Below are 72,089 nucleotides of genomic sequence, written 5' to 3' on the forward strand. Positions count from 1 at the left end.
GAGACCCACTCAGGGTCCACCGCAAACATGACGTCTCCTAGGACTCCGCTGGCCACCGTGAGCGAGAAGGATACCCCTGAGCAGGTGAGCTGGGAGCGAGATTGACTTCCGGGCAGGAAAGGGTGCACCTTCCGATCTGTCCCCTCCCCCTTGTGCTCTCTGCCTCTTTCTGTACCTCAGTCCTGACGAACCTTATGGTTGTTAGTCCCCCTTCAAATCCTGGGCTTTGACCAGTCCTGTATCATAATGTAAATCTAATATGTTGACGTAGGTTATGGATGCTATTGTCCATTCCACCCACCATTCTGTTTGGTTTTACTTCGCTGTTTACATCCTCGTTTGTTAACCTTCATTTACACTATATTTTAAATGCGAAACCTCTTTAACCCCTTCACTGCGGCGGCTATTCCACTGCAGTGCTTAGAGGGGTGGGGGGGCTGCGCGGCGGTCCCATGCTCGTGACGGAACCGCTCCGTCGGCACGGGGGTGAGCTGGGCTTGTGACGGAACGGTTCCGTCACGGCCCCACCCGCGCTAGAGAACGTTAGTGCAGGTGCGGAATTCGCGCCGCGCAGGCGCAGCGAGAGGGCCGTGACGGAAGCGTTCCGTCACCAGCACAGTCCACCCGAGGCTCGTGACGGAACGATTCCGTCACGAGCATGGGAAAGGTTAAACATGTTTCTCGTCAGCCAACCTTCATGTATTTTTCCTTTTGAGAACCATCTTGTGTTTCTTTCTCATCAGTAACCACTAGTGGTGTACCTACCTGCCTCTTCAGACCTCCTCCCTTGACAGTGGTGTCACTATTTGCGAATTTTAGGATGGTACAAACTGAATCACAGATAAACAGTTTGTGTGTGGGGGGGCTCTGTGTGTGGTTGGGCTCTGTGTGTGGGGGGGCTCTGTGTGTGTGGGGGGGGCTCACTCTGTGTGTGTGGGGGGGCTGTGTGTGGGGGGGGCTATGTGTGTGGAAGGGGGGCTCTGTGTGTGTGGGGGCTGTGTGTGTGGGGGGCTGTGTGTGGGGGGGCTCGGTGTGTGTGGGTGCTCTGTGTGTGTGTGGGGGGGCTCTGTGTGTATGGGGTCTCTGTGTGTGTGGGGGGCTCTGTGTGTGGGGGGGCTCTGTGTGCGTGGGGGCTCTGTGTGTGGGGGCTCTGTGTGTGTGGGGGGGGGCTCTGTGTGTGTGGATGGGCTCTGTGTTTGTGTGGGTGGGCTCTGTGTGTGTGTGAAGGGGCTCTGTGTGTGGGGGGACTCTGTGTGTGTGGGTGGACTCTGCATGTGGGGGGGCTCTGTGTGTGTGGGGGGGCTGTGTGTGTGTGGGGGGGCTCTGTGGGGGCTCTGTGTGTGTGGGGGGGCTCTGTGTGTGTGGGGGGCTCTGTGTGTGGGTGGGGATTTGTGTGTGTGGCTCTGTGTGTGTGTGTCTCTCTGTGTGTGTGCGGGTAAGGGTGCAAATGCAATAGGTCTCGCATTTGCGAGAGATTAAGCTATTGACATTGTAAATGACATTGCCATTTATTTATATGTTTTCAAAACCAACACATAAATAAAAATGTTATCATTTACAATGCCAATAGCTCTAACTTTGGCAAAGGCGAGACCGTTGCATTGTAAATGCTTGTTTTTCTTTGCAATCTATTATTGTGTTCCACGGTGCTTTTGTAATGTAACTGACCCATTGTAATGCGCTCTGACACCTTCAGGTAATGTCCGCGCTTTATGCAATTGCACAAACAAATTAAATAAATAAAGTGATCAAATGCATATACTTCCAAACATGTGCCCACGCCTACGGCGAAGAAAACATCGATCATTCAAACATCAAACATTCTGACATACACTCCACCATCCAATCAGCAATAGCTAGGCCTTCAAGACGTCAGGGAGTGACATAGGTCCCGCCCCTTCGGCAATATAGCAGCTGAAGCGCGCACGCGCTTGAGACGCAAGAGCGTGAGTGGGTGAACGCGCAACGTGGAGACTATAAGGCACAGATCCATCAACCCCACCACAGTCCTGCCGGCGAGTATCTACCTGGTCTTCCACCATGTCGAAGCGCATCATTGTCGTGTTTGGAGCCACAGGTGAGACAGAAGTTAGGAAACACTCTTTCCGAAAGAGAAGTAGACTCCATTTCATTTTCAAGCGAGAGACGCTGTCTAATTGCCCGCGGTCCCATGTTAAATGAGACCAAACAGGTTTTTGCATTCTGGACATGTGCGTTCTCTTTTGCTGTTCTACGTTTTGAGCTACCAGGTTCCAGCATGCACGCTGCTGTTGCCAAAAAAGCAAGGACTGGAGGATGCTGATGAAGTTATGCGTGGTTTAAACCCAGCGGACGAAACTTTACATGTTCTTTTGAATTGGTGTCACTTAGCTGCGTGGCTGCCCACAAAACCATATTTGGCATTTATTTAAAAATCCAAATCTCTGCATTTTCTATTCTGAAAGTCTTTTGCTTGCTATAATGTGAGAAAGATGGTCGTATCGAGTTTGGTGCGCCAAGTTTATTGACTTTTTTTTTATTGCAGTTTTATGCAATGCGAACCTGACCCGAAGGTATCGGAGCGCTTCACATGAGCACTTGTAATCTTCCTTTTTTAAGCGCGTGGATGTTGTCGCCGTGACTCAAACCTTGAAATGATCACCCCCTTCTCCTCCATGCAGTCCCCACTCCAGCTTCCCACGCAAAACTCCGTGGCTCGCCGTATCCATTCTACCTCCATCCACGCGCGTATATACACTCCATACCACATAATCGGTTCTCGGAAACGAGCTGATGCTGTTTGTTTCGCTGCCTCGAGATCCGCTCTTACCGTGAGGTGTCACCCAGACCCCGTTAGATAAACCTGTGACTGCTTGTTCTCGATACATTCGTTCGCTTGTAGGTAGTTTTTGTTTTGGCCAGAGAGCAGTACATTTAATTAAAACCGGTGCTTTAAATGGGCCGGTACTGAATACCGGCACTTCGACTTTTTGGGCCGTCAGTACGGGCACTTCTCTGTAGACCAGGAAAGTACCGGTACCCTGATAGACGGCAGGCTCAGGTTAGTCATCTCCTCCAGGGCGGGGCAGGGCTTCCGAGCATTTTGCAACTAAATGAGCCGTGAAGTAGCCACTCTTTTGCAGAGTTGCTGCTGAAGATTAGCAGCGCCCATTTCAGTCTTCTCAAACTGCAGGGGTTTGAGTGGGCTCTTGTCACGCTGTGATTAACAGGGCCTCTATGCAGACCCTGCACGGTCAATCTGGTGTGCCGCGATGAAAGTGCTTTAGCGCCCCTACACCCTCCCTCAGGTGTGTGAAATGAGTTGGGCCTCCAGTCACTAATGCAGCCTCACTTACGCTGTGGCATGTACTGGCTGTAGTGAAGGGAGTGGCAGCTCATGATAGTCCTCTACCTTCGGCAAAGTCGGGTTTTTTCTTCATGTTTTTGTTCAGCACTGTAGCTGCTTCCCTTTGTGTGCCCCTCCAACACTATTCGCTGCATTTGGTAATGGGTGTGAAGTTAGCCCTGACCTTAGGCAGTGGTCGAAGTGAGGAATAAAAAGTAGGGGAACTGTGGGTGGAGAACCAGGGGGCGGGAATAACTGAAGATTGGATCAGTGGGTGGAGTTAGGAGTGTGGCTATAAATCGCAAAACATAACGATTTTTTGTACGTTTAGCATTTCACTGACCAGTTACAGATTATAACGTTATTTAATTCAAACTGTGGATAACAATGTTTATTTAAGTCCCTTTTCCTGCCCGTTACTTTTCCTGCCCCCTTCGCTGCTTTTGCCCATTACTTCTCCTTTCCTGTCTCCTCTTTTGCCCCTTCAGTGCTCCTGCCCAGTTCACTCTGTGTATAACATTGACAAATTTCACATGGTGGCAAGTTCCTCACCTTACTCTGTATGGGGAAATCTCCTCCGTAATCACTAACTCGGCATGATATGCTAAAGGCAGAGGGCGGGCGCATTGTCATTCAAAGGAGATAATCAGCCACAATCAGAATGACAATGGGCCTGCCCTCAGTCTGTGAGAGCTCAGGGAGGGGCTGCTGCAGCCTCTGGAGTTCAACAGAGAAGTGAGAGCTGCCCCTGAAAGCTGAAAGAAAACGTAATCGTTTTTAAGTTGACTATTCTTGCTGTCCCCGGCGTCCCGGGATACTTTTTTGAAAGAAGTAGGGGAACGGACTGAAAGAATTTTTAGAAGTAGGGGCACGCAGTGCCCTTCCGATCCCGCCCACTTCTACCACTGACCTTAGGGTAATGAATAACAGGGAACCTGCAGCGCACCAGGAATGAGCTCCCATGACTACTGGTGATGTATTTGGTTTGTTCCACTAAGGTCCTGTTTAGGGATGTGAGGGGGCGAAGAGATCAATGCTTCACCCGGAATACACTGGGCACAGCTGATGACCAGTTGCCTTAAAGTCTGCATGAAGATTGTGAACAAAGACCTACCTAGAGTCTGTGCTTTTGGCTCCTGGAAGTAGGGAATTTGGATTTGCCCTGCACTCCGTGCCAGAAAGGGATGCCTTAAGGCCATGTTTAGGGTGCAGGAACGTGTGCTGGACATGGCCTAGCAAGCTATGGGATAAAGGTGGCAGGATATTGAAGGTATTTGAAGTAAATTACAAAACTATCAAAAATACACCAAAAATATTTTATAACGGAATTAGGCTTGTTTCGTAATTATCTATGATTATCCTCCAAGATTGGTGATCAGTTGATGTAATAACAAAAAATGCTTATGCTGAAGCCCTAGTTAACTGGATGAAGCACAGAGGAAGCTAACACTCAATTGAACTTTTTTTAAACCTATCACAAAGATACAGATGGTTACAAATAAAATTCAGTATTCCTTAAGGAAACCCAGATTCGCCTCATTAACCAGAAATAAACTTTAAAGTCCTCAAGCTAAAGTCCAAAAATAACTTAGGACAGTAGAAATCATCTACCCCGAATTAGGATAGGGATGGAACTAAGGTCTCTAGAAGGCTCGGGAAAATGAAGGAATGTGTCCACATTGCAGAAACTTCTGTATATGTATTCTAAAAGTGAATTTGACTTGGCATCCATGCTTAATTTGTAAAATATGAAGTCCAGATGCACAAATGTTTGTCGGAGGCCACACCCACGTTTACCAGCTCCACCCACTTACTCTATTGGCTCCACCGGCATTGCTGAAAACCAGAGGTAATACCCAATCTGAATTTCAGCAAGGGAACCTTCCTCAATTAGGTTTTGATCAGAGGTAGTACCCCTGCCCCATGAACTTTTAAAAGGATAAAATCAAAAGTGCATTTAAAGCACATTTTTTGAATAAACTAGCTAAAATGACGGATGCATTGAAAAGGGACATGATTCGTGAAGTAAGGACTTAAGACAGTGATCAGGAAAGTGGACGATGACGTTATCTTCTTGCAAAGACTGACTAGTCTGTGTGAATAGGGCTAAAGGGGATTTAGTTAATATCTCTGTACTTGTTTCCTGGTCTGCTGATACTCGAAGCACTTCCATACAGACTAACCGTATTTACAATGTCTTCTCTTGCATAATGTGAATGCAGCTCCAGCGTAAGGATTTTCAGAGCCACATCGACTATTACATGTTGCCAAACAAGCCCTAGTTACCCTGGTAACAAGGCACTATAGGACTGTTACGTTTGCTGCCAACTTGTTTGTAGCAGGGCATTAACTTAACAGCTGTAAGATATCAGCACCCTTCGGATGTGCAGATTATGTTTGTGAGAGATCTAAATTCATTACCTCGAACCCCACTTTACTGTCCCTGGTCCAGATTAATGAATTGAGCAGGTTGCTCTCCAGAGGAGGGAGACGCAGTGGAGATCCTCTGCCCTAGCAGCATTACCACATGTATCTGGAAAGCTTACGTATTTTCAGAAACTCCAAGAAACCACTACAAAAGCATGGTAGAACCCAGCCCGCCTGCGGGTGGCTGACCCCAGAGAAGAGTCACTAAAACACACAGTACCCGGGATACTGGGCACAGCAAGTACGAACTCTGCCTATGGTGGAGTGTCATCGTGGGAGGATGTGAGACATGTCTGTCACCAGACTTGCAAATATTGCAAAACCCAGTCCAGGTCCTCTTAAACGTGCATCTTATGAAAGTTTTAACTCTAGCATTAAGTTAAGAATATATAATTGCTCTATTTGTACAACATCTTCTTGTGAGGGAGCACAGCAGTGACCTTCCTCACAGAGATCAGTGATGACATGAACTCTTGGTGCACACTTTCATTACTGCACTCAGCCCACATGTGATTACTTTATAGGTTAACGTTTCTGGGAGGACCAACTAACTCTCTGGCCTTTGTGTTTACTTTTACTGGAAAGGTTATATGTTTATCGTTATTTACACTATTCCTATTTTTGCTAATTCACCACAAAAATACCTCTATGCAGTACTGGAATTTTATTGTGAAGTCCAAGAGATGGAGGCAATTTCGCAGTTTTAATTGCACATTGTGTATATTTATGCATGTCTGTACCAAAATATTGTGCAATTGCACATTTAATGTTTTTGTGTTTTTTTTCTCAATATGAAAAATAGCTTTCCTCGCTACATCCCATACCAAATGCTGGTTCCATTCATAAAACTAGTCATTTCCACAAGTGCAATTTAACAATTGGCCTTGGTGTGTATCCGATTGTGACTACCATCAAATCCATGGTAAAAGTGAAACACCATCCAGTATTAATCTTGCTCCTTTATTTTCAAATATTTACCTGGCCTTCAGCGCTCCTTTTTATTCGGTCTCGCCTATGCAGCAAGCATGCGCTGCATAGAGACCTAATGCCATCGGCAGAGCTTTTCCAGCAAAGAAGTGCACGCTGTGCATTGCTTGCAATGCAGACGTGTGCACTTCTGGAGATTTCCTTGCGGGAGCACACAGGGCCATCTGGTGGCACCATATGGTCGCACACTCCTGCAAGGATATCGCACATTGCGTGCTCGGGCTGGGCAGCACGTTTTTTTTGGGGGGGGGGGGGGGAGGTTTGCTGTCAGTTCCCCCGGGGCACAAGCAGGCATCCACTTCTGTCTTTTTGCTAAAATCAGCTGTTTTGACAGAAGTGGATGCCTGCTTGTGCCCCGGGGGAATTGCAGGACTACTCATCGGTACAGAGTCTCTTGGTTTTTAATCATTGCTTGGAGTCGAAGTTCAGAGGAGGCCTGTGATGGAAGGACTGGCGTGTTGGCCTCCTCTGCTCTTTTGATTAGCCGGCTGCCTCTCTGAAGAGACCCACCCCCCTTTGAAGGACAGCGGGCGAATGTGATGGATTTATCGTCTGAGTTGAGCAAGCATGGGTGAAATCCATTTAGTCACAAACTAGAAGATAAGAAGGTAGGAATACCCGGGTGCTTTGCTTCAAATTTATTTTGAAGAGTGCTTCAATTATACTTGTGAAGTAATTGCAATGTGCACCACTTAAGGCCACCGCCGTCTATGCTGGATCGATGGTTCCAAATTGGCAATTTCAAATAATGGGCATTGTACTGAAACCACAGCCTGCAGTTGTTTATTTTGTTTGTTGATTTTCTTAGTGTCCGAATTGTCTTCGCCGGGCTGTTGGATCAACCAATGGAGAGAAATGGGCTGCGCTCTGTCATTCGTCTGGTTTGTTGCTACCTGGCAGCTGGTTTGTTTGCAATGCGCCTTTCTACATTGCCAAGTGTGTTTTCAAGGTCGCCTCTAAAATCTGCATTGCCTCATTAAGTCTGTTGGCTTTTCATTAAGTAAAGCCTTCCGCATAGGTTTTTGATGGCGCTGTCAGGAAGTACGCTGGAAAGTTCCATCCTGACACAGGACAGCACCTGAGGTCCGCTGCTGTCATGGCAACTATGAACAACCTACAGCAACACTTGCATTAAATCTCCGAATACTTAGTTATAGAAACAATTCTTGGAAAGTTTGAAGTGGGTGCGAACTCCTGTGATTAGTCGTCAGCGGTGCCTGAATAATATAACATTCATCTGACATTCATTAGTAATATCTTTTTGCAGGTGTGCAGATAGAAATTGACATTTCCGCGGAGCTAATCACTATTCATATTGTGCTGCAGTCCCCCTCAAGTAGTGAAATGAAGTCTGAATTTATTGCAGCTGTTCATCTAAATAGAGTAGTCCTTGGGGGACTCTGATGTGCTATGCATGTATCAGATAGCCAGGTAAGATGTTGTCTATTACATGCATTGCACAGTTAACTGTTGTGTTGGAAGCATCATGATTTGATGAGATTGACTATTAACTTACATAGGTTAAAGGTGTGACCGTGGACATTATTGAAAAGTGTGATTGTACCAAACAAATTCTCTTTTGCTGAAGTGCTATGGTTAAGCAATCAGAACAGTGGTCGGTGGTTTAAGGTGTAGTTGCTTCAGTAAGAAATTTGACTTTTACTTGCTTAGCTTACGATTTATATATCCCCCTCTCACCCTCTCCCCCCCTCTCCTCCTCTCCCCCCCCTCTCCTCCTCTCCCCCCCCTCTCCTCCTCTCTCCTCCTCTCCCCCCCTTCTCGCTCTCTCCCCCCCTCTCTCTCCCCCCTCATCTATCGCCCTCACTCAATCTATGGCCCCACCACAGCATCACTCGGGGGCACCACAACATCACTCGGGGCACCACAGTATCAATCTGTGCAACCATTCAACAACTGGTTCAAATATGGTCTCTCAATGTTTCAAGCTTTATTACAAATGTCACAAAAAGATGGTAATATTTCACTTCTGTTCACTGTTTTATTGTGATGAAAATCCAAGAACATAATCTTCACAAAAAATAAATTACAAAACTTTAAGCTATTGCCATTATAAATTACAATAACTTTTATTTAAGTATTAATTATTTTTAAAAAATTAAAATCCATTGTTGTTTGTAATATCAATAAATCTATGTCACGTAAATACAAAACATGTTACATTACAAATGCTATAGGTGTCACATTTGCAAAAGATGAAAAGTATTGGCATTGTAAATGACAAAGCTATTAATTTCGCTGTTTTCAAAACCAACACATAAATAAAAAATTGGTCATTTACAAGACCAATAGCTCAAACTTTCCTAATGCGAGAACTATTGCATTGCAAATGCTTGTTAAAAATGTTGTAGTGCAGAAGCAATATGCATGGACAGAAACAGATGTTTTTCTATAATTTCCTCATGCATGCAAAAAATATATATATGTTGCCATAAATGTGTTCGTTCTACAGATCATCGTTCATTCAGAAAATGCGAGGTTTCGTTTTTGCATGTTTAAATTGCAGCTTTAATGATGCTCCATGTCCTCCCTTTCACCTTTGCCGCTGGCTCTGGCAGTCACCTACCGTATGGAAATCAGAGACCCGCTTTAATAAAGGGATTCCAGTCCCTCCTATATTATCAACGCCCTTTTAATGTTATACTAATGTTGGACAAAATGAGCATGCGCATTAAAATCCACCCCCCTGAAATCTGCTCATCATAAAGTGCAGGTTCTGAAATGTGGCCGGTGAGGTATTATGTAACATTAAATGTGCTCGTGAAAATGCTGCCTGATGGGATCGGAAAGCGGGCCCTGTCACAAAGATAGCACCAAGTAGAACCACTGACCTTTTGCAGGAATACACTCACTTCTTTGTAGGGTACTGCAGTGGGTCTACATTAGCCAGTGCACAGAGGGTGCACAACTCCAGCCAATGGTGAGTGGGGTTGCGTTACGGCTGGCAGGCTGAGGTACTTCAATGTGTATGAGAGAAAATCTATTTGCGTACCTAAACCCCAATTTTGTGGGTTATAGACGTGGCTGAACGCTAGTCAAAAAGGTTACTTTGCTTGCAAGCTGAATTTAAATGCTAAAACATCCTTAAGCATCAGATTAGGCAAGCACTAGTTAACAAACTGGTGGTTGAGTATAATGCAAAAATACCCAAGGGCAACAACAGTATTCTCTCGCTCCAACAGATGTTTCAACAACTGCTCTTATTTTTCGGGAGTAAGGTTCAGAGCTTCATCTCTGCGAACAGCTCTCCCCACGAATTGAAGAGGAATGAATTGTAATTACACCAAATGCAAAGGGCAAGCTGTCCCCCAAGACAGCCATCCATCACACCGCAGATTCCCTCAGGGACACAGAGGTCAAACATTGGTCACGGGCCTTACTCTGTCCCAGGTGGGACAGTGGCACCACGTTACTGAAAATGCTGAAATAGCATTAAGCAGGGTCTGCTTTAGCCTTTGTTGCCCACTTCCCGCCTTCTCTAAGGATGCCTTCACTATTTCCTTTCTGTGCTTCCCCTCATTTCTTTATAGCCACCCTCTTGCAATGAACTGTTATTGTTGCGATGCCCATTCTAATGTAGGGTCAGAGCGCTTTACATAAAACTCACATTATTCAGAGTCAATGAATCCTACAAGGGAGTAAATCCTTCTCCCTCCCTTTCCCTCCCACTCGCTCTCCCTCCCTCTGTCTCCTCACCCTCACTGGGTGTGCCCAGGCTGTGACCGCTTCCAGGCGCAGGCACACACAGCCGCACCAGAGCTCTTGACAGATCTTTAATATACCATTGGCTTGTTAATGAGGCCTTGATCACCTCTCAGCGCCCCTGCAGCCCCACTCAGGCTATGGCGAATCGCCCAGCCCCCACAGAGCAGCAGAGTTGCTGAGTGGCGCTCTGGTTGCAGACACACTTTATAAAAAAAAAACCTCTGGTATGATATCTGCAAGGTCCGCCAGGGAAGGCTTGCCGGGCCGCACTAAGAGTACCCCTGGTGTAACTGATTTCTCACCACCTTAACCCTTGATTCAGTGCCCAGGATCTAAAACCGGTATCGCTGTTGACCTTATTCTCATTTTATTGGGATCACAGAAGTTGCAAGCTGTCCCCTTATTATTATTATTTTTTTTGCACCGGTTTGATAGCCTTGGCAGTGCAGGATTGTTCTGTATGTGCTCATTGTGGTTAATTCAGTATGTTGAAGGTGGGACTATATGCTTCTTATTATAAAGAATGTACTGCTAGCAAGTTTATTAGCAGTATTTTTGAATTTGCTGCATTCTCTTAACAATTGAAATGGTAATGTAATAAGTGGTCCTCGAAGATCTCTTGGTGACGTTGTGAACAGTGCAATATGAAAGTTAAGATGGCATAGCTCCCAAAAGGGTGTGTGAAGGAAAAACCTAGTTTGGATCTATCCATATTAAAAGGATTTTGGTCAGCCTGAGCTTGGACTGAGTGAAAATGGCTGTTGGGTACCTTTTTTAAGTCGAGCTATTATAGCTCTGAACTATTGTAGTTGAAACAACCCTCTTGAACAAGCGGATTTCTCCCAATGCATGTTGTCTACTGAAGCGCGAAGCTTCGCCAGGCGCGCACTATGCTCATTCCCTCCCACTCGCTTGCTCTCCTGCTCCCCCGCCCCCCCACCCAACTTGAAAGGAAGCCTTGCACACCAACATGTCTCTCACACCACCAGACATCAAAGGCTGCTGCTCCCCCGCCTACCCACCCCCCACAGCAATGCCCATATGCTCTTGCCTCCTGTCTCTCCCCCCTCGCTCGCTTTCTTCTTCCCTCCTCTCATTTACTCTCCCTCAAAGTCGGTGGCCTCTCATTAATGCCCACTTATCTTCCCTTGGCCTGCTGCTTCTTAATCGAGTGCGCTTAATTTACCTCTGATTTTTCTCTCTCACAGCCCTCTCTCTCTCATTAATCTTCCGCTGTCTGTCTTGTTAATAAGACATGCTGCTGTTTTCTTTCTACCCTACTTTTCTCTTCTCTCATTTTCGTCTCCCTTTGTTTTCTCTCCCTCGCTAGTCCCGACTCCCTTCACTACCTTTCTTTTTTTTCCTTAGTCTCATCTTTCATTCTCTCTCGTTATCTTTCCCTCGTCTCTTTCCTTCCCCTTCCATTTGTGTAATTTCCTCCGGTTTCTTTTTGGTCTTTGTGGTTTTTTTGTTGTTGTTTTTTTGACACAGAAAAAATGAAGTGATTTGCCCAGAATCACAGGGTGCTGCTCGGTTTCAAAATCCGCGGCTCTGGCGTAAGACATCCTACGCTTTTATGGAAGAGAGCAGAATACACTACAGATTAGACAGGGACTCTTTCAATTGGCTATGATTTCTGTCGCTCGCTTTCCATTTTTTTTCTCCCATGCAATTCAATTTGAGAATGCTTTATTGACCATGCCTGAGCATTTAACATTCACAAATAAGGGTATACTTTGCATCCGATTTTAACACCCCTTTGATGGTGCTTCAAACTGGAAGGTATTTCACCTCTTCCTGCCTGCCTTGAGTTCTTATCAAAAAGTAGACTTCTTTGGATTTACGAAAGTGATGGCTGGTGTCCCCATTCTGCTTGTACTCAGACATGATGTTGAGACTCCTTCCGGGATGCCTGGCTTCTTATTTTTTTTCTCTCTATCACTCTTTCACACCATTCAACAAACTGGTTCAAATATGTTCTCTCAATGTTTCAAGATTTATTACAAATGTCACAAAGATGTTAATATTTCACTTCTGTTCTTGGATTTTCATCACAATAAAATACACTGAACATAATCTTCCCAAAAGTTATTTACAAAAGTTTACACTATTGCCATTATAAAGTACAATAACTTTTATTTAAGTATTCATTATTAAAATAAAAGCCATTGTTTGTAATAATATATCTAAGTCATGTAAGTACAACACATATTGCATTAGAAATGGTATAGGTGTTACGTTTGCAAAAGTTTACACTATTGGCATTGTAAATGACAAAGCTATTAATTTCGCTATTTTCAAAACCAACACATAAATAAAATATTTGTCATTTACAATACCTCAAACTTGCCTAATGCCAGACCTATTGCATTGCAAATGCATGTTTGATTTGGTGTTTAAAATGGGGTAGTATATAGTGCTCCACTCCTTCAGAATAGCTCTATTCCCCCAAAGACCATTTTCTGGGTAAGAGTAAACGCTGTTTAGTTCGGCTGGGCTGTGCACTCCGACCCACACAACTGTGGTTGTGGTTGTAAATTGAGACATGAATCCTCTGTTCTAAATCTTCTTCTCTTTGGATTTTTCCCAAGGGGCCCAGGGTGGCTCAGTAGCCCGAGCTCTAATCAGTGATGGCACCTTTGCTGTGAGGGCTGTGACTCGAGACCCCGATAAGAGTGCTTCCCAGGAACTGAAGAAACTTGGTGCTGAGCTATTCAAAGGAGACCTGGATCACATTGAGACTTTAAAGCATGCCCTGACTGGTGCCTATGGAGCCTTCCTTGTTACCAACTACTGGGAGCATTGCAGTAAAGAGAAGGAGGTTGCACAGGTGAGACCTACCACTCTTATCAGGGGTGAGTGCAAGGAGCTGCCCAGCCATCGGGGGTAGCCCTCTCCCTCAACCCCACCTTGTTATGGGCTGGGCAGGGAAGCACTGTACATAGCAGAGAGCATCTAATATTGGATGGATGTCAGATTTTGTGACAAACCATGAATCCTACATGGTAGGATCTTGGGTTTCAACACCTGTATTTGCTAAATCTATCCTGGTTTTGGTGTGTCTTATAGGGTAAGGCTCTGGCTGACCTGTCCAAGGACGCAGGCTTAAAACACGTGGTGTTCAGTGGTCTGGAGAATGTGAAGAAGCTGACGGAAGGCAAGCTGGAGGTACAACACTTTGATGGCAAGGGTGAGGTGGAAGAGTATTTCAGAGATATCAACGTCCCTATGACCAGCATCCGGTTGCCTTGTTATTTCGACAACTTTCTTACCTTCTTCCGACCTCAGAAGGCCCCAGATGGCGATGGCTACTTGCTTGGTAAGAGGAGGAGTGTGGTTATGTTAATTCAAGCTGTGTAGCTGGTTGTGTCGTAGGTGTTGGCCTTGCTTCTGGAAAACCATATACAAATGCTTTTATGTAATTTATGTATTCCAAATGAAACGGCGAATCGCTCTAATTGCTTTAATTGTTATGTTTATTTGTATCCTGTCAAGAAAAACAAATATATTTTTTAAAAAAACATTGTATCAAAAATGAAATCATATCCGTGTCCATCGGCTTTATTCACAGTGAGCCAGATTACTTTGGGTAATCAACTTTCAAATGCTAAATGCCTAATATAAACCCATGACCTCCAGAGATTTTATTGCTACCATAGCTGTCAGGCTTAGTTTATTTTGTGTCCCATCCTGTTTTTTTAGCTGTACCAATGGGAGACACTCCAATGGATGGGCTAGCTGTAGATGATCTTGGTCCTGTAGTAGTCGGTGTCCTGAAGGCCCCAGAACAGTTCATTGGAAGGGACATTGGACTCAGCTCGGAGAAACTGACTACTGAACAGTATGCAGCCATCATGACTAAATTCACCGGGAAGAAAATCAAGGATGCTAAGGTGAGACTTGCACCTTTTTTTTCCATTGTTCATAGCTTCCCTAGCAACACTTGTTTGTACTTTTTCAGGTATGTATACAGCAAGGTGCTTGCAGCCCACCCATTGCATAACATATGTTTGCTTCATTGTCACTTTCATTTGCTTGCTTCTGATTGGACATCACATGCTGGCTTCCATTCCTCTTTTTTTTTTTTTTCCCGGTTGGAGCATAGACCAAGTACTGATTGCTTCAGCTTGATTGTTGTCCTTCCGCAGATCACGCTTTAATTGAGGCACTACTTTATTTGTATTCCACTTTCTTGTTATCCTTGTAGAACCGTCACAATTTGCAGCTATGTTTTACTATGCTACACACACTTCAAAGAAGCCCTTTTTTCCTTTGAACTGTATGTTTATCGTGGCAAAAGATGTTATCTGCTTCCAAAAGTATTATTATTAATGCATCAACATGGGTGCAATTGCCTTCTTTTGGTAGGATTTTTTGCCAAATGTCATCTATTTTAAAAAAACATTTAATGCATGGGGAGAATAGCCGATTTGCTCAGGATCATAGCGGTGTTCTGCCAGACTTAGCAAGCATTGGTATAGTCCATGGGTATCACCATTGAGATTATTGGCCCTGCCATTGCCCGTTGATGCATCCAGCACTAATGCACTTTAAAAAACCTCATTATTACTGTCTACGTCATAGCGTTTCTAAAAATTGGTTTTAGCCACACTGCAAAGCATCCATGCTGCTGCACAGCATGGCTACAAAACTTTGCCAAAAGCCAATAGCGCTCGTTGGCAAGACCTGTTGGATTTGCCAATGTTTAAGTGTGGTGCTTTCTGGATCTGCTGCTTGCCCCGGTCTACCCCGCTTCCCACACCTCAACTAGGTTTTGAGTCTGTCTAGATCTGCATCTGTCATTGAATTTGCTCACATTTTTGACCATATGTGATTACCATTCTGTTTCTTGGTTTTGAGCTCTCTGGTTTGCATTCTTGGAAAACTAGGTTTGGTGGCTCATTGTCAACTCCTGTTTACCACGTCACTGTTTTTTACATTGCTTGTAGTACAAGTGTTAGTTGCTACTTAACAGTTGAGTATACTATTGTGGAAGAGGCTACAGCCTATTTTTTGTTACAACCTTTTTATAGTTTTACTTTTAATTGTTTTCATGTTTTGATGAGTGATTCCCAAGGGTGGTGTTTTTCTTCATACAAGGTAGATTTATGATTGTCTAATCCACTTCAAAGTCTAACTCACTCTTTATGTAGAGGGTTCTTTTAATTTTCCTTGGAAGTTCAGCAGTACACTCAAGCCTGTTATTACCATCTGTGGTTAATGCTGTACTATGCAGCTCCCCAAGGGGGTACACACCGGTCTGTGAATGCGCGAGCCGACACCGGTCTGTGAATGCGCGAGCCGATACCGGGCTCCTGTCCTCCCGCATCTCTTCCAAGGCGCTCTCCAGGCTGATTTTGTTTTTGTAAGCATTGGCTGAGCTCGCACACAACTCCCGCTTCTCCTGACCTCGCGCGCAGCCAATGCTTGTTTCAAATGTTGACATGTATGCGTAATCGCTATATTATACACTCTGTGTAAGCCTGGATCAGTGACAGGCCTCAGTGCCGTGTTTGCCTGCTGCCTGCAGTGTTGGATTGTGTTTGCGCTCTTCGTTTTCATTGCCTCTCTTCATGGCTCCGTGACAATCACCTGGAAATTCATGGCGACCGGAAGGTAAACAAGCTACTTGTGCCAGTGTGTGTGTGAGGCCCATATAAAAGGCGATCATATAATCATCCGATCCCTAAACCCGTCCATCGAGTAACGCTGCACTGCAATTCCAAAACTGAGACCCCTTAAAAGGGGACCCCCTTTCCCAGACCCTCGGTCCGATCTATGACAAACTCTTGGCGCTGCGTCCAATCATCCTAATAGTAGCCTCCGCGACCTCAGCCAAACAAAGTCCTGCCCGCTGCAGCTCACTCCGTGTCTAGCATCTGCTCTCTGTAGCTCAGGGGTCGCTGCCCTTTGCCTTCTCCAGTGCCTTGTTTTATATGCCACGGCGCCCGCGATTCTTCATTATCCCCCCTGAGGTCACCTGCGGGTTAGAATCACCCTTGTAACCAAGAGCTAGTGGCAAGACCACATGTAGAATCAGTTTATTGTAGAGCCAATTACCGAGCCTCACGTGCAACCCATCAACCGGTTATAAGAATGAATGTATGTGGCACAAAACTGGTCACTCAATGGCTGACAAGGCAGAGAAGCCACTGTACTATTCTTGGAACTGTCTCCCTGTTGAAATGTGGAGTCCTGGAATGTTACTGCAGCCATGAGGCGCTCAAGAGGATTAGATCTGTAAACCTGGGAATAGTCTCTCTGAAGTAAAGTAAGTGGGCATGCACTAAATGTCTTTGCCAGTGTTAGTGAGATGGGTCTTCTGTTAGTACATGTCGCATGCTCCATTCCTCGTACTTTATTTTATTTTTATTTATTACATTTATATAGAGCAACAGCTACCCGTAAGGGTTTCCCGGCGCTGAAAGACAATTGCAGAAAAATACAATCCAAGGGGAAAATTATTGGACAAAAAGCCAGGTCTTTACGGCTCTACGGAAGAGAATATGACATTTCTCCATCCGCAAGTCCAAGGGAAGAGAATTCCAGAGTTTGGGTCCTTGGGTAGCGAAAGAGCGACCGCCCATTCTCGAGAGTCTGAACTTAGGAATACAAAAAAGGTGTTGGGAAGAACGAAGTGAACGAGCAGGAACATAAGGTTTAACGAGGGACTGAAGATAGGAGGGGGCGACTCCAATCTTGATCTTGTCCATGAAGCACAGTGCCTTGAATTTTACCCGGTTGTCAAGATTGAGTCAGTGAAGCTACTTGAGACTCTCAGTGATATGATCACGTTTTCGACAACCACAGAGAAGCCGTGCAGCAGCATTTTGAACCAATTGGAGATGGCGCATGACCGCCCTGGGAGACCCCAGGTAGAGCACTTTCCCGTGGTCTAGTCTGGAGGTCACCAAGGCCGCCATTACAGATCTCTGGGTGTTAGAAGGCAAATCCAAAAGATTTTTCTCAACCACCTTAGGATGGTAAAACAGGTGGCTGCAACTTTGTTGGCCTGATCTTTCATAGATAGATCCTTATCTATAATGACCCTGAGATTACGTACTCGTTCAGACTTTATTAATTCCAAATAGCTGTTTGAAGCAAACTTGTATTGACCCACTTTAGTGCATGCATCCGCTGGCCTTGCTCACATCTGTTTCCAAGGTGGCAGGATGGAAGTGCAGTGATCTGTATGCCATCAGTTTGAGCTCCGGCAAGACTGATTCCGAGGTCGCTAAACTCGGTAGCATTAAAGCTAGTATTAGTAGCACCCGTCATTTAAAGTGCCAAACTGCGGAAGTGCGGTATTAGGCGCTGTATAAAACATGTATGAATCTTAAATTGTGTAAATGCTGGCTGCGTTTTCCTTCTAGTAAGGAGTTAAATCCTACATTTGAAATAATATAAATAATTAAACCTGTATTGAAGGTGGTAGTTTAAACAAAGATCCGTTTGACCTCTCTCCCTCTCCGTCATACCAACAAAGCTACAAACGCTGCTACAAGCAATCTCCTGAATTTCACCTGCTGTGCCGTCTGATCTGAATTGGATTGCAGTAGCGCATCTTTGCATCTCCTGTAGTGAAAAATTGGGGTTTCCAGGGGTCTGTTCAAGTGATGGCATAATAATACTCCACAGCTGAAAGAGAATCTGCGGTAATACCTTAAGAGCATAGCCTATCTGAACTGGCAGTGCACTTACGCAACCATTCTCTTCTATTCCAGAGCCCACATTAGTTCTGCTTCAGAGTTAACACTAAATGGCTTCAGTTTCTGCTAAATTAAATAAACAAGCATTTGCAATGCAATAGGTCTCGCATTTACGCGAGTTTAAGGTATTGACATCTCAAATAACAAAGCCATTTTTGTTGTTTTTAAAACGGAAATAAAAGGCACTGTCATTTACAATGCCAATAGCTTAAACTCGCATAAATGCAAGACCTATTGCATTGCAAATACTTGTTCCTGTTGGCAGGGCATTGGTCAGGCCTTCCACTGTCAGTTATGTTTGGAGACTGCATGTTGCATCCGTAAGGCTTTTATTTTGGTAATACAATTTTTACAGGTGTACATAAGCACATTTGTATGGCGCATACATCTGGCCAGCTGTTGCATGCTGCTTAAAATTGGTGGTGATTGGCTGGCAGTTGAGAGTAGATTAGCAACTTTTTTTAACAGTACCATAATGTGAGGTGCAGAAGCCCAGACGAAGAGCTAGTGGATGAGTTTCACAATGTGACGAAGTAACCATTCTTCATGGTAGCCATTTTCAGCAGGCTGATGGCAGAAGTCATTGTCCATTTGCTCTTATGTTTGGGGCGACCTGCAATAAAAACATATTTGGAATTAAATATTTGGGGCATTTCCAAAGAACAACTTGTGTAGTAGGCATGCGATTTTAGAATAAGAATCTTCTTCAAAGCTTTCTAAAGCTATGCTCCCTCTATTTCCACACCCATTCCCTATGTCTCAGTCTCCTAGAAATGGTGCCTTTCTGCTTGGATCAGTCAGGGCCAATATACATGCTGATCATGGCCAGTTCAATCTGGTGGTGACTCGGACTACCTGCAAGAACTAAGGGAAAGGGACCTAAAGCACTTGTCCCTGATTAGGAGAGGGCTTCAAAATGTTAACAGAGCAGAATTTTGGCCCAGGCTTCTTGTCTGTGTCCTCTAAGTTGGTAAATTTTGTGTGTCCTTCAAGGAAACTAGTTTGCCATGCATCACAATATTGATGATATTCAGCTGTGCCTTGTACCCACAGATTAACCAGTGAAGTCCTTCCACTTTAATCAAGCAAACCGGATGCAGGCGCGCTCACTGAGCAAACTGAACCCTCAAAACTGAGATCCAGAGATATTAAGATGCAATGTGCAAAAAGTAAAACGTGCACCTTTAAAAAAACCTTTTATTATCCAATCATAATTATGTATCCGGAGTTGCAACACAATGCAGATATTTATGAATTCCTTGAAGTCAGTTCTTATTTTTTTGATAAATTAAACATGCAAACAGCATGCACCTTAAAATCTTTTGCGACTGTTAAAACTCCAGTCAAAGCCAGAAAAAAATGTGTGCTGTGACGCGAAGCAATCAAGTGTGAGTTGTGTTCCAATTGAATCATTACGCTGTATGTTTTCATTCTGAACCAGTTTGTAGCAAAATTTCTTATTTGGTTTTCTCAAAATGCACAAATGCGCACCTAGGGATGGAGGCCGGAGAGAAACCAAGTATAATGGAAAAGGGGGTGGTGGGTGAAACGGAGGGTGGGTTATAAACAAGGGAAAGTGGGAGGAGAACCAGGGCTTTAGAAACCACAGAAGGTGGAGGTGAGTTAAAGGGGAGAGGGTTTAGCCTTCTGGCTAGAGCGGTGGACCTCTAAACTCTGCAACGTGGGTGGGTTTACAAAATGGGGACTTGCAGGGGGAGGGGATAGATTCGCAGAACAAATTGCATAATTAATATTCATTAGGCAGATCTCGATTTACGATACCCCCCTATGATTGGCTCCAATTACTGGAATGGTAGCCTGCAAGACTATAGGACACCTTCCTTGTGAATGTGTTCCAACACTATCTTTTTATTTAATCTTCTCCGTCTATATCAGAACTTCATGGGGAGCAGGCAGTGGTCCCAGATTCAGAAAACAATCTGTAAGGAAAATCCCTTTCATATCCATTTTAAATTGCGATTTGTTATGGTTTGCCAGCCCAGTTTTGGGATTTTGGAAACATTTTAAAATCCCAAAATAGAATTCATACATAAAGGATTTTGCAGTTGCATGATTTTTCCAAATCAGAGGGTTTCCAACTGCAACATTGTAGCACATCTGACCCGAAATGCTGTCTCCTGTTCTAAACTGAAAACCACCAGCAGTTCAAAATTGACTGACTTCTGCTTATAAATTGTTATCTTTCATCCCTTCTTCCTCCTGCAAAGATGCTTGGCTGAAGCCTCATCCATCATGGAAGGATATCACATAGTCCCGTGAGATTCCTACCGCCCACCTTGCCTGGAGAAGACTCCTCTCTTGGGGCACGGAACTAGAGATACTTCCTTCATCTCTGGTGCTGCCCATGGCCATATCGATCTCATTTCTGGTGCCAGAGGCACACAGTCATTTCTTTCAAACACTGCTATTAGTGCCACGTTCAATTTGTTGGGCCCGGTTCCTTGATACCAAAACAGTTGTATCACATATCCAGTACTTTCAGTTCCGAATCTGAAACTTCAGCGTTTTGATGAGTGGGTGACAACCTTCTCACCGAAAGCTTTAATAGCTGAACTGCAATTGAACATTTATAAGATCCAGGGCCATAAAGTAGTCAGTAACCCCAACAAGAATAATTTGGTTATCCTATCGGCGTGCAATGGTATTTCATTTATAAACCTCAGTACCGACCCAAGCTCCTGGCCCGTAACACCCGATTGCCTTATGCCTTTGAGGAAAAGGCATTGCAATGACCATTTACATTTTTTACTGTCCTTGACATGGAGCCTGCGAAGTGCTGGCGGTGCCCCAGGGACATGGTCGTTCATTTCAGCCCTACAGTGAATTTTTTAAATGTCTTGCAGTTAGCAGATTTTTAAAAATTCTTTTTATTAAGAAAAGAACAAACAAAACAATAGCATCAGGTGAGCAACATATAACATCATTGCAAGGTTTGAATTGTCATTCATACAGAATGATAAATTACAATATGCAACATTTTTGGGGATCACCGGGATTCCTGTGTTTACTTTTATTTGTCTTGACGGGGGTGTACACACATCCACGGTGACCATTCCAGGCCCCCCAGACCTTCCCCCACTTCGGACAACCCCATGTCACATACACACCCTCTCCCTAAACATACGCCAGTCTAGATCCTGGGCCCACTTGGTATGTTGGGGTGACCGGCTGGCTCCCCACAATTGAGCAATGTTACGCTTTGCCACCATACACTCCAATGTCACACACTGTTTCTGATATCCATTCAAATCCGTGGGTTCCCATATATTCAATATACATCTCCGGGCTTCCGGTCATATTTCCGCCCCCAACACTTCTGTAATCGCATCCTGTATTTTCATCCAATTTTGTATCACAGTGCCATAGGATATGCATGAAAGTGCCCAGTTCTCCACAACCTCTCCTACAGTCTCCGCTCGTCGCTCTCCCCATGTGCATCAGTCTAGGCCCTGTTATATATGATCTATGTAAGATCTTAAGTTGTACCAACCTAAGCCTAATCTGAACCGCAACCACTATGGGGTAGGAGATGGCCTCCACCCAATCTTCATCATCCAACTCCAATCGTTCCGCTCCCCACTCTGTTCTAATGCTCCCAAGTGGGTCCTCCATATTATTTACAAGCTTCCTATAGTTTAGGGAAATTGTTTTTTCTGAGAGGTGACCGTCAGGCACTCTGTCCTCAAGGGGGGAAGCCTCTGAAAGCTCCGTGCCTCTAGGTATGCGAGCGAGAAGGACATGCCTGATCTGCCGATACCGAAAGTGTTCATTTTCATGTAGGATGTATTTTTGGAGAGATTCGAAAGTCTGTACACAGCCCTTCCCCATACATCTTTAATCTGACTAATTCCGGTAAGGTCCCACTTATCGAACCCCCCTAGACTTCCACAAGCTCCCTAGCCTCTCCGAGCTAAACAGGGGGGTGGCCATTGTCAGTTCCCCTCCCAAACCTCTGGTAGCCGCGTGCCAGACATGCACCGCATGCGCTGTCTGGCCCGCCAACGTGAACTTTCCCGGTTTGGCATATAAAGCTTTAACAATATCCCCACCTGGTGCCTGTCCAGCCCATAGCATAGCCTGGGTCCCCTGGGAGGCCATAAATCATGATTCACCACTGCAAGGTCAGAGGCCCAGTAGTATCGCTTCAAGTCTGGAAGACCAATGCCTCCATCATATCACGGGAGAGTCAGCTTGCCAAATGCTATGGGGGCCCTGCCGTCCTAAAGAAGTTGCAGTTGGAGTGTCTCAATCTCCCTGAAGTAAGCAACAGGCAATGGATCCATAGTGTTTTGAAGTATGTATAGGAACAGAGGCAAGGCCATCTTGAACAACACCGTCCTGCCAAGTAATGTCATGTAGATAGGCTTTGCCTTTGCACTGTGTTAAGTTAGCATGAGCTTATTAGAGGTTTAAATGCCATTTTACCTCTGCTGCTTTTGCACACAGCACATATTTTTATTAATGCTTTGAGCCTAGTGGAATATTTTGCTTCACACGAGAATGTTTTCCCATAGTATCAGCGTTGCTTGGTAAGCTATGTCTGAACAGTGAGTGCTGAGGCCTTCAAGGTTATTTCAACACAGCGGTTGTTCGGTCTGATCAGCGCACGTCTTAGACATAACACATAGGCAGCTGTGGCCAACGCTGGCTTTTGGCGCGTTTAATAATGCACGGCGCAGAGCATGCACACGTACTTGATGAACATTCGCATGCAGAGAACTGGTGTTGAAGATGTGATCCCTTTCTACTAAGACCAGAGGTATGGGGCCGCCCTTCTAAAACCCAAAGAGACCTTCTATAATATAATATACTAGCAAGGGAGGGTAAGACTGAGGTTCTATTTAGACCTTTTCCCTTTAGCATTTTAACATGCTTTCACCCTTTGTATTTTATGAAATAGTAAATATGCTGAACCTTGGTGCTTATAATGTTTGCTTGTATTAGCCAAGATACCGCGCTCGAACACTGCATTAGAAATAAACAATTCAAACTTGCACGTGTCCTCATTTACTCCTGTTTCTGGACTGGTATGATAGTATAACGAAAGTGTTCATGTGTTCCACGTGACCTGAGGTGTTCTAAGTTCATGTTCTGGGTTGTCTCATCATTGGGGGTGTAAGAACCATTCAGATACTGATTGCTAATTTGGTAGGGGATTTTGGATACGAAGGCGAGTTTTGGCACACCCTACTACACTGAGGTTCCAAGTCTCTATGCACAGTTCTGTGTAGGAGCAGAATCCCTGCGACAGTAATGACAGGGGGAGAGCCCTCCAACGTTCCACATGTTTTCTGAGCCGACCCAAAGGGGGTTCCAAGTTATTAGCATATCTCGCCTACGGGTCTAGTGTTACATACATGCCAAGATACTTAAATCCCACCAGTTCGATCTTTATAGGGCATGACTGTTGGATCACGGGCAGCACACCCGTTATAACAAACATTACCGACTTCATCCAGTTTATTGCAAACCCGGAGTACCTACTAAATATAGTCAGGACATCCAAGAAATAACTCAAGGATGCCTTGGGGTTAGTGAGATATAACAGGATATCGTCCCCGTAGTGCGAGATTTTATCTTCCCACTCCGGTGTCCACTGCAAGCCACGTATCGACCGGTCCCATCAGATCCATGCCACCAGTGGCTCTTTCGCCAGTGCGAAAGTAAGAGGGGACAATGGACATCCCTGTCTTGTGCCCCTCCCAAGGGCAAAATCAGCTGATTTACAATTATTTACGATCACCCTGGCCAAAGGAGCGACATACAACAATCGAACCCATCCGATAAATTCCGAGCCAAAGCCCATCTTAGTCCAAACCGCAAACAGATAAGCCCATTCAACCCTATCAAATACCATAGTGACATCCAAGGACACCAAGACCGCCAGTTCCAGTATTTTCCGGGAGCCACCCAAAATCCTGTGGGGTCTCCGCAGGTTCAGGGCTGTGTTACGACTCGGCATGAAGCCAGATTGATCGGGTGTATTAGGGTTGTAATGAGCTTGACCAACCTAGTGGCGAGTAACTTCGCCAATATCTTGGGCTCAGCATTGAGGAGTGAGATGGGTCGATATGAGGAAGGGGACGTCCTAGTTTAGCCCGTCTTATGAATAACTACAATATTCGCCACCCGCTGGTCGTATGGGAGTTGTCCCAACTCTCTACTTTCTAGAAATATGGCACGTTTATGCGTTTATGCGGAGCAATTTTATGGGCATTCAATTTATATAGCTTTATAGGCACTCCATTCCGACCTGTTTCCTTCCCAGACTTTATGCTTCTAATTGCTTGCGCAATTTAATCATCCATGATGGATGAGTCTAAATATTTTCTATTGTCTTCGGAGAGGCTCCTCATAGCTATATCTCTGATCATGTCTCCATTCTCGGTCTCTGTAAAACCATTCGCCGAGGTATATACTTTATAATACTCGGAGAAGGTGTCTGCTACTGCCTGCGGATCCGTGATGCTATCCGATCCAGACCCTTCTAGGTCAGACACCATATGAGAGGCCTGCTCTCGACGTTCTAACCAAGCAATTATCTTACCAGCCTTATCCCCATGCTCGTATACTTGACTTTGTATGTCATTATGAGAGACTGCCTTTTCCCTGGAGAGGCCCTTGTGTTCATCTTGTTTCAATTTCAACAGATTCGGGTCTTCCAGAGCAGCAGTCTCAGCCACCCATTTCTCAAACTCCACAACTTCCGCCTCCACCCTGGTTACCTATGCCTGCAATCAAGGAGGACCTCACCCCGCAGTACTATTTTATATGCCTCCCACAGAGACTGTGCTGAGTCGACTGTGCCCACATTTTCCTGAAAATAGTGTTCCGAAATTTGGCATATCTCATCTTCTTTGTGGCCGGGCCCTTCAAGTGCCATGCATTAATCGGAGCCACTCTGCTAACCAATGATTGCCCGATCTCGACCTGTAACCACATCTGGGAATAATCTGAAATACCCCTCCCCAGGTATCTTGCTTCTCTAATTGTGTCTGCAATAGCCGCCGGCACCAGTTGGTAGTCTAATCTAGACATGCTATTATGTGCGGCGGATATGAGTGAAGTGTCTCTGGGTCGGGTTACGCACTCTCCAGCGATCTACTAACCCCAGCGATTCAAGAAAGTCAGGGAGCCACTTCTGTGATTGCTTATGAATACGCGCCGGGAACCTATCCACTCCCTCACGAAGCACAGCGTTGAAATCTCCCCCCTAGTACCAGGAGACCCAGGGGCAGTGTTGGAAAGACCGCACTCAAATATTTAATAGTGTCGGATTGAAGGCCCAGTGGTAAATATATGGATAGAAGGGTAACCGTCCCACCTGCCCTGAGACACCCACATATCTGCCCCTCTGGTCCGACCATGTAGCCTTTAGATCGAACTGGGAAGGAATTTTTAATGAGGATGCCAAACCCCCCCCCCCCCAGAACCCGGATGTAAACCTAGCATGTGCTACTAGTTTATATCCCCCCACTATGGAGGGCCATGCACCAATTCCCAACAAGATGCGTCTCCTGTATTAGTGCAACTTCCGGGGAGTGTCTTCTAATTAGCTGATTCACCATCCCTCTCTTGATCTTGTCACCCAGACCGTTGACATTCCAGCTCAACACTCTTATCCCCGATCCCTGATTAGTACGAGACATTTACCCCACACAGCTAGCATTGAATAGCAAAACTGTCACCTGATGCGAAAAATTTGTACACATAAGAGAAACACCAAGCACCCTTCAACTCTAAACCCTCCCTACCCTGCACCCATGCATATAGCTAACGCTCATCCCCAACAAGCAGTGTGCCTGGCACCCCAATCTACTCTACAATTAACTAAAAGTAGAAAACAGAGGAGGGCCCTCGGGCAGACACCTGGAGGCGGTCTGGAAACATGATAGCATATTTTATACCCTTATCTATCAATTTCCTTTTCACAGACAAGAAGCCTTGACGTTGCATTTGTACAGTTTGGGTAAAATCCGGGAAGGAGTCTAATTTTCAAATCTCAGTGGAACCCCAGCTCGGGCCTCCTGGAGGATCACATCTCTGTCCCGAAAGTTCAGAACCCTTGTAATCCTAGGACGAGTGGGCGCCCCCGGTCTAGGCCTACCTCCTGGGACTCTATGGGCACGTTCAACCGTGAAGTAATTACTAAGACCTTAAGGTTTGAGGTGTTTGGCCTTCTGACTACTCTGGCACCCAGAGTATACGAACGTTGTTGCGCCTTGCCCTTCCTTTATAATCATCCAGTTTGCGATCGGTAAGAACTCTTGAGGCCTTAAGATCACGCACCTCTTGCTGCAACAGGTTCACATTGCCTATTAGGCTGGCTGTCTTGAGTTCCAGTGTTTTGACCTTCTCACTTGCCTTTGTGAGATCCACTCTCATCAGCCCCACCTCAATTGTGACGGTATCAAGTTTATTGTCTCGGGCCTCCATCTTCTGGCCCCAAGGATGTCTGAACTCCGGTGATGACCTTCATGAGATGTCAGCGTTGGTTCATCCCTGGCGACCAATTTCAGCACCTGACCACCGACAAGACGTTAAAAGGGCCCCGGTCAGCCACACCAATATTCCCTTCTAAATGGGCTTCCAAACCACCTCTGGTACCTGTGTAACTCCACTGGGTGACGCCACCACCGCAGGCAGGCTGAGCAGGTCGTCCTGTGCCAATGTCCCTCCTTCACAGTCCAGCCACTGCATTCATGCTGTGGGGCCCGCCGAATGCCCCGGGCCAATAGCAGCTTTCCTCCAGATCGGGCCGGCCCCACCATGCCCGTGGCGGCCGATGTTGATGCCCTTCCAGGCGGACGCGCTGCCACCTGAGGCCCCGGCTTTTCGAACTGACCAAGCCACAATCTTCCCGACTGCATATCTTTGCCGCCGGATCTCGGGGGCGGCCCAAAACAACACCCGCGAGCGTCTCTTCAGTTCCCCTGTATGGGTGTGGGGTTGGGGCTCCGAATTAATGGCAGGATGTTGTGGCAGGAAAGGGAGGTCGGTGGAGCAGAGTCCCTAAGCGGCCATCTTGGTCGCTGGCTTGACTCCTCCCACCGCAGTTTGCAGATTAAAATTATTTTTTAAAATATTATGTCCAGGCTTCTGTTTTTTCGTACTGAAGGTTGATGTTTAGAGGAGTTCAAGGCAATATAAGGCACTGAATACAGTAGATAATTTGTACTGCAAGAGGTGACAATAGATTTTTCTTTGTGATGGTCCTAGCAATGTAGTGATTGGTCCTTCTGTAGAATGAATCCAAGCGTAACTTGATGGGATGGAGTTGTAGGCTTGGTAAAGATGAGATTACACCCAGCCGCTCAAATCTTGGTTAATTGATTGAATGTTCTGAATAGAATAGCTCCTCTTTTGGCTGCTATTCTGCAGGCAGCTGGCTTGTATCCATTGAGAGATCAGTTTAGGCCAATATTTAGTCTGTGAAAAGGTTTTGTTGCTGAACACTTTTGAGCACTAAATATATCACCTGCATACAATGGATATTTCAGATGGAACAATAGTTATTTTTTTCAGGCAATGCTTTTGTTAAGCACATGAACCCAACACAGAGCTTTGCATGTTAATTCAGTGTCTGACAAAGTAAGTTGCGATCCACAACTTAGGTGACTACTTAGGTGACATTACACCACTCGAAGGATGAAGATCTGTACAAAGTCTATATCTACTGATCATGTTCTGTCTAACCTTTATGGTATTGACCAATTACAAACTCATAAGACCTGTAAAGTCACTTTACCTTTTTTCTGCAGCTTCAAACACAATATGCCTCCTCTTTTTAGAAGTGGAGGGGGTTTATGGTCTCAATTTGGGTTCCAACACTGCCACCCCATCTCTTTTGTAATTAAGATCCGCTAATCGGGTCATCGAGGAATATTGTTAGCTTGGACAGGTGACCATTTCTTAGCTCTTCTTTAGCACCAGCTTACCTAATTTATTTGGGGTTTCGGATGATCTGCTGCTCTCCCCATTACCCTGCTTCTGGGGAGGGGCTAAATCTTAAGCATGCATATACCTTTCAATTTGCAGTTCATGGACAGACTTCACTCGAAGCCATCTAGTTCTTTTCCAAAGGAGTTGTTGGCAAGAGGTTTTGAGTAATTGAATGAAGACCACCATCATTTATAGGTATGAGCCACTTCTGTAGGAGATTAACCAGGAGCCCTCGCCTATCGCAATTGAAAGATGCAGACCTCGATTCTTTGGGCAGATCTTTCAAAATGTTACCCTTTTCTTTCCCACGGTCACCACGTCACCTTTGATACCTCTTAAGCTGGTGGGCTTTGGATGCCAGTTCGATACTGCTATAGGTCTGTGGCCTGTTATTGCAAGATTCCACAGAACTATTTTCCCATGAAACCTCACCCTCTTGCATGAATCTCCCTCCTCTTACACATTCGTTGTATGTTTTGGTCTGTGTCTTGCTGGACTTTTGACTATTGCTGTAGCCAGAAACCTGCTAAACAGGGCTCAGTCTTGAGTGCTCTGTAACATGCTACGCCCTTGACTTCTCTTTGAGGCAGCTCCTGTAGGCTTGCCCTGACTGTCGGGGGTTCACGATTGTCACTGGACATGTCCAAAATGTTTCGAAGCAGCCCATTGAAAAACAGCAGTATTAGTACAGGACAACCAGGCCTATTACCGGAGAATCCTTTTTTGAAAACCTTGGATCATAATAAATTTTCATAGTTTTGAAAATGCCACTCAGCTTGGATACAGCACTGAATTCTGACACCTGCACTGCAAAACAATATCTTATCATAATAAATACATCTGATTTGGATATAGTTTAGTAACTGATCCTGACACCACAATTGCATCCTAAATGTAACTAAGCTCTAAAAGTACAAGTCTGCAGTTCTATTTGAGTTACGTACTTTATTTTAATTGCTTTTTAGAATACAGTAATGGGTGTCTGATTAACCTTAAGTGACTTATTGAGATTTGTCTTCATGACTGTTATCAGACCTAGTTAGATTAGCTATTAAGTGTGCTTAAATCCATCTTGGCTGCTCAATAATACATTTATTCTATTTTTTTTTTCTATATTTTAAACGAGCTTCAGATATGGGTTCTCTTTTCTGGAAATTGACTATAAATTTAAGTGGAAATTCTCCTTCTTGGAAGGAAGCATTTCTGAACTATTAGTTAGATTTTTTAAATCTCTTGTATTTGCTATTTTACAAGCATTAGTTTTAATTTGAAAATCTAAAAAATGAAAGATATTTTGAATTACGGTACAATTTAATAAGTGGCAATACCAATAGAATGGTGCAATTTTGTAGTTTATTACTACCAATAACACTGAGGGTAATGCAGGTCAGATTTTGCAAACTCCTGTGTCCATGATCACTTTTTTCCAGAAGGCGCATTAACTGTAATTCACAAGAAATAAATCGGTGAGTTTCTTTTGTGAGTTGGTTTCTGCAGAAGTTGCTGAAATTCTTTTGATGTAAATTTGGCTAAATTGGTTTAGAGCAGGGGTCTTCAAAGTGTGGGGCGCGACCCCCAGGGGGGCCGTGGAGTGATGGAAAGGGGGTCGCGCATTTCCGATCACACTTCTGCCCGGGCCCATCTGAATACAGGGATTCAGCCCCCCCTCCCCCGTAGTGTCTCAGTTCGAGCTGCTGTGAGCTCCGCTGGGCTGTGTTTCTGCAGTCTAATCTCCAGCACAACCCGGCACCCCTGAGTTTCACAGGTCGTTAACTACCATTTGCATATTTACATACCTTTTGAAAACTGGTTACTGAGGCTTAGTTTTTTTTTATAGTTCCAGTATCCCCTGGGCCCCAACTCAGCCTTTTCCTTACATTTGTATTTTACATTTACTGCAATAGTGTGAGAATGCATTTCATGAAAAAGAGATAAAAAATAGGGTTGCCAGAAGAAAAAAATACCAGCCATTTCTCTTGTAACACACTGTTTGCTACCTCTCACATTTTGTTTGCTTCATATACTTGCACAAGTGTCACCATTGCCTACGTAACGTTACTTCTTGTGTTTGAGTGTCTACCATTTATTACAGTATTATACCTCTACTTGTTCTTTGTACGCTTTTGTAACTTGCACACATCACTTTTTCCTCTTGTAATGTACTGTTTGCTACCTCTTGTATTTTGGTTGCTCACTATTGTCACTTTTGTCTCTTGTAACTTAACGTTTGCTTTTGTAATTTTATCCTCCTGTAACATTACTGTTCCTATTGTGAAGCGCTTTGACACCTTCGGGCAAAGTCTGCGCTATATAAAACGCATAAATACATTCGTAATGTGATTTTTCTCTTTGTTCCAGGCAGCCCTAGAACACACTTAAATGTGCTTTCTATTTGGATTAGCTGTTCTAAGTATGCACTGATGAGTGCTGAAATATACAGCTTTAGGTGACTGCTTATTTTTGTACCGTCTGGGACATCAAAATAATGAGCAGGCAACCTTAACCATAGGACTGGAAGTATGTTGCAAGATCAGCATATTATTTATTTCCTCCACCCTCGATCCCTGATTAATGTCATAATAGCAATAGTTTAACTTGTATCTTAAACCCTACGCCGCTGTCAATATTATGTGAAGTTACTTAAAGTGTCTGGAAATGCACCCTGCATTCAGAGAACTCACTTCTCATTCTCGCACTTCACTTTCTTGCTCACCCTGCACTCACAGCGATCACAATGCACTCTCACTAATCACCATGCACTCGCATCATTCACCCTCACCCTGCACACAGTGATCACTCTGCAATCACATTGCACTTGCGTTGTTCCCCCTGTACCTCAGCATGCAGTCACACTACTCATCTGCACTCATCCTGCACTCTTGTGACACCTCATTCACCTGCCGCCTCACTGCTCAATTTGCAACTCGCTCAAACAAGCCCATCATTAACCATGCATTCATTCATCCCACTCTGCACTTCTATCCACACCCAAATTCATATGGCAACCTCACTCACCCTGCATTCACTGCTCTTTCCCTACTCTCATACTGTTGCATCGCTCACCGTGCACTCACATGGGCACTCTTCTCAACCAGAGTGCAGAGGGTTAATGTGCCTGCTCCAAAGAATATGTACTGTGCAGATCACAGAATGGAGTGGGAGTAAACTATGCATAGCACTATAAAATACATGTTTGTCAGAAAGGTGCTTCAGAGAGATGAGGTGCATTGTTGGTGCCCATGCAACTTTAACCACCCACCCCTTGACTGTGCGGCCAATGACAATACCTATGCAACTACCAACCATAACACTGTACAAGTGTGACTATTTCAAGCCCCCAAAGCTATAAGAATGGCATGGATGTCAGGAGTTAATCGTTTTTAATGTATATTGAATTAATAAACAGCTGTTCTGCTCAACTCTAAATTACAGACAGCCACCATGTGGCAGACGGTCATAGTGCCTGTGTGCACAATTAGGTGCCAGTGCGGAGCACCGGAAACCACCTGCTCTAATTAAGCACTGGTGCTGAGGTAACATGGGAGAGGGACATTTGTTCAAGAAGGTGTGGAAGAACAAAGGGGAGATGTGAAAGATGAATAGGGGGACTGGAGAGGTGTAAGATACAAATAGACAACAATTTGAATGGAGAGACTTGAGGTGAATGAGAAGTGCAGATGGGCACGGGAGGTGACGGGCCAGAGAGGCCATGAGATAAATGCGAGAAACTGTTAGAGATGAGGGCAGTGAAAATACAGAATGGCAAGAGGTGATTAAGGGTGAAGTGAAGTTTAATGGGGAGAGTTCAGAAGATGTAAAAAAGGTGAAATAAAATGCCGGCAATATGAGAGGAATACGGGGTTGGGAGAGGAGAGAGGGATGGAAGAAAGGGGGTGAGAGGAAAATGGCATGCGTAAATTGCTTAACTCTGCACAAGACCGCCAGGGTTTTAGTGACCCCTGCTGCTCCCGGCCAGGGCCAGGTGAACTTCTAATGTGGCAGCACGTATTCCTGCAGAGTGGAAGGCCCATCACAAAGGTTGACTAGACATATTTCTGATGTTAATTGCTGTATTTTGGTTATAAACTGGTACTGATGGGGTGAAATCTTTCCTCTGTTGTTGTGTACAAAAAAATGTCAAAATAATGAAGCAATTCTATCCCAAACTAACGTGGCATCACATAACATTATTTACATTTTCCTCTCACAATTTAGTCAAGCCTTTCATGTAATTTGGTCCTCACCTGCCTCCTAAATTCCAGAAGCTCTGCCTACAGGTTTAGAAATGTTTGTCAGGAGGGGGTCCTTACGACTGAAAGTTGACAGGGGGGTCTCGGCACCCAGAAGTTTAAAGACCTCTGGTTTAGAGGGTCGAAGGGGTTCCTGGAGCTCCTTAACCAAAAAAGTATTCTTAGCCACTTTGGTTATGAGTCTGGCCCCTCAGTTTATCTGGCTTGCACTGCTTGACATAATTGAAATAGTTTTGCAAGTCAAAAATTACAGATTTCAATCCAACACCTTACAAACATTTTACCCAGTATGTGCTATTTTGTGTGTTCTGACTTACAGTAAAGGTGTTAAAATTCCTTGGTCAATCTCCTTTATTCTTTATTTGTCTTTTTTACTTGAACCAGTTTTTTTTTTTTTACTGCATTATTTTGTAGTACTGCTTTACAAAACTCCTCTGGCGATCACCAGTAGCTGATTATTCGCACATTCCAGCCATCACATTTTTTATAAAAGTGTTTTTATTGGGTTTTTCACACACTCGTACAATTGACATTTAAGCATTACGTGTAGTCCATACAGGGTGGCAATCCGTTGGGCTTAGGAGCTGGTAGCATGAGATGCAAAGGCGTGTTAACACCATTGTCATGCATATAACATATACCCAGTGGCGTTTTGCGCTAGGGGTGTCCGCTGCGTCGGTTGGGATGCAGAGGTCCAAGGACTTAATCGGGCACCTGTCTCACAGACTACTCTAATGGAAGTAAGAAAGGGGGGCACTAGAGGGCGCGCAAGCAGAATGGCCGCCGACTGGTGAGGCTCCTGCTTCCTGGAATCCTGATCCGACATTTATCCTAACAGACCTGGACTTTTGCTGGTCCAAACATTGCTGAATTGTGGCATATGGTGACCCCCACCCTTGGCGAAAGTTTGGTGAAAATCAAAGGAGGCATTCCCGAGATTTGTGCCAGTGAACACCTGCCTGAGGACGGCGCTGGCACTGCCGGTCCCCCCGCAGCGGCTGACAGACTGCAGGAAACACCGAGGCCTGTCACGAGAGTGGGCCACGCTGGGCAAGACTCACTCTGATGCACAGACGTGGCTGTCCCGTGAGGTGAGGGCGCGGACAGGCTACACTGCCTAAATATATTGAACTTGCGGGGAGAGGCTGGGCAGCCACGGACGAAGGTGCCTTCTTCCAGCGGAAGGTCCGGGCTGGAAATCTCTATTGCCCAGGAGCATAACACCTGCAGCTAGGAGGCTGAGCGCCTGGCGTGTGCTGGAAGGGGAACGCGCCGCTCCTTGAATCCGACGGCACCGAAGAGCAGCGGTGTTTACCCCTAGGTTGGGAAACTGCTATATTACTGCGACTGTCACGCTTGGTGCACCAAGGATCGCCCGCTTCACTCGGCGACACCTCACCATCGAGGTTAGTAATCCTAATCTGAAGGGCGGTCATATTGGACTTTGCTGGTTCTCTGAGTGCTACCAGAGATGGGTGTGAGGCTGGATGTTAATAGCTAGACACACGCTATTAACAACCAACAACTAGCTGTGTTACTGGATATGGCCAGGCTTGACTGGGAGCCCTCTGGACTGCATGACACAGGGCCTGAGGCACTATAGATGCGGAGCGGGACCGCCCGACCTTCACACCGGTTACGACTTGTTGAACACCTGTGGCCAGCCCTTGCTGCACCCTGGCCTCGACTGGTGCACACATCATGTGGATAGGGGAACAATGACTACGCCTGGCAAGCCTTGCTGTAAGTAGCGCTTATTGGCACCCAATAGTGTGAAACTCACCACAAAGCACGCTCCAACCAATAGCCTGACCGCACCATGGTGGGTTTGTGGGGCTATAGCGAGACACTAAAACGGACACTTGGGGAGCCACGCATATTAACCCCACAGATTACGGCATTTCAGTGTATGGCTGACATAGCTGAGGGTGAACTCCCACTAATACAGGCGAACGTAAAGACGTACGTGACTGCACGACGCCACATCTGGATAACTGATTATAAAAGGGTCCCCACCCCCTCCATTCCAGCCGCGCATCAACGGTACAAACTTGAGATACTCCCTAAAGCCATCGTAGACCTAGAAGACCACGCTACGTGGAGACAGCTGGTCCACGTGCAAAGCCCAGCACTGCCCCATGATACAGCACGCGACCTATGCCCCTGGACACTATGGGCAAACCAGACACCCGCCAGCCTAAACTCTCCTTGTACCACACGGCAAAAAGAGGCCTTAAGACTAACGCCGCTGGCCGTGCTCCAGAAGACTCTGCTAGACCGAGTACGACTGAGACCTCAGCGGATCTTGATATGCGGCAACTTCTCCAAGAAATGCGGCAAGGCTTAGCTACGATAGTGGACAAGGTGGACTGCATGTCTTCCAGAATGGATGCAATGGTTCACAAGGTTGATCAACACGGAAGAGCAGCTATATGAGACTGAACGACTTATCTCAGATAACGATGATGCCACTGCTTCCCATGCCACTCAACTAGCGAGAATGGATAAACTCCTCTGTGTAATTGCTGCGAAAAACGAAGATTTGGAAGCTCGTAGCAGACCCAACAACATCCGCGTAACGGGCATTCCGTAATCCAGACACAGGGTGTATGTAGGACTATGTTAAAAACATGCTCAGACTCCATTGGGGAATAGGCCTTCTCTACGCAATTTATTGTGGAACGAGCGCACTGCTTCCTTGGGCCGCGACCGAAGCCTGGAACACCACCGAGGACTATTATCGCACGCCTGCTTAATTATCGCGATCGGGATGTGGCCTCCGGGTGGCACGCACCAAGCAACAGCTGACCTATAAAGGAGTGCAGTTTTCCATATACCCCGATAGTACAAGAAGAGCGCCGCAAGTTCATCGAAGTTAAAAAGAAGCTACGTGCAGAGCTCATTGACTATGGCTTACTGTACCCGGCACGCCTACGCTTGACACATCCGGGTAAACAGCGTTTCTTCACTGACCCGCACAAAGTAGAGTAATATTTACGCTCCCTTAGAAGACCACGCTGCGGAGGTAATGACCAAAATGGGAGAGAAGACATTCCAGCTGAAGTAGACGAGAACTGAACATTGTTCACTTGGACTGTGCTGGAACACTGGACTAACCGACCAAACCACCTGCCTAGACTCTTAAGCGCACAGGGTCTGGGGTTGCTACTTAAGATGCACGACAAGAAATCTCCACTTACAGTCCAGTGGTGATGCATTCCAGGGCCCTCTTCTACACTGAGCCTGGAGGTCGTGTAGGTCCAGAGGCTCGAGGAGAGGACAGAGGTGCCTCTCTGGTAGGACCCCCTGTGGGTATTCCCCAATATTGAGTTTTCCTACTTGGGGTATGATTGCTTTGTTGTCTGGGGATAAGTGAGGGGGGAGGGTATGGTCTACTGGCAAGTTGGGGATGCTTCAGTGGGAGGAGGGTGGGATTTGGGGACTTGAAATGTTTGTTACGTGTTTGAGTGGATTGAATATCGAAAAGGTGCTGCACTTCGATACGATTGTGGGGCGGTCGGAGGAGGGGGGGGGGGCTGTACACGCAATGAATTTGGTGCACACGTGCTTCAGCACACACTACTGCAACAGGTGCACCACAGATGCTGAGACTGCATGGATACCATTCTCATCTGGAGGAAATGGTCACATGGGGTAATACATTTAGATTGCTGCACTGGCTGTCTCAACAGGCACGCGTATGATCCCAGGAACCCAGACTGCTTATGGCGGAAACTGATTTAAATGTTCTTACGTGGAATGTGCAATCACTAGGTGACCTGAGGAAGAGGCAGCAAATACTATCGTACCTAGACCGCCACTCAATACACATAGCTTTCCTCCAGGAAACTCATTTCAAAGCCCAAGCTGCTCACACTTTTGCCAGCCGATGGGCAATTCATATTGCCTTTTCTTCCTATTCCACATACGTGAGAGGCACAGTGATACCTGTTAGACGGGACCTGGAGGGTCGGCCGAGGACAGGGGGAGAGGTCTCCGGGGAGAGCCGTCTCCAGCGATCGTACAGACCAGTAACTTCCCCCCCACAGATGGACACCACACAAAGATAAGGTTTAACGTTCTTTATAAGCAAATCTTGAAGTACGGTAGTATGGTACAAGGAGGTCTGGACACAGGGGTCCCCTCGGTTCTAGTCTCTTGGAAGGAAAAGGGGGGTAGCGGGACAGTCTTGTTACCAACTGGTAGTGGATGAAATGATGGCAGCTCACAATCCTCGAGCTCGGCGTTCTAGGAGGTCGGGCCGCGGCAGTGCCAGCAGGTCCCGAGGAGATCGTAGATGGTACCGGGCCGCGGCAGCGCCAGCAGGTCCCGATGAGGATGTAGGTTGCAGAAGGCCGCGGCAGCGCCAGCAGGCAGGACGACAGTTCGCAAGGCAGGGCTGCGGCAGCGCCAACAGTCCGTCAAGGATGAGTTCTTCTAGGTGTCTCTCGACTCCAGGATACAACTGCCTTCCTGCTCTGGAGCTGCCCCAGTTATAGGTCTGGCGCCCTTTGAAGTCCGGACCCTCGCACTGGGAGGTCGGAAGGTCCGGGATGAGGGAGTCCAGACACCCAGCAGGGGGGTGGAGCCAGCGCCCGGGGAGGCTGGGGGCGATTGGCACCTGGCGGGGGAGAGCCATCAACGCTCCTCTCTCCCATTAACCTGCCAAGTGGTCCGTTCACCTCCTGGGTGGATGGTGGTTTCTGGGCCTGGCCAGGCCCAGGGTTAGGGTTGAGCTGAGGCCACGTGGCCTCGTGGTGCAGTGTCCAAGATGGCGGCTGGGCCCGGGCAAGGGTACTGGCGGTGGCCCGGGCCAGTGATACCGAGATGTTCGGGGGCAGGTGTCCCGTGTGGGACGGGTCACGGGTGACTTCTGTGGGTAGCTGCTGGAGGGTCGGTGCTCTGGCTCTGTCATGCGAGGAGGGAGCAAGCCCGTTTCTGGGGCCTGTCCAACATGCGTCCCCCCCCAGCTGAAGGCGGGGAGAGTCACCCATCCTCTTGGGGACTCTCCTCGTCGAGGCGGAAAAAGCGTGACAGGCCATCCGCATTGGCGTGGTCTTGGCCAGGGCGATGCTCCACAGTGAAGTCCATCCCCTGCAGGGAGATGGACCATCGCAACAGCTTGGGATTCTCCCCCCGCATCTGCATTAACCATTGCAGGGGGCGATCTGTTTGTACCCGAGTGGGTACCGAAGAGGTAGGGTCGGAGCTTCTTGAGGGCCCACACCACTGCGAAGGCCTCCCGCTCGATAGTACTCCAGCGCTGTTCCCTGGCCAGTAGGTGGCGGCTGATGAAGGCCAATGGTTGGTCGACTCCCTCGGGGTTCAGTTGGGAGAGGACGGCCCCAATGCCATGGTCTGAGGCATCAGTCTGGACGATGAACTCACTGCTGTAGTCGGGGGCCTGGAGCACCGGGGCGGTGCACATGGCGGCCTTCAGCTTCTCGAAAGCCGCTTGACAGTCTGGGGTCCAATTGACCGTTTTGGGATGCTTCTTGGATGTGAGTTCCGTGAGGGGCCCCACAATGCTGCCATAGTCTGTCACAAACCGCCGGTAGTATCCGGTGAGCCCCAAGAAGGCTTGTACCTCGGTCTGGGTGACGGGGGGCTGCCAGGACTGGATGGCAGCGATCTTGAGCTGGAGAGGGGCCACCAGACCGCTCCCCACTTGGTGTCCGAGGTAGGTCACGGACCCTTGGCCGATCTGGCATTTGCTGGCCTTGATGGTGAGGCCGGCTCGTTGAAGGGCCTGCAGGACCTCTCGGAGGTGGCAGAGGTGGTCGGACCAGTGGCGGCTGTAGACTGCGATATCGTCCAGGTAGGCGGCGCTGAAGTCTTCGAGGCCCGCCAATACCTGGTTCACAAGTCGTTGAAAAGTGGCTGGAGCGTTTTTCATACCGAAGGGCATCACTGTGAACTGGTAGTGCCCATCCGGGGTGGAGAAAGCGGATCGTTCTTGAGCCCTGGGGGTGAGGCCGATCTGCCAGTAGCCCGCTGTCAGGTCGAAGATGCTCAGGTAGCGGGCAGCCCCCATGCAGTCGAACAGTTCATCTGCTCGGGGGATAGGATGGGCGTCTGTTCGGGTGACAGCGTTCAGACCCCGATAGTCGACGCAGAACCGGAGCTCGGGGGTGGTGCCTGGGGCAGCCGCCTTGGGTACCAGTACGACTGGGCTGGCCCAGGGGCTGTCTGAGGGCTCGATGACTCCGAGTGTGAGCATTTTGGCGACCTCTTCTTGGATGCAGGCGCGCACCCGGTCGGGGACTCGGTATGCCCGGTGTCGGATAGGGGGACTGTCTCCAGTGTCCACGTCGTGAAGGCACCAGGGGGTGACCCCGGGGGTGAGGGAGAACAAGTTCACAAATTGCAGCAGGAGGGCCCGACAGTCCCGCTGCTGTTCCGGGGTTAGGGCATCGGAGAGTCGGACCCCGTCCACGGAACCATCTTTTTCCCGGGTCCTCAGTAGGTCAGGGAGGGGCTCGGAGTCTTCTTCCGCCCCACTGCCGTAGCCATCAGTAGGCTGAGTTCTGAGTGCACGAAGTGTGGTTTGAGTCTGTTGGCGTGGAGGACCCGGAGGGGGTTTCGGGGGACTCCATGTCGATGAGATAGGTGAGAGGACCCTTGCGTTCGACCACCTTGAAGGGTCCTGTCCAGTTATCTTGCAAGGCACACGGTTCGGTGGGGGACATCACCCACACCTGCTGACCAGGTTCGAACTCAATGGAGGAGGCATGTTGATCGTACCATTTCTTCATGTCCTCCTGACTGGCCTCAAGATTGGCTTTAGCGATCTCCCTGAATCGCCTGGTCTGGTTGCGGAGGGTCAGGAGGTACTTATAGACGTCTGGAGGGGTTTTCAGGGGGGCCATTTCCCATTCTTCTTTAACTAAGCTGAGAGGCCCTCGGACAGGGTGCCCGTACAGGAGCTCGAAAGGGCTGAAACCGAGGGACTTCTCGGTAGGCGAAGAGGAGGCATGGGAGGAGCACGTCCCACTGGCGGCGTAGGGGTTCCTCTAGCCCCATAATCATTCCCTTGAGGGTGTGGTTGAACCGCTCGACCAGTCCGTTTCCTTGTGGGTGATAGGGGGTTGTGAATCGGTAGGTGACTCCGCACTGCTGCCAGAGGGATTTCATATATTTCGAAAAAGTTTGTGCCCCGGTCACTGACGACCTCCCGGGGGAAGCCCACTCGCGAGAAGATTCCCATCAAGGCTCGGCCTACCACTGGTGCTGTCACTGTTCGGAGGGGAATGGCCTCGGGATAGCGGGTGGCGTGGTCCACCAGGACGAATTGGTGTCCTTGTGCTGTTCGGGGGTCCAGGGGCCCCACATGTCTATTCCCACCCGTTCGAACGGGGTGGTGACGACGGAAAATGGCTGTAGGGGTGCCTTGAGTTTTCAGCTGCTCTTTCCGCTGGCCTGGCAGGTGGGGCAGGCCCGGCAGTGGTTGGAAACGTCATTTCGCATCTTGGGCCAGTAAAAGTGAGTCACCAGACGGTTGTAGGTTTTGTCTTGCCCCAGGTGCCCAGCCAGGGGGACATCATGTGCCAAGTTCAAAAGGAAGTCTCTGAAGCGGAGGGGCACCACCAGCACCCGACTGGCCCCCAATTCTGCGATTCTCTGCTCGCTGTATAGTAAATCATTGTCCCAGTAGATCCAGTGCGCCCCTGCGGTGTCTCCCGCGCTCTGGGCGAGGGCTTGTTGTCGGAGTCCCTCGAGGGAGGGACAGGTCTTTTGTTCCTGCCGGAATTGTTCTTGGGTGGGTCCCCCCTCTTGAGGCCACTGAGTCAGGTCTGGAAGGTCCTGGGGCTGAGCGGGCTCCTCCGGGGCTCGTTCTGGGGGGGGTCAGTAGGGACAGTGTCTTCCTCTGGAGTGATCGGGGGAGGAGGTGCTGGCCATTCGGGTTCTTCGGGTCTGGGGATGGCACGGGCGGCCATGGACCGGGTTGTTACGCACACCCAGTCCAGGAGGCCCAACATCCCCAGGTGTTCTCTTCTCTCAACAGCCGCCCACGGGGAACTCTCGAGGTAGTTTCCCAGGAGGCAGTCCACGGGGGCATCATCGCGGACAGTCACTTTTAGCATGGCGGACACTCCTCCCCATTCAAAGGGGACACAGGCCATCCGACACAGGCTCTCAGAGTTGTCGGCCGATCGGACGGGGCAAAGGACGTTTGGGAGGATTTGTTCTGGGGTCACCAGGTGACAGCGGACGGCCGTCACGCTGGCCCCGGTGTCACGCAGGGCTTCGGCCTTGCGTCCATTGATGTTCACCCACTGGCTGTACTTTCTGGTGTTCGCGGGTAGGGGGACCCGCGGGATCATGTCTCTTCCCCCTAGGCAAGCCAGGACCATGGCGGCAGGTTCCCACTCGGGCTGCTCTTGCTCGTATTCTTCATGCTCTTCGGACGTTTGTTCTTCCCCTAGGGCGGCGGCCGCGACCTGGCGGGGCCCGGCAGTCTGGTTCTTTGGGCAGTTCGGGTCGCTGGCATAGTGGCCGACCCACTGGAACCGATGGCAAGTGACATTGGCTCGGAACCCTGGGCGCATCGGAGGGTTCCCCAGCCCAGCCGGGGGCAGGGTGTTGGCGGGAGCTGCCGGGACGGCATCTCTGCCCCTGCCCTGGCCTCCTCCTCCTCAGGGACGATGGTGACCTTGGTGGTTTCGGTTCTGCTCGGTTGGCCCACTCCGGGCCACTCGGGTCCTCTCCCAACGGTCAGCCTCAGCGGCGAGCTGCCGAGGGTCAGTCAATTTACTGTCGAGGAGGTGCTGCCTGAGCTCGACGAAGCAGTTGTTGGAGAGGTGCTCCCATACAATGAGGTTGAAGAGTTGCTCGTATGTGGTTACGCGGCTACCCTTGATCCATCCCTCGAAGGCTCGGCTGAAATAGTTCACATATTCCAATCAAGTTGTACCCGGGATCCGGGTGCAGTCGCGGAACCTCTGGCGGTACATCTCGGGTGTGAGCCCATAACGAGTGAGGAGGGCGGCCTTCATGTGATCATAGGACGTCATCTGATGGTCCGGGAGCTGTAGCAGGGCATCGCGGCCTTCATTGACGAACCTCCCCCATAGGCCGGCTCCCCAGTCACTTCGATCGATCCAGTGGGAGGTCATGGCGATCTCATAGGCCTTGAACCACTGTTGTATGTCGTTGTTCCTATAATATTCTCGGACGACATCTTTAGGGATGTGGACTTTCGGTTCTGTAGCGCCCGGGGTGCGCGGTTGCTCGGGCACCCCTAGTTCTTTGTTTTGTTTTCGCAATTCGATTTCAGCTAGCTTGCGCTCGGGTTCGTATGCCAGTCTTTTCTCTTCGAGTTCTCTTTGTCTTTGCTTTTTCTTCCCGCTCTTCTCGGAGCCGTAAGTGTTCTAAGTTCAGTTTTTGTTCTGCTAGTTTCAGCTCTCCGTCCAACTTGAGCCGTGCCAACTCCAATTCGTGGAGTCTGGTTTTTTTTTCTCGTTCTTGGATCTCTTCCCGGGAGAGACCCGCTCTCCTTTCTTCGGGAGAAGTGGTGTTTGTCTCTGGCGCTTCGACGTCTTGGTCCCGGGGTCTGACTGCACCGGTTTCTGCCCAAGATTCTAGGGCGTGTTGAAAATAGTCTTTTGTGCTCAGACCGGTGGTAGCAATGCCTAGTTCTATGCAAAATTGTTTTAGCTCTCGATGGCTGTACTCTTCCAATTTCTCCATCTGGAATTTCTGTGGATCCGCTCTTTCGTTGACATTGTAGTTTAGTCGTGGGGTGAGTTACTCTCTGTACGGTACGCGTTGGTTCGGATCGCGCCGCTGGCCACCAATGTTAGACGGGACCTGGAGGGTCGGCCGAGGACAGGGGGAGAGGTCTCCGGGGAGAGCCATCTCCAGCGATCGTACAGACCAGTAACTTCCCCCCCACAGATGGGCACCACACAAAGATAAGGTTTAACGTTCTTTATAAGCAAATCTTGAAGTACGGTAGTATGGTACAAGGAGGTCTGGACACAGGGGTCCCCTCAGTTCTAGTCTCTTGGAAGGAAAAGGGGGGTTGCGGGACAGACCTGTTACCAACTGGTAGTGGATGAAATGATGGCAGCTCACAATCCTCAAGCTCGGCGTTCTAGGAGATCGGGCCGCGGCAGCGCCAGCAGGTCCCGAGGAGATCGTAGATGGTACCGGGCCGCGGCAGCGCCAGCAGGTCCCGAGGAGCTCGTAGATGGTAACGGGCCGCGGCAGCACCAGCAGGTCCCGACGAGGATGAAGGTTGCAGAAGGCCGCGGCAGCGCCAGCAGGCAGGACAACAGTTCGCAAGGCAGGGCTGCAGCAGCGCCAACAGTCCGTCAAGGATGAGTTCTTCTAGGTGTCTCTCGACTCCAGGATACAACTGCCTTCCTGCTCTGGAGCTGCCCCAGTTATAGGTCTGGCGCCCTTTGAAGTCCGGACCCTCGCACTGGGAGGTCGGAAGGTCCGGGATGAGGGAGTCCAGACACCCAGCAGGGGGGTGGAGCCAGTGCCCGGGGAGGCTGGGGGCGATTGGCACCTGGCGGGGGAGAGCTCCTCTCTCCCATTAACCTGCCAAGTGGTCCGTTCACCTCCTGGGTGGATGGTGGTGCCGGGATGTCGGGGCCAGGCCCAGGGTTATGGTCGAGCTGAGGCCACGCGGCCTTGTGGTGCAGTGTCCAAGATGGCGGCTGGGCCCGGGCAAGGGTACTGGCGGTGGCCCGGGCCAGTGATACCGAGATGTTCGGGGGCAGGTGTCCCGTGTGGGACGGGTCACGGGTGACTTCTGTGGGTAGCTGCTGGAGGGTCGGTGCTCTGGCTCTGTCGTGCGGGGAGGGAGCGAGCCCGTTTCTGGGGCATGTCCAACACCTGTCAAGAGGGGCACACCTTTCACCATGGGGGGCACCAAGTTAGATGCTCAGGGACGGTATTGTTTACTGTGGGGGAGACTGGGACAATTGGCGGTCACACTGGTGTGCTGCTACAGCCCGAACACAGATGACTCAGTTCTTCAGAGCTGTGGGCGACCTGGAGACCTCTTCATACTGACACACAAGAAGGTACACACTTTACGGCACAGGCACGATCATGGGCGAGGCTCAATTACATACTTCTCTCCCCAGTTTTACACCGCGCTCATAAAAGCGCAACACCTCCCTCGAACCTATTCTGACCATTCGCCTGTAAAAATTACATTGAGGACTACAGACTTAGGCCCTCCAAAAACTGCCTGGCGCTTACAACCTACGATGCTACTAGACAATGCGTTTCAAGAAGAATTACGCGAAGAAGCCTTAGATTTTTTTTAAGCGCAACTAGGACTCAGTAAAGGAGGTAGAGACTATCTGGGACGCCTTTAAGGTAACCTTAAGTGGGATTTGCATAGCTAAGGGGTCGGGAATACTAAAGAGTATAATGTCGAAATTGACTTAACTAGACACTGAGCTCAAAATCCTTGAAACATCCCTGGCTACCTGCCCGGATGATGCGACCCTCTCAAACATACGGGAAAAATTGACTGAATATACCGATGAAGCCGCTAGAGAATCCAAATTTAGGAGTAAACACTGGATAGCTCGCCGATATGGCGAAGGCGAAAAACCAGGTAAGGGCCTTGCTGCGACGATTAGATTAACACGGTGGCCGAACGTTGTCTTGTAACTTGAGGGACCGATGGAGTGGTGTATAGAGACACTACGCAAATTCTTAACGCTTTTGTGACACACTATACTACACTTTACACGTCCTCTAGGACTGGCAGTCTCCAACTACAGGAATACCTGGACGACATTTCCCTACGTTCGTTGAGTGATGCACAGAGCATTCCGAAGCGCCCCTTTCGAACTAGACTAAATGCACGATGCTATCATGAGTATGCAGTCTGGTAAGGCTACGGGATTGGATGGGATCCCAATAGAATTTTATAAAGCATACGTTGACTTTATGGCTCCGGTGGTGAGAGGTCTATGAAGATGCACTGGAGGTTGGCCATCTTCCCCTTCCATGCGTGCCACGCTTATCACCACGCTCTTGAAACCGGTGAATAGTTGCGACTCGTACAGGCCCCTATCATTGCTCAATTACGATGTGAAAATACTTGTGAAATTAATTGCCACTCGTATCAACCTCCTGCTCCCTACACTAATTCTGCCTGATCAATCGGGCTTCGTCCTTGGTAGAGCGACATCACATAACCTACGTACCTTCTTCCCGGTCTTGAACATGGTCCATGAGGACCAACCAATGGCTGCCATATTCCTTGGTGCCATCAAGGCCTTTGATTCACTGGAGTGGGACTGTGTGTTTCAGGTGATGGAACGTATGGGCTTTCCGGCAATCTTTATATCTTGGATTAGACTTTTATATGAGTCACCTGTGGCCAAAGTGGCTATTAATGGTACTGTCCTCAGATTTTTCCATCACTAGAGGCATAAGGCAGGGATGCCCTCTGTAGCCACTGTTTGCTATTGGTACAGAACCTCTGGCGCCGACATTGCGGCAGCACTACAAGGAAAAAGCGTTGATGTTTCCAGAGACAGATATTGATATCAATGTATGCCGATATCACCCTATATGTGCGGGATCCCGGCCATAACTTAAACCCCATTCTCGGAGTTTAGCTGCTTTGGTAGGCTTTCCGAAATTCAGATAAACTGGGGCAAATCCTGTATCTTCCCTCTTACGGTGTCCACAGAGAAATTTGTGTTAGATTATCCCATTGCTTGGTGTGAATGAGATTTCAGATACTTGGGGATCCACATAGAAAAAGATAGAGATGAACTATTACGAGCAAACTATGGTACGACTATGACCCGTATTGTAGATTATATCACGAGATGGATCACCCTCCCCCTGTCCGTGGTGGGCAGAACGTCTTTGAAAAAAATGGTAATATTGCCACAGTTTATCTGTTTCTGAACATTCCATTGTACCCGGGCTGGTATTTTTTCCAGCAACTCCGAGCGGAGCTCATTCGCTTGGTTTGGGGTGGAAAATCGCCTCGACTCAAATGGGACACTCATTAGACCATACAATCAAGGGGGAATTGGCGTCCCTGATTTTGAGCTGTATTACTATGCCTACTTATGGGTGAGACAGCCTAGTGGCTCAAGTGGCGGCGGAACACTGGCTGGCGCATCCAATCCCAATAGAAGGGGCACTATACGCCCATCCCAGGGTAGAGATAAGACACCTAGGACAGTAATGAGCACGGTAAATGCATGGACCTGGCTGTCGGCTATATTACAGTCTGACATGCTCTCTTCGCCACTAATGCCATTCGTTTATCATCCGGATATGCCCTTACTACAGGAGGCAGTCTTTCGCAAATTGCTTAAAGGCATACATGTCACAACATGGGGTGACCTGTAGCCTGCTGGAGTGTTCCGATCGATGGACCATTTATATGAAGGCATACAGCCATCCCCACTTGACACTTTCCTGTACATTAGACTGTCAAGGATTGAAAGCGCTTATACCAGATTTTCCCCAGGAACCTCAGGTTCTTGCACCATTGCAACGCATCTTTAAGATGAGACACCCAAAAAACTGGTCTCCACAATCTATAGAACAGTCCACACATTGGTAGACGCTCCACCGCTAGCGGCCAAAGCAAAATGGGACTAAGAGCTGGGGGCGCCACTTACAGACAAACAATGGGAGTTTTGCCTACAGCAGACTGAACGCGTTTCATCAAGCAGCAGATTTAGAATTATGCACTACAAATTCTTACACAGATTATACTACACTCGTACGAATGCACAGATTTCAGCTACGCACCGCTGACCACTGTGACAGGTGTCATGCCCCAGGGGCTGACTTTCTACACCTGGCGTGGGAATGTGATGAAGTGCAAATCTACTGGTGTCAGGTGTTTGCAGCATTGTCCAAAATGATTAATACTGGGATGGAGCCCTTCCCCATCCTGGCTCTCCTGGGGTATGTAGAACCAATACAGGCCGTGCACTGCAAATTTACCGCTCTAGCCTTCCTTGTGGCTAAACAAAGAGTTGCATGCAGATGGGGCAGGGCCCCGAAATTTAAGGATTGGCTACACGATCTTACATATTGCCAGGAACAGATAAGTACATATTCTGAGTTATTACCGGTCTCCTCACGGCCAACTGATATTTGGGCTCCATTGCAGTGTTACCTACTAGAAGCGAATGACTCCACTGACGCAAAACACCTAATTTAGCACAAGCTTGAGGGCCCTCTAATATTTCACTTGACACTCATGCAAGGGCTAGGCCACGAGAGGTTGGAATTAGGATGCTGGATTGTGTACCAAATATTTCATACCTGGAGTGCAAGGCTGCCTTGCTGTACTGTCTGGTTCTGGTTGGATTGCCTTCTCATTACTTAAGTTCTACTGCTCATGATTCAATATGCTGCCTTAATTGGTATTGTAATGGAGGGACTGTAATCAATGCATATATGATGGTACCGCACATATTTTGCGATGTCTAACGTGGGGGCAGCTCTGTGTCGAGACCATCCGATTATTGCTCTATGAAGATGGCATATATTTGTGTATGATTGTTCTCTGGCTAAGTAGCTGCACTGTTGACTATAAGCTGTAATGTGTACCTAGAAATGCACCTTTTTGATGTATTGTTGCTAAAATTTTACAAATGTTTTTTTTAAAACAAAAGGGGAGTAAAGATTCTAAGGGGGGGGGTCCTGCTCTGAGTAGAGGGGATGAGTTGGGTCCTGCCCCTGGTATTCTGTGCCTTCACGGTGTTTCATATGGGTCTAGGAACCTGTCCAGGGAAGCCCACAGTCCCCTATTAGCGTTTCTCCATGGTGTTGCGTAGGGCTGGGAAGTCTGCTCCTCTCAAGAATGTTACCCAATTGAGCCATCCCTTGGATGTTGCTTTGGATGTGTCCTTCCAATTGGTGAGGACTATTTTACCTACTGCAGTTAGTAAGAGATCAAGAAAGCTTCTGTCATGTTGCGAGTCTCATTCAGATGTTATGAATGCGGTGGTGAGTGAGGAGAACTCTGCTTTAAGGGTGCACCCTAGGGCTTTGTTTATGAAGGAGAAAGTTTTGCTCCCAAATGTTTTGACCTTTGTGCAGTGGAAAATGAGGTGGGCCAGGTCCCCCTGTTCTATGTCGCAGTTCCAGCATCTGTCGTGTTCCCTCAAACCCATGGCTGCTAGGCGAGCCGGGGTCCAGTAGACTTTGTGTAGCAGTCAGAACTGTGTCTGGGCAAGCACAGGAGAGCATGCTTTTCGAGGGAGTCGACCAGAGGGGGTTTCTTTCTTTTTTTGGTCAGGGCGGAGTCTAGTTCTGCCTTCCAGTGGTTGGTTGTTTTGTTAAGCGTGCATGTGTTGGGGCTGAGTAGTTTGTAGATGTGGTAGACCTGATGGCCAATTTTGTTTAGGCTCTCCATATACTGGAAAATTGAGGGAACGTGTTCGGTTATGCTAGATTTGGTTTGGGCAGTTCTCATTTTAACAAAGTTGTAGAGTTCTATGTCTGGTAGTGGATGACGTTTTTGTAACCTGCTGAAAGTTAGGGGTGCTCCCTCTTCTTCCAGATGGGCTAGGAATGAGATCCCTAGGCTTTTCCATGCGTCTATGGTTAGGGGTTTCCCTCTATTTTATTTTTGAGTTTCCCCACAGCGATTCCCATTTCTAGTCTTTAATGCTGTATTTTAGATTTTTTATCTACCTTAATCAGGGCAAGTCTGGTGTTTTTGAATGAGGCTCATGTTTTGTGATTGTTTGTGGTTTGTAGTGTTAGTGGGTCGAGGTTATTGAGTATGGCCCTCTCCACCGTGAGCCACACCGGCGTGTAGCTCTGGTTGGGACAGATCCAATAGATCCCCTGTCTCGCAATGAATGCAGTCAGAAAAGTTCTGAAGTCTGCCAGGTTCAGGCCCCCTAGTTTCTTCTCTAATCGTAGTTTCTTCAGGCTTATTCTGTTTTTTGTCTTGCCAAAGGAATTTGTTTAGCAATTTGTCAAGCAATTTGTCAGTCTTGTGGTGGAAGTCATCAAAGTGTAATTTAGATCCATTCGGCCAGGTAGTTGATCGCCGGAGTGATAATCTTAATTGTTTACTCTGCCCCACCAGGATAGGTTAGCTTCTCGTTAAATCCACAGTTGTTCGCCGAAATGGATCCCTAGGTATCTGATGAACCCGGGTTGCCATACAAGACCTGACTTGTCAAGTACCCCTCTGGTGGTATGGATAATGAGAGGCATGCGTTCCGTTTTGTCTCGGAGTTTATATCCTGAGTGGGCTGAGTACTTACCGATGTTGTCCATGAGGGCAGGGATGGAGGATTTGGGGTTATTCTGAGTGAGTATGTCTGCATAGGCTGCTAGTTTGGCTGTGGCCTTGTTTATATGGACCCCTGCCACACCTCTGTTGGTTAGGATTGCCCTTATCAGGGGTTCGAGCGCCAGTAAGAAGCGCAGGGGACAGGGGGCAGCCCTGTCTTCACCCTTGCTGTAGGGTGAGTTGTTATGAGACCCCCCTCTTGATTGCACTATACGCAAAACCACGGCGCAAATAGCTATCACTTTCCGCGTGTATTTTGCTCCCAAGTTTTTTAACCTCATGCATTGTTCTAGGAATGCCAGGACCCTGTTGAAGACTTTCTCTGCGTCTAGGGTGATTGCCACGGCCTGTTTACTAGATTTGGCCGACTGTTCGAGAACGTGGCACAGGAGTCTTGTGTTATGTGACATGCGTGTCTTCAGTAAGCCTACTTGTGAGTTGCCTATCAGCTGTGGGAGGATTGTGTTGAGTCTTGTGGCTAGTATTTTGTCATTGATTTTGCAGTCCAAGTTGAGCGATATGGGTCTGTAGTTTTGGGGGTGTTGAGTGTCCTTGCTTTCCTTGGGGATAATTATGTTTGCTTCCGCCATAGTATTGGTCACCCTTCGCTCCCCCTCGCAGTGGTGGAAGACCTTTTTCATGGTTGGGAGTAGTTGTGGCCTAAAGCTTTTGTAGGACGCTGTGTAGCTGTCCGGCCTGGGTCCTTTTTGTCTTTAAGCGAGTTAATTGCCAACGTAATTTCGGAAGTGCTCATCTCCCTACCAAGTGTGATTGCTTCCTCGTTTATCTTGGAAAGGTTAAGTCTGTTTAGGTAATCATTGACTCAGTCATGGTCTAGTGAGTCGTCTTTTATATAGTTCCTGGTAAAATTCACAGAACGTACGTAAGATGTCTTTGTGCTGAGTGTGCGTGTTGAGTGAGTCAGTGATGGATGATAAGGTATGTTGCCTCTGTCTTCAGATATGTAGCTAAGGATTTCCCTACTTTATTGGCCTTGCATAGGTTGATCTGTTTGTATTTGTTAATCCAGTCCTGCCCTTTCACTCAGAATCCTGTTGTATTCGAATTTTTTTTTCGTCAACTCTTTTAGTGAGGTTGTGTTCCTTGTACCTTAGATATCAAAAGTCTAGAGGAAACCCATATCAGTTTCTAACGTGTCTAGATATAATCTAGCTACCCATTTCTGTTTAGCCATGATGTTGATTAGTGTCCCTCTGACTGTCTTTTAGAGCGTCCCACACGACGTTGGGTTCCATATCTCCCATATTGTTTAATGTACTCGTTAATGGCCTGCTTTATTTTAGCCTCGTCTTCTTGGTTTGTCAGGACAGCGTTATTTAACCTCTACTTGTGTGTGATGTGTTTGTTGTGTCGGCCCGACAGTTGCAAGCTGATGCATGAGTGATCTGAGATGGTCCTAGCCGCTGTCTCAGAGTGGTCTATTAGGTGGGTGTGAGTGCCTGATATTAGGATGTAGTCTAGTCTACTGTAGGAGTTGTATGGGTTGGCGTAAAAAGTATAGTCTCTGGTGTCCGGGTGTTGTAGTCTCCATGGATACCAAAGATGGAATCTGTTTCATGTGTTTTTTTTTTTTAAATTATGTGAGGCTGGGGGAAGGGTGTGCGCTTGTGATTATCTGTCCAGGGTGTAGTCAAGAGCTAAGTTGAAGTCACCCGCCTAAACGGTCATGTCATTTTGGGCCTTTTCTACTAGTCTCTTGGAGACATCTTCCCAGTATGCGGTGTCATCTGTTTGTGGCGTATATGTTCGCAACTAGGATTGTTTCGCTCCCTCTTCAACTGTTACTAGTAGTCTACCTGCGTCATCGTGCAGTTGGTCCTCTTTGGTGATTCTAGAGTTCTTGTTGGTGATCACTCCTCATTTTTTCCCTACCGCTGCTGAGCATGCAGTCTGTCCTTTCTATCTTGCCTTAACTCTAGCCGCGTCTTCTAGGGATAATTTGGTTTCTTGTAGCAGTATGACGTCCCTTTTAGTCTTGGCTGAGTAGTCTAGTACCTTCCTCTTGACTGGGTGGTTAAGGCAGGGGTGTGGAATTTAATAAAATATCTTATTGTCCATGGGCCATGTTGCTTCATAAATCTAGTTGCCCTGTAACAAAATCCACTTCTCCCTTTTGTGCCATGTAATGCGGCGACAAACTACAGCAGAAATCTCATTATATAGGAGTTCTGATATAACCTCTCTAATTATGCCAGGGCTCTTTGCCAATGCTTGTTAGAATGGTGAGGGTCCAGCAGCTCCCACACGGATACAGTTTTACAAAAACCATGCTTGAACAAGTCTCGCATTGACAAAACCAAAGGCTTTGCCACTGCTTGTTTATTTTTGTTTTCGGTAATCGTATTTAAACTGGTTACACTGATTTTCCATTATGAATATTTTTGGGGAAATACAAGCATACATCAACATGTTGCTAAATGATGCAGCAAAGATATGGTACCTAATCTTACAGTAGCAAAATGTTTTTTTTCCTACTTGCATTTTTTTAAACATTTTATTTTGAAAGCAAAGAATCATCACTCTTGCTTTGAAGCTTCAGCAAATATTTGCATATAATCGGAGCATTCTGGGATCATTATACATAGCCTCATATTACTAAACTTTGAAAACGTATATACACATTTATACTGAAACCACCGTCAGTAGTGCAGGCCGAGCTTACAGCGTTTACTTTTAGGGCTCACCCTTATAATAAAGGCTTTGCATTAATGAACCATAAATACAATCTTGAACAGCATTTAACACATGGACACAAATATTACCTTAACTGCAGACATTGCCCTATCCTGATCCATAAAGTGATACTGTAAACTGGCGGGGTTGGGCCTACTTGTCCCAAGGCCAAAATACACTTAAACTTGTTGCCCTTGACCCCAAACAATATGTCCCGGGAGTCGGGCTATAGGAATTCCACATCCTTGGTTAAGGCCCTTGACATTGAGGGAGACTATCTTCAGATTATTTGCCAGGGAGCTGTTGTGCGACACATCTTAGATTGAATGCGTGCCCCGCATCCTCCCCGCACCTCATTGTGGGTAGCATTCCCTGTTTTTGGTTTTGTTAGTCAACCTTGTGCCCCGTCGGCATCCCTCCAGGGTCCCTCTTTGGTTAGGAGCTTCGCTATGATGAGATCCCATTCCCGTATATCTGGTTTCCTTTGGGCAAGTGTTGAGCAGGATGTAGAAAGGATTGTGTGTAGTAGGAGTTGACAGAGTAGTCCAGAGACACCGGTACTTCGGATAAGACCGACAGGACGAACTAGACAACCTGGACAAGGCAGACAAAAACAGACTAACTTTCCACTCACACTCCCCCCCTCATCCCCCACCTCTCCCAGCTCCCACCCTCTTCCCCCCCCTCTCCCCTCAACCTCGTTCCTAGCACGCTGAAAGTGCGACGGCAAGATTCTCGATCCGCCTCCATGAGATTGACTCGTTTGGCTCCCCATCTGTCTCATGGGTGGTGCCCTTCGTCAGACTTTATTGGTCTCCCATATTGGTAGCACCTGGTTAGGGCTAGCAGATTGTGTTGGACTGTCCTTTTGGAGCAGGGTCATGGCTGATTTGCATATGGTTGGGTCCAAACTGGTGTGGCATGGTGTGCAAAATGATGGTCTGGGATGCGGCTTGAGTAATTACCGGTGGATTCCGCATTTTCTCTGACTGCTTTTCTGCTCTCGTCTGCCCAACAAAGGTGAAATAGACATGTGTACTCCCGGGCATTCCCTGCCGGCCCGCTCACCAAAGAGCTTTTCAGTACCTTTTTTAGTAGAGGCGGGTAGATAGATGACTTCCAATAGATATATTTTCTTAATACATTGTTTTTCTAGCAAGATCTCCTTTCCTTCGCCTTGATTCAGAGTTCTCACTTTTAAATTCCATGTCTTTTAAGATTACCCCACTGGACCTCCCATATTTATGAAGTGGCCATAAATATTATGTTAATTTATCTAACGATCAACCGAGCCTGACAGGATATGAATATGCAGTATTCATATCCTGTCGGGTAACCAGATTTTTTTTTCTGCTTTAGTCTTTCACTTTCAAGATTACTGCTTTTTAACTTGTGGCTGTTCTTCCTACATGTGATCAAGTCTTTCTCAACTGGTGTCAGTTGAGTTTGCAGTTTGTTTTTGTTTAATTTTGTGCCTGGCTTGTGTTTGGTAAGCTTCTGAGAATGTATCTTGATCCCAATGCTAATCCCCAGGTTCAAATCCGAAAGGTAAATACTGTTCCAGAAATGTTACATGAATTTCCAGAAGTGTTTTTTGAAAAAGTGGGTGGCATTAAAGGTTATGTGCATTACATTAAATTCAAGACTGGTGATATCCTTGTTGTGTTTAAGGTTAGGGCTATATGGTTTATCCTGAAGGTTGCAGTCAAGATGGATTTGAATCGATTAGGTGAGGAGGGGATAGTTGCACCTGCAGTAGTTGCCACCCAGAATTATGGCGAGATCAGACTTTGCAGGGATCTATGAAAGCTCAACAGTGAAGTAGTTGAGGACAGGGTACCCCCTACCTAACATTTCTAAGATGGTACGCCTATTGAGGGATGCCAAGTTCTTCACGTTGGCTCTAATCTCTGCTTTTCACCAGAATTGCTTGGTTGAAGATTCTTAGGCTCTAACTGCTTTTTACACCAGTTGGGATTTTCTGTTTTAGCAGGATGCCGTTTGGATGCTGTTTGTCAGTCTGTCAACTCCTGGAGTGGCTATGACCCCTGCATCGTTCACTACAGCCCCCTAAATTTCTAACAGTGCCCACTTCAGGAAACTAAACTCCCCATGAACTAACTGTGGGCAAGTCTTTTCCCCTGACAAGATCTCAATCAAATGCCCTACATGTAAGCATGACCTTACACCACACAGGCTAGACCACACCCACAATAAAGCTGAATTTAGAATCTTCCTCCAATTGTAGATCCCTGCCCACACATACGGCAGAGATCTTGATGCTTCTCAGAGACCGAGACCCTGATCTACTTTTCCTTACGGAAACATGGCTCACCCCCTAGCTCAGAGCCAGATATTGCGCAAGCTCTTCCCCCTGGCTTCGTGCTACAAAGAATTGACCGACGGGTCGAGGTGGTGAGTTCGCCATTGCCCATAAGAAACAGCTTACCTGTCGCCTCCTGGGCAACCCGCTCAGACTGCGAGAATGTTTAGTTTTCTATTGAATTCTGCCCACTTCTCGTCTTTACCGGCATTGATTTATCGTCCCCTCGGGCCAGTGGGGTCATTTAATAACTCACTGCTCGAGGCCACTATAAATTTGACAGCACAACAGGCATTTTCACGATCCTGGGAGATTTCAACCTCCATTTTGATGAGCCGCTAGTTCTCAATGCATGCAAGCTGTCCAGAGATCTCTGATCTCTTAAACTCTCCCAAAAAATGAGTAAGACCACTCATGCTAGAGGACATCTTCTCGACCAAGTGTTCTCTAGCCTAGCCGACCTTAAGGGAACTGACCCTATTCATTACCATGGATGGATCACTTACTGATCTTGTTTGGTCACCCCAGACAACCAGACCCATGACTCCATCATCCTGGACATTTGGTCGCCCCTGGAACAAGCTCCCCCTAGGGAAATGGTCCCAGGAGCTGGAAAAGACAAACCCTAGCTTAACTTTTCTCTGCTGGATCGAGGAATCACTCAATGCGGTCCTCCCAAAGATCAAGATAAATGAATCATCAGGGCCCCATAATGCCCAATGGTTCACACCGGAATTATGCCCCTTAAAGCAGCAATGTAAAGTGAAGGAAAGACATTGGAGGAGAGTTTCTTCCTTCTAAAGAACAGGACTATAGGCTAGCCATTCTTGCCTACAATGCAGAATTAAGGAAAGCTCAAGCATCTTATTATGAGAACAGATTCTTAGCAGCGTCCAACTCTCCCATAAAAACCTTTAAGATTATCAAAAATTGACTTAAACCCTCCACCCCCTCACCGCTCTATTGACTGTGGTAGAGGAAAGTAGAAATCTTAGACTCTGGAGGTTTGGCGGCCATTCTACTCCTGGACCTGAGTGCTGCTTTTGATATGGTGAACCACTCTATTCTGATCCGGCGACTCTGGAACATAGAAATGGATGGTACAGCCCTCCAATGGCTAGCCTCTTTCCTGGAGGGAAGAACCTTTCGGGTTTTTGAGAAATATTTTTTCTGAGCCCACACACTTCCTGAGCAGGGTGCCTCAGGGCTCCTCACTCAGCCAACCTATTTTTAATGTTTATGTCCCCTCTAGCAGCCAGAATAGCTCCACATGGAATCCGGATAATCACCTATGCCGATGACATTCAACTGGTGGTCTGGCTCAATCAAGCCGAACAGTAAATCCATACCCTCTACTCCTGTGTAAACGATATCTCAAACTGGATGGATGACTCCCAGCTTAGGTTTAATGGAGGAAAAAACGGGATTATGATTTTAGGCAACTCTCTCCGCTATAATCCCATCTTGGTGTGGCCCTCTTGCATGGGACCAGGACCTCATTCTTAAAATCCAAGCTAGGAAAACAGCAGCTCTCTGCTACAGCTTACTTAGAATGGCCTAATGGGTCCTGCCCCTCCTTTCCTTTGTGGCTAAGAAAGTACTGGTCCAATCATGAATACATTCCATACTGGATTACGCGAACGCCCTGTGCCTGGGCGCTCCCATCTCCGCGGTCTAAACTTCAATCCGTACAAAACAGTGCTGCAAGACTGTTGATGGGAACCACCAATAGGCTATCAACCAAACCGGCCCTCCGCTCCCTCCACTGGCTCCCAGTTCAGGAACGGATTAGGTTCAAGGCCTTGTGCTTAGTACATAAGGCAGGGACTCTGCCCACCTATGATCTCCATGATTCGTCCATATAAAGCCAATCTTAATCTTCGATCAGATCTCTACTTGGCAGAGATTCCTAGGATGAAGAGGTCTAGGAGTGGTGGTTCGTTTCTTTCCTCAAATGCTTCCAAACTCTGGAGTTCCTTGCCGCTCCACCTTCGCTCAATCCATGACCACCTGGCTTTCTGGAAGCAATTAAAGACCATGCTCTTTCCTTAGCTTTTCTGGTCCCCTGTGTCAGTTACTAGCTCTAGGATGCTTCGGGGTAGCCATGTGCTCTATAAATGTCCTTCCATTATGTGTTCTAAGTCTTGAAGGTATTCATTTGAAAGTCAACAAATTCAAGTTTTGTCAACCGTAAAAAGGTTTATTGGGTCATGCTATCATAGCTGAAGATGTTAAACCCAGAACTGATATTGTCTTAACCATTACAGATTTGCCACATCACTTCAAGGAAGAAGAAATGCAAGTTTGTATGGGTATGGCTGAGTTTTGTAGCAAGTTAATTCCTAATTTTGCTTGTCAAACTTCGCTATTTGGCAGTTGCTCAAGAAATGGTCGAGTTGAATTGGGCCAAAAAATTGCAAGAATTTTCTAATATCAAACTAGTTTAGCTTTCGTGCAGTCTTTTTGAAGAGAGCTTTGTTACTGGTTTGCCTTGTATTCTTGTGACTGATGCGAGGGAGAGGTTTGGGTGCTGTATTGAGACAGTACTGTGATGGCTGTGACGTTACGATTGTACTCTACTCTTTGCAAGGAGCAGAGGTTCAGTAACCCAACATAGAAAAGGAGGCTTTAGGAGGTCAGTGAACTGGGCAGTAAGGAAGTTCAAACAAGTTTTATGGGGTGTGAAGTTTGTTGTTGAAACTGATCACAAACCTCTTCAAGAGGCTTTTGGCAAGAAAAGGTTTGTTACTTTTTGCATATATAGATTGTTGGCTGCTTTGCAGGATTATACTTTTTCTGTGTCCTTTATTCCTGGTATTAACAATAAGACAACAGATTGTTTATTGAATTTGATCAGAGTCTTTAAGTGCTGGGGAAGATACACAGTGGAAAGATGAGGTCAGGGTATGTAAACTTTCTGATGGAAGTGTGGTTGAGTGAAACTGACCAGGAAGAATTTCCCTCAAAGGTCAGGGAATCTATCAAGGGTGTTAGTGAGGTTTCAGTTAGCGGAATGGTTTTTCATGAAGGTTTGGGTGAGCTTCATGTTAGCGACCAGCTAATAGTCAAATGTGGAAGGTTATTTCCTCCGTGTGGTGTGAAGTCAGTTGGTGCAGCCTGCACACTAAGGTCATCGGGGCTTATGCAAGACCAAGTAATGATTACAAGATCATTATTGGTGGCTTGGTATGGACATTCAGGTGGAAAATATTGCAAGATATTATGACTGCCAGGTGAGTGATCAGACGCAGAAAATCAAATCTCCTATAATTTGTCATGAGATTCCTGGCAGTGAGTGAGGAATTATTGTTGGAGATCATGGGACCTTTGAACTTTGGTATGCCGAAGTATTTAGTGGTACTAATGGCCATGCATTCGAGGTGTTGAGGTGGCCTGAGGTCAGTGTAGGGCAAGAAATCTCAATCTTCGCTGATCAGGTTTTTCAACCAGGTGTTCTACCTCAAAAGAGATTAAGTTTCTGAATGAGGTATTCTACACAAGAAGCGTGCCTTGTACCACCCAAACGCAAATGGGATGGTGAAATGATGCAATGCTCCAAGAAAATTCTAGTTGCAAAACATGGAGGGCATGATTGTTTCCTAGTGGTGAAGGATATGATAGTGGAATATAGGGTTACTCCTCCCTGTACAATGGGAATTCCTTTTTTATTTGCTTAAACAATGCATGCCATGTATTATGTGTCTGCCCTTGGTAAGCAGGTACAACACTTCACGAGAGGGTTTAAATGAGGAAAGGCTAGAGAACTGTACATGCAATGTGAAAGAAAAAAAACTGTCTGACCGCTGTAAAGCAGTCCAGTCCCGTCCCTTGGTGTTAAGGTGGGGTGGATATGGTAAAGGTGAAACTAGCAAAGGGAATGAGGCCATTCTTCATGTGTTGTAGATTTTATCGAGTGACCAAAGTATTTCATGGGGCTGTTAAGTTGGATGATAGGATTTGGAATTTTAACAAAATTGTAATCCATAATCCCATCTGAAATGTTTTCATTTTTCTATTCCTTAGGATTTTTGGTTTGTGTGAAGTTTGTTTTTCTTTGGCAGTGGGAAATATGTGATATAGTTAGTAGGTGTATTTATTAGAACATGTATTTGGCATCTCCTGCATGTTTCCCTTTGGCCTGTGTTATGGTGTGTTCTTGTGGAATGTTGTAATGTTTGTACTTTAGTGGGGAGTTTTGAAGATATTCTAACTCCCTCCGCTGGCTCCTGTGGCTGGAGTTTCCTTTTCTTGCAATAAGCTTACAGATTACTTTGATGCTGGAATTATTTACTGTCCACTCTTCTGTTTTGTCCACCTTTCATTTTCAGGATTACTACTCTTTACCTCTTGGCTGTTCTCCCTCCCGTGTAAATGAGACTTTCAGAAATGGTGTCAGAAGAGTTAACCTTTCCTGTTGGTATGCACCTTCAAAACATACAAAATGATGAGTAAGCTGTACAGTGTGTCTACTAACAATTGGCAAAGCCAGCAGGGCTCAAAGACTAGACCGATTTGGCTTTGCCAATACATATTTCGGGAGAAAAGATGTCCTCTGTCCTTTATTAATGCTGTGCTTCCACAGTATCTTTTTCAGTTCATGACCTCGTGACTCAGTTTTTTGCAAGGTTGTCATCTTAAAGCCCTTGGTGTGTTAGTAACACACCGGACTATATGACTTCAGATTCAGACATGGGATTTCTGCGATCCGTTGCGGCTCTGTAATCCCCCTTTCCTTGTGTGGTTTAAAGATCCTTAACTTCTCTACTTGTCTGATACAAGTCTCATGCTGGTAGGGTAGAGAAAGTGATGCATCGTATGGATATTAATTTTTGAGATTTCCAAAATACATGGAAGTAATTCTGTAACTTGTTGCAGATAATCATGTACTCTGATTTAGGATGTTTATGGCTGTGGAAGGCATGGAATTGCACAATTTGTGTCGGTAATCACATTTCTGGTCCCGATGTGTCTGGTAGAAAAACCTGCTTAACCAAAGGCAAGAGGGGAGGATTTAGATATGAAATTGAGAAATTACTTGTATTAACCAAAGTACTCCAGCTGTTGGTTATTTGTATTAATCTCACGTTTCCATGCTTTATTTGACCCTTGATGGTATTTACTGCTGAATGCAATATTGAACAGTGGGTCCCAGGCTGGACAGGGTAAAGAATGGTAGGCAAGGGAATGGTGCCCATGGACCACAAGGTGGAATGTAAGGCCCTCAATGAAATATTTTGGCTCAATGTAAATCGCAAATAAGGATACAAGCTGGGAGTCATCGCAAGTAAACACTTAGACTCCAGTGTCTAGGAGGATACTATTAGGAGATGGATTTCAGCAAAGAAGATGAGATTACACCGTGGTCTAAGCTCTGATGATCCCCTGAGGCAGAGGGGGATTGGAAACGCGTCAGCATGCTAATATTTTGTCTGCAAGGGATCCACATTAATTGAAGCTCTAGAGAGGGTGCCACTACATGAAATATACCCAGAGAGCAAATCTCATCCAGAGAAAGATGTCCCCGCAGTATACCTGTTTGAAGCGCTCAATGAACTGAACAATGCTCAATATCATAGCGCCTACAGGCATTGTTTGAATCACCGACTGGTGTAATTGTTTGAATTAATCGCTAGATTAGAATTTATTGTCATCATGTTTAAGTTTTGAATTGTCCAGTTTTTTTATGTGTTAATATTTATTCATGAGGAATGTATAAATGTGTATTCTTTTATGCTTCAAAAAAATGAAAGTCTGTTTGAAATTAAGTTGAATTAATACAACTGTGAAAGTAAAATGCAATGACGTGATGTGTTGTATTTCCAAATCTGCATGAGTAACTAGCAGTTCCAAAACTGGTGGCCAGGTAATTTCTTTTTGAAAAAATATTGCATGTCCTACCGGGCCCCCGAAACGGACGTAACCCCTATAGTTTAAAAAAAAATGGACCAACTACAGCATTTAATACACATGAGTGAATGCCTTATCTCGAACCTGCCCTTCGAGGAAAGAGCCTCAACCTCGTGCAGACACTACTTTTATTGTTTGTGTATTACATTTGTGTAATGTTTGTCCCTTTTTTAATGCTGCTGTTTCCTTTTAACTTTATTCAGATGACTCCCGAAGCTTATGAGAAACTGGGCTTCCCTGGTGCTGTAGAATTGGCGAACATGTTCCGTTTCTACGAAATGAAACCGAACCGTGACATACAGCTCACGTTACAGCTTAACCCCAAGGCCAAGAAGTTTGCAGAGTGGATGGAGCTGAAGAAAGATGCCTTCAAAGACCTGTAGTGGCTGGATCATGCACATTGATTGATAAGCTGGGACTTTTCTTGTGCTTTGTTTCAAAGAACAACATTCTCTGAAATGTCTTCCTGCAACACATAAAGCTTTCAAAGTTGAACTTTATCTAAAGTGCTGGATGCTTCCTTGTGTACCATCAGAAGCTTTGGATTAGCCCAAGTTAATGCAATGCATCTTGTATGAAAAACCTTTGAATCCCAATTTGTAAACAATTTGTTCTTGCAGCAGTGCATAGAAGTTATTTCTCAAATACAATTCACCAAACAGTTTTTGTTTCTGAACTTGTGCCACCTTTTGCCATTGACCAGGAATTTACTTCTCAGACAAGTCCATTCAAAGATCATGATGGGACAGATCAAGCCTTCGCATGTACCACTTGTTGCTGACAAGTTACGTTTTAGTAGAGGCTTATCCACCTGTGTTCTTTTGGAATGTGGGTAATATTATAGATTGAAAAGATGTTCAAATGTCTTGGATTAATAAATGTTTCCAGGATTACTTCTGGACAGCACAGTGTAATCTGCATTCAAGGCAGTTGTTTGTGAATTCATATTAACGTTATTGAAAAAATTCTTTATGCTTAAATACATAATGTGCACTTAAAAGTGTATTTGCATCAATGTAGTTGCACTTGCTCTTTTCCACACTGGGAAATGTATTTCCTTGTGGGGAAATACTTTGCCCTCCAACCCTGCTGTTATTTTGGAGGTGTTTCCTTCCTTTTCTCACTATGGGAAGGGGTTTATACCAACTCTTGAAGGGAGTAAGGGGCATATGTACGACCATTGAGTTTAGCGAGTCGCAAATTGTGAATAATTGCGACTCGCAATTACGGACTCACTAAACTAATGTACTACAGGGTCTTAGACACTGTTTGCGATTCCCAATGGGCAGGGGCGTAGCTAGAGCTTGTGGCGCGCGGGGCTATCCCTCAGATTGCCGCCCCTTGGGGGGAGGGGGTGGGTGGCGGGGGGTGGGGGGTTGCTGGGGGGGGGGGGGTTGCTGGGGGAAAAGGACGGTGAGCACTTGAAAGATGAGTGCTGTAATGTATTGCATGGCGTGAGGTAGTGTCTGCACCTGTGCAGTAATATAGCCCAGGCTGTCCTGGAACTCATTCGTAGCCCAGCTCAGCTCTCATCCTAACCACCCTACATAGATAATCCCTTTTTAAACGCCCCTGGAGTTAGTCATTGAGGGGAAACATCGTGGGTCACTTTTCAGCGTTCCTTCCGTCCCCTTTCTCTTCCTCAGCACCCATAGACAGAGCTGGGTGGCCTAAGCGCTACACCAACAACCAAATGGCTTGACATGCTCCCACTTTTCCCTCGTGCTTACATCATTCTTTCTCCTCATTGGTCATCCTTCCACCCGGCACCCCTCAGCGCGTCGAAGCAATCTGTGTGGGTAGAAATGGAGAGGGAGCACAGGAGAGAAAAGAGAAGGATGGAGATGGAGAAAGGACAACGAGTGAGAAGAGTAAAAGAGGAGAATATGCACTAGGTGGGAGGCAGTGGGGAGTAAGCAGGATGCCAGAGGCAGCGGAAAGTAGAACGAACGGAAGAGATGGAGGTGACAGACATTGAACGCGAGGAGATGTGAATGAGGTAGAGAGGGAGGGTGGGAGGGTAGGTGGATAAAAGACTGCGTAAAGGCCTGGTGTGCGAGAGAAAAAAGTTGGAGAACTCTTGCGGGAAAGTGAAAACGAAAGCCCACGAAAAAGATATGTGAAGAGTGTAAGTGAAAGAAAGTGATAGAGGGGGAAAAATGTATGTACATGGCTGCAACACAGCCCTCTCCCTTTAGGGCACCCCTTATTAGCAGAAACCCAATGAATGTTAGGGAGTTACTGAGTCTAAGCCGGGTGTGACCCCCTACCTGTCATAAGGGGGCAAAAGAATCCTTGATTGTCCTAGGGAGGAGCTAAAATCGCACCGCAGCCTGACCGTCCCCCTCAGGACCGTGGGGCGCGGCTCAGCCTGAGGTCGGCATTCACTGAAGCCTTCGGAGTCACGGAGTGGAATCGGACCTACTGGCACTGGCACTCTACTCCACTGCTTGCCTGGTGGTGGAAAAGAAAGGGTGCGAGTACAGGGGTAGAGAGTGCTGGTCCCCCCCCCCCCCCCCTCTCATCAGCGGCTGGGGAGTGGGGAACATTGACAATTTGGCAGGCCTGAGTTCTCACTGTGAGCTGGTCGGACCTGAGGGATGCTGTTTGGAGGCGCCGTCTGTCCATCCGAGGTCTTGCGGACCATGCTCCCTTCCACATATGAGACACTGTGGTCCCTGGTGTAGCCTCTCCCCTAAGGCACAATGCATGCAACGGACCAGGATGTCACTAACACGGCGGCGGCACGTAGGCAGGTCTGCAGGCTGCACACACTCCTGACCTGCTTTTAAGTTTTAACTGCAGCAGGCACAGTTGAAATGTGGGACTTTTTATAATTTATTTTTAGGTTTTTTGACAGAGAATTTTTCAGCATTACAATGCAGAAACAATAAGAAAAAAACAATTCAATTGACATACGTTGCCACATACATTAAATATGAATAAAAAAAATCAGAAGACCCTAACGACTAAATCATAGCATTTCAATTAATCCATTCTACTACCAGAGCCAAAATCTTTGAAGCCTTTAATCTCCTCCTACCCCTTTACATGAAAAAGCTGAGAATTCCAGCCTGTGAATGGCTAGCAATCTAGCTCGCCAATTTGAAAAAGTAGGAGCTTCAGAGGACAACCATTGTGACGTTCTACACAAACGGACCTGTGACATAGCTATAAACATGAGAGCAGACTCATATTGCGTATTCCTACTTCAACATTTTTACATACATCAAACCCGAAAATCACCAATGCTGGGGACAGAGTGCATCTCATCTTGAGTGTACTATTAATAAAACCCTCAATATATTCTAAAAACGAAAGAGCGGGGCAGGAATAAAACATATGAATGGCATCAGCCGCAAAAAGTCCACACCATGCACAAGATTCTCCCTTTCTACTACCCCATTTTGAGATTTTTGCAGGTGTATAATATAAGTCCAGCATTGCCATATAGCTTTGAGATCGAAGTGTTCCTGAAACAATGACCTCATTGGCGAGCTCAATCACAGGTGATAAGTCAATGCCTGTCTTCCCGATCTTGGCTTCCCATTTGGCACTTTGAATTGTTAAATCATCAGGAAGAACTGACAATATATATTGATAGAGCGAGTTGATTATACTTCTTTTTTTTAATCAAATATAGCATAGGCACTTGATCCAACATACCCATCAAAATGTTTATAAAGAAAACTATGAATCTGTAACTATTTAAAGAAATCCCGTGATGGCAGCTGGAATTTATCTTTTAAACCATTGTAAGATAGCAATTGCCCATCCCCCCCACCCCCCACCAGATCCCCCTAAGACCCTTAGCCCCTGGATTTGCCATCTATGCATAGTTTGATCTTGAAAAATACTAGGCAAGAGACGAGCAGCTTTAAAAGGTGTGTATAGATTAAGATTTGGAATATTTAATTTCCGCCTTATTTTCTGCCAGATTGAATATGCAGCAATAATAACCTTAAATCGGGTTCGCTTGTAGTAACTAGGCTCCAGCACTTCCAAGAGATTACCCTTAGCCGCAGTACCCAGGAGAATACCCTTAGCCGCAGTACCCAGGCCTATCTCGAAGATAGTAGGACGATTACATATTGGTACTACCGCTTTATCACCAAATAAGAGCACTCCAATTGATTGAGCCATGGCTGCCCAATAGTAAAGAACCAGATTCGGTACAGACTAGCCCCCATGATCACGTGGAAGGCACATCCACTTAGCTGCCCTACGCGAGCGCCTATAGCCCCACAAAAACCCATCACAGACCCTATCAGCCTTAGTCAAACTTATTTGAGAATATAATAAAGGGATAGTCCTAAAAAAATATAAACTTAGGAAGTACTAACATTTTAAGGACACTAGAGCGTCCAAATAAAGATAGGTGCAAATGATAGTCGCTCTAATTTAGTATTCACCACTTCAATTGCGGGAAGGATGTTTAGATCCGGAATAATATCGACTGCAGTAGTTATCCGAACCCCTAGTAACCATTGGGGCATCTGATAATGCATGTCGGGTCTGAACAACCTGGGGTTTCAGTACATTTAATTGATATCCCGAGACTACGCCGAATTGGCCAGCTAAATCCTTAAGGGCACTGAATGCAGATGAAACATCCGAAGTAACAGCTATATCATCTGCATACGCTAAAATATTATGGAAAGTGTTACCAGCTCTTATCGGTACTATAGCCGGATTACCCTCAATTCTGCTCAAAAAGATCTATATAAAGGGCGAACAAGGACACCCTTGCCGCGTGCCCCTACTGATAGAAAAAGGAAATGGTCTGTTGTCCAGAAATGCGAAGTGAAGCTCTTGGTAAAAAATACATTGCCCTAATCGCGTGTATAAATTCTGCGGGAAATCCCTTCCACTTAAGTACTGCCCACAGGAACCCCCAGGAGACCCTGTCGAACGACTTCTCTGCGTCCAACAGGATCACCCGAGGGGAGAGATCTTAGCATGTGCCCAATCTAATAGGGCGATGACACGCCAGACATGGTCCTCAGTATCTCGCCCTGGAATAAATCTGCTGATGCAATTAAACCAGAGGAGTGATCACTTGAGCAAGCCTAACGGCCATCATTTTTGATTATATTTTAGAATCACTTTATTAGTGAAATTGGCCGGAAGGAGGATGGAAGCAACTCAGGTTTACCTTTTTTTTAAAAACTGCACTATTGTAGTATCATGCCATGATTCAGGGACTAAACCCCTCTGAGCAGCTCCAAGTACCTCCAGTAAGTCCCGCCGAATCTCAGCTAAAAATACTTTATAAAACTAAAGTGGGACTGCGTCTGGGCCGCAAGCCTTACCATTCGCTAAGGATTTTACCGCAAATTCAACCTCGTCCCACTGAATAGGGGCAGCCAAAAATTCACACTGCTCCTGAGGCAACTTAGAGGTGTCGATATCTGCTAAAAAATCCTCATCTGCTATTCCTATACCCAATCTAAGAATATCCTCTGTATACAAGGTGGTATAGTAATTCAAGAACACATCATTAACACCCTCCTGAGTGTCATGGATTGTTGCCATGTGGTCTTGAATTTTTATAACCCACCTCTGAACGCTACGCTGGTGGAGCTGCTTTGCAAGCACCCTGCCCGAATTCTCCCCAAACTCTAACATTTCTGTGATATTGTAAATACTTTGTGGCCAGCTCCTGTCCAAAAGGCTCCAACAGCCTAGCCTTCAAAATTGCTACATCCTGTTGACTAGACTCAGTCTCATGACCTTGTTTAGTTTTTGAGGAAAGTAAAATTTCCGCATCCCTTAACTCCTTTAAGAGGCTCTTAATCAGCTCTTGCTCCCTCTTCCACCAATAGGAGGAAACATTTTTAGTGTCCTCGCAACCCTGCTTTCAGAGTATCCCAGACTATCTGGTCTTTTGCCGAGCCCCTATGAACATTCAACTAACCATTTTTTGATGTGAACACAATAGGCCTCTTCTAATAATGATTTCCTTTCAAATGTCCAATCCCTAGGAGGTCCACTGCTACGCGGCCAAGGGCATTCAGCGATCAGAGGATTATGGTCCGAAATGATCGGGGGGGGGTAGGAGACAGAAGAAGCCGCTGCTAGCTGCTCAGACAAGAAAACCTAGTCTAACCGAACATTCTTATTGTGGGGGATCGAATAATGCGTATAGCCATCTTCCGATTTGTTATGCAAAAACCAGGTCTATAACACCATGTTCTTGAAGTAGAGCCTGAAGTGCTTTAAATACTTTTGGCTTCCTACTGACTTAGTTTAAGTAGTTGACAAGATTAACATTGCTTAGCATATTAATATTAAAGTCCCCACAAAACAAGTGGGCTGGGCCAAGCGGCCAATTCAACATTTAAATACCTAACCACCTCAGGATCGTCTAGGTTCGAGCCATAAGCTGTACTAACCATTAATAATTTACCACCTATAGACCATTCAGCTATGGCCCATCTACCCATTCGATCTCAAAGAACCCTTTTACAAGTCCCCACACCCGCTTCATAAGTATAGCTACACCCCTAATTAATGACTATTGTTTGGAACATAGTAGCACCTCAAAGCCAGGAAACCTGAGGCAGTCACGCCTTGCCCATGGTATATGCGTCTCCTGAATGCATAGTATGTCTACCTGCATAAGATGTAAAATTTTTGAAAATAAAGACCGCTTCTTTGCATCATTAAGGCCGCATACATTCCATGTTATGCAAACTTCTATAGCGCACAGCTACCCCAGCAAAGGGGTGTCCCGGCGTTTAGGATAGGCAGAAGCAACATAACACTACACAGAGCGACAAAGCAGGCAGACAGGAAGGATCCTAGCACTGAGGAGAACAAATTTTTTAATCGCCTTCCTAAACTTAAATAGGTCATTACAAGCACGAATATGGCAAGGGGGAGAATTCCAGAGTTTTGCAGCCAAAACGCGGAAAGATCATCCACCTACTCGACACAGCTTGAAGCGGGGGATGTTAGACGGGACCTGGAGGGTCGGCCGAGGACAAGGGGAGAGGTCTCCGGGGAGAGCCGTCTCCAGCGATCGTACAGACAAGTAACACCCCCCCCCCCCCCCCACAGAATAGGCACCACACAAGGATAAGATTTAACGTTCTTTATAAGCAATCTTGAAGTACGGTAGAATGGTACAAGGAGGTCTGGACTCGGGGGTCCCCTCGATTCTAGTCTCTTGGATGGGAAAGGGGTAGCGGGATAGTCTTATTACCAATCTGGTGGTTACGATGAGATGATGGGTAGCTCACAATCCTCGAGCTCGGCATTCTTGAAGGACGGGTTGCGGCAGCGCCAGCAGATCCCGGAGTGGTCGAAGGTGGCAACAGTCCGCGGCAGTGCCAGCAGGTCCCGACTAAGATGGTAGTTACAACGGGTCGCGGCAGCGCCGGCAGGTCCCAACGAAGATGGTAGTTACAACGGGTCGCGGCAGCGCCAGCAGGTCCCAACGAAGATGGTAGATTGCAGAGGGCCGCGGCAGCGCCAGCGGCAGGACGACAGTTCACAAGGCAGGGCTGCGGCAGCGCCAGCAGTCCGTCATGGATGAGTTCTTCTCGGTGTCTCTCGACTCTAGGATACAACTGCCTTCCTGCTCTAGAGCTGCCCCAGTTATAGGTCTGGCGCCCTTTGATGTCCCGACCCTCGCACTTGGAGGTCGGGAGGTCCGGGATGAGGGAGTCCAGACACCCAGCAGGGGGGTGGAGCCAGTGCCCGGGGGAGCTGGGGGCGATCGGCACTTGGCGGGGGAGAGCCATCGACACTTCTTCCTCCCATTGACCTGCCAAGTGGTCCGTTCACCTCCTGGTGGATGGTGGTGCCGGGCTGTCGGGGCCTGGCCAGGCCCAGGGTTGGGGTCGAGTTGAGGCCACGCGGCCTCGTGGTGCAGTGTCCAAGATGGCGGCCGGGCCGGGCAATGGTGCTGACGGTGGCCCGGGCCAGTAATACAGAGATGTCCGGGAGCAGGAGTCCTGTAGGGGACGGTTTGCGAGTTGCTTCTGTGGGTAGCACCTGGAGAGCCGGTGCCCGGGCCCTTTCGGGCGGGGAGGGAGCGAGCCCTTCATGTGGCCTGTCCAACATGTGTCTCCCCCCCCCCCCCCCCCAGCTGAAGGCGGGGAGAGTCACCCATCTTCTTGGGGACTTTCCACGTCGAGGCGGAAAAAGCGTGACAGGCCATCCGCGTTGGCGTGATCCTGGCCAGGGCGGTGCTCCACAGTGAAGTCCATCCCCTGCAGGGAGATGGACCATCGCAATAGCTTGGGATTCTCCCCCCGCATCTGCATTAACCATTGCAGGGGGCGATGATCTGTTTGCACCCGAAAGTGGGTACCGAAGAGGTAGGGCTGGAGCTTCTTGAGGGCCCACACTACTGCGAAGGCCTCCCTCTCGATGGTGCTCCAGCGCTGTTCCCGGTCCAGTAGGTGTCTGCTGATGAAGGCCACTGGTTGGTCGACTCCCTCGGGGTTCAGTTGGGAGAGGACGGCCCCAATGCCATGGTCGGAGGCATCAGTCTGGACGATGAACTCTTGGCTGTAGTCTGGAGCCTGGAGCACAGGGGCGGTGCCCATGGCGGCCTTCAGCTTCTCGAAGGCTGCTTGACAGTCAGGAGTCCAGTTGACTCTTTTTGGTTGGTTCTTGGATGTCAGTGCCGTGAGGGGCCCCACAATGCTGCCGTAGTCCTTCACAAACCGCCGGTAGTACCCGGTGAGCCCCAAGAAGGCTCGGACCTCGGTTTGGGTGATGGGTGGCTGCCAGGACTGGATGGCAGCGATCTTGAGCTGGAGGGGGGCCACCAGACCGCTCCCCACTTGGTGTCCGAGGTAGGTCATGGACCCCTGGCCGATCTGGCATTTGCTGGCCTTGATTGGGAGGCCGGCCTGTTGGAGGGCCTGCAGGACCTCTCGGAGGTGGTTGAGGTGATCTGACCAGTGGTGGCTGTACACTGCGATATCGTCCAGGTAGGCGGCGCTGAAATCTTCGAGGCCCGCCAATACCTGGTTCACCAGTCGCTGGAAAGTGGCTGGAGCATTTTTCATGCCGAATGGCATCACTTTGAATTGGTAGTGGCCATCTGGGGTGGAGAAAGCGGATCGTTCTTGAGCCCTGGGGGTGAGGCCGATCTGCCAGTAACCTGCTGTCAGGTCGAAGATGCTGAGGTAGCGGGCAGCCCCCATGCGGTCGATCAGCTCATCTGCTCGGGGAATGGGGTGAGCGTCGGTTCGGGTGACAGCGTTCAGACCCCGATAGTCAACACTGAATCGGAGCTCAGGGGTGGTGCCGGGGGCAGCAGCTTTGGGGACCAGTACGACTGGGCTGGCCCAGGGGCTGTCCGAGGGTTCGATGACTCCGAGGGTGAGCATCTTGGAGACTTCGTCTTGGATGCAGGCACGTACCCGATCTGGCACGTGGTACGCCCGATGTCTGATGGGGGGGGGGGACTGTCCCCCGTGTCCACGTCGTGCAGGCACCAGGGGGTGACCCCTGGGGTGAGGGAAAAGAGGGCTGCCAACTGCAGCAGGAGAGCCCGACAGTCTTGGCGCTGCTCTGAGGTCAGGGCATCTGACAGCTGGACCCCGTCTACCGAACCATCTTTTTCACGTGCCCTCAGGAGGTCAGGGAGGGGCTCGGAGTCTTCTTCCGCTCCACTGTCTGTAGCCATCAATAGGCTGAGCTCCGAGCGTACAAAGTGAGGCTTGAGTCTGTTGGCGTGGAGGACCCGGAGGGGGTTCCGGGAAGATTCCATGTCGATGAGATAGGTGACGGGGCTCTTGCGAACGACCACCTTGAAGGGCCCCGTCCACTTATCTTGCAGGGCACAAGGTTCAGTGGGGGACATCACCCATACTTGCTGGCCAGGTACGAACTCTAGGGAGGAGGCGTTCTGATCGTACCATTTCTTCATGGCCTCCTGACTGGCTTCAAGATTGGCTTTGGCGATTTCTCGGAACCGCCTGGTCTGATTGCGGAGGGTCAGGAAGTACTTGTAGACGTCTGGAGGGGTTTTCAGGGGGGCCATCTCCCAACCTTCCTTGACTAGGCTGAGGGGCCCTCGAACAGGGTGCCCGTACAAGAGTTCGAAGGGGCTGAAGCCGAGGGACTTCTGAGGGACTTCTCGGTAGGCGAAGAGGAGGCATGGGAGGAGCACATCCCACTGGCGGCGGAGGGGCTCTTCTAACCCCATAATCATTCCCATGAGTGTACGGTTGAACCGCTCAACCAGTCCGTTCCCCTGGGGGCGATAGGGGGTTGTGAATCGGTAGGTGACCCCGCACTGCTGCCAGAGGGATTTCATATATTTTGAAATGAAGTTCGTGCCTCTGTCGCTGACTACTTCCCGGGGAAAGCCCACTCGGGAGAAGATCCCCATTAAGGCTCGGCCGACCACTGGTGCGGTTACAGTTCGAAGGGGGATGGCCTCGGGATAGCGGGTGGCATGGTCCACCAGTACCAGGATAAAACGATGTCCTTGTGCTGTTCGGGGGTCCAGGGGCCCCACAATGTCTATTCCCACTTTTTCGAACGGGGTGGTAACCACTGGAAAGGGCTGCAGGGGTGCCTTGAGTTTGCGGCCGCTCTTTCCGCTGGCCTGACAAGTGGGACAAGACCGGCAGTGGTTGAGTACGTCATTTCTCATTTTGGGCCAGTAAAAGTGGGTCACCAGGCGGTTGTAGGTTTTGTCCTGACCCAAGTGTCCGGCCAGGGGGACACCGTGGGCCAAGTTCAGCAGGAAGTCTCTAAAACGGAGGGGCACCACTAACACTCGACTGGCCCCCAACTCGGCGATTCTCTGTTCACTGTACAATAGATCATTGTCCCAATAGATCCAGTGGGCCCCGGCGGTATCTCCGGCGCTCTGGGCGAGGGCTTGTTGGCGTAGTCCCTCGAGGGAGGGACATGTCTTCTGTTCTTGACGGAATTGCTCCTGTGTCGGTCCCCCTTCTTGACGCCACTGAGCCAGGTCTGGGAGATCCTGGGGCTGAGCGAGTTCAACGGTGTCGGCGTCCTCCACTGGAGCGATCGGGGGGGGGAGGTGCTGGCCATTCGGGTTCTTCTGGTTGGGGGATGGCGCACGCCGCCATGGACCGGGTGGTTACGCACGCCCAGTCCGGAAGGCCCAACATCCCCAGGTGTTCTCTTCTTTCTACGGCGGCCCATGGGGAACTCTCGAGATCGTTCCCCAGGAGACAGTCCACGGGGGCATCATTGCGGACCGTCACCTTCAGCATGCCGGATACTCCTCCCCACTCGAAGGGGACGCAGGCCATCCGACACATGCTCTCTGAATTGTCGGCTGACTGGACGGGGCAGAGAATGTTCGGTATTATTTGCTCGGGGGTCACCAGGTGACAGCGGACGGCCGTCACACTGGCCCCTGTGTCACGTAGGGCTTCGGCCTTGCGCCCATTGATGCTCACCCACTGACTATACTTTCTGGTGTTGGCGGGTAGGGGAGCCCGCGGGACCATGTCTCTCCCTCCCAGGCACGCCAGGACCATGGCGGCCGGCTCCCACTCTTGTTGCTCGTGTCCGTACTCTTCTTGGTCTTTGGAGACTTGCTCTTCTCCGAGGGCGGCGGCTGCTACCTGGCGGGGCCTAGGAGTCTGGTTCTGTGGACAGTTCGGGTCATTGGCGTAGTGACTGACTCGCTGGCATCGGTGACACGTGACATTGGCTCTGAACCCCGGGCGCATCGGGGGGTTGCCCCTGTTGGCCGGGGGCAGGGTGCTGGTGGCGGGAGCGGCCGGGACGGTGTCTTTCCCCCGGCCCTGGCCTCCTCCTCCTCCTCCTCCTCGGGGGAGGTGATGGCCTTGGTTGTTCCTGTTCTGCTCGTGCGGGCCACCCCGGCCCACTCGGGTGCTCTCCCATCGGTCAGCCTTGGCGGCGAGCTGCCGTGGATCAGTCATTTTACTGTCGAGGAGGTGCTGCCTGAGCTCGACAAAGCAGTTATTGGAGAGGTGCTCCCACACAACAAGGTTAAAAAGCTGCTCGTAGGTCGTTACGTTGCTCCCCTTGATCCACCCCTCGAGGGCTCGGCTGAAATAGTTCACGTATTCCACCCAAGTTGTACCCGGGATTCGGGTGCAGTCGCGGAACCTCTGGCGGTACATTTCGGGTGTCAGCCCATATCGAGTGAGGAGGGCGGCCTTCATGTGATCATAGGACGTTGTTGGACAGGCCACATGAAGGGCTTGCTCCCTCCCCGCATGACAGGGCCCAAGCCCCGGCCCTCCAGGTGTTACCCACAGAAGCAACCCGCACCCCGTCCCCTACGGGACTCCTGCCCCCGGACATCTCTGTATCATGGGGCCGAGCCACTACCAGCTCCATCGCCCGGCCGCCATCTTGGACCCTGCACCACGAGGCCGTGTGGCCTCGACTCGACCCTAACCCTGGCCAGGCCCCGACATCCCGGTACCACTATCCTCCCAGGAGGTGAACGGACCACTTGGCAGGTGAATGGGAGAAAGAAGTGTCGATGGCTCTCCCCCGCCAGGTGCCGATCGCCCCCAGCTCCCCCGGGCAC

The 72,089-nt window shown here is 47.7% G+C and overlaps 1 protein-coding gene across 1 annotated transcript; it reads left to right on the plus strand.

Annotated features, from left to right (window-relative positions):
• The first annotated feature begins 1,933 nt into the window (after positions 1-1,933).
• Positions 1,934-60,489, plus strand: LOC147685259 (nmrA-like family domain-containing protein 1). Its single transcript, XM_086941152.1, has 5 exons — positions 1,934-2,077; positions 13,054-13,292; positions 13,532-13,781; positions 14,165-14,355; positions 59,779-60,489. Exons 1-5 carry the CDS (start codon positions 2,041-2,043, stop codon positions 59,956-59,958), a joined length of 897 nt encoding a protein of 298 aa, XP_086797278.1. The 5' UTR covers positions 1,934-2,040; the 3' UTR covers positions 59,959-60,489.
• Positions 60,490-72,089: the final 11,600 nt, after the last annotated feature.

This window comes from Lissotriton vulgaris, chromosome 10, assembly GCF_964263255.1.
Source record: "Lissotriton vulgaris chromosome 10, aLisVul1.2, whole genome shotgun sequence".
Lineage (NCBI taxonomy): Eukaryota > Metazoa > Chordata > Amphibia > Caudata > Salamandridae > Lissotriton > Lissotriton vulgaris.

Coding starts and splice junctions, on each gene's coding strand:
- LOC147685259 (XM_086941152.1), top strand. CDS start 2,041: ATGTCGAAGCGCATCATTGTCGTGTTTGGAGCCACAG. Junction 13,782..14,164: donor TGGCGATGGCTACTTGCTTG/GTAAGAGGAGGA, acceptor CTGTTTTTTTAG/CTGTACCAATGGGAGACACT. Junction 14,356..59,778: donor AGAAAATCAAGGATGCTAAG/GTGAGACTTGCA, acceptor AACTTTATTCAG/ATGACTCCCGAAGCTTATGA.